This window comes from Arachis stenosperma, chromosome 9 (genome assembly GCF_014773155.1).
Source record: "Arachis stenosperma cultivar V10309 chromosome 9, arast.V10309.gnm1.PFL2, whole genome shotgun sequence".
Taxonomy (NCBI): Eukaryota; Viridiplantae; Streptophyta; class Magnoliopsida; order Fabales; family Fabaceae; genus Arachis; species Arachis stenosperma.
In genome coordinates, this window is record NC_080385.1 from 89,661,616 (window position 1) to 89,733,704 (window position 72,089).

Here is a 72,089-nt window from a genome sequence, read left to right on the forward strand (position 1 = left end):
ACCATAGAAGCGGATCACAAAACTGGAAAAAGAAGGAAGCAAAATAAAAACAGAGCAAAATATATTGATCAATACCCAGCACAGTTCGGACGAAGGATGGATCCCCCAAAAATCTCCTAGTATCAAGATGGGGAGGTTCCCCCCAAATATCCTCTAAGACATTTACAAAAGACTGCTCAACCTCGTCAAGCATCTCCCACGTATACCGAGACACTACCACATTCTTTTGCCAACACAAAGGGAAGGCAGGCTCATTATTTGCTTCTAAGAAAAAAGGCTGAGCTCCCTCAACAGCTCGGACCTTAAAAAAAGTAATTCTTAAAGTCTCTAAAGGACTCATCATACATAGCAAAAACTTTATGTCCCTGGGAAGACCTAAAAGAAACCCAAGAAGCTTTCTTTTTGGTAGTCCCAGGCTTGGTCAAAAGAAAGAGATACAGAAAGAAAGTCTGAGAAGGGGAGACGCCCAGCTCTTGCCAAAGCAACTGAAAAATCTTGATAAAACCCCAGGAGTTCGGATGGAGTTGGGATGGAGCTACATTACACGACCACAACAAGTCGGTCTCAAAGGAAGTGAAAGGCAAAGTAATATTCAACTGGCTGAAAAAATAGTCAGAAGCATAAAAGAAGGGGCGTTCCTCCCGGGTCAGAGTAGGAAAGCAAACCCTTTCCTCAGAATCAGGCGCTACCAATTCATAATTCTTCTCTTGCTCTCGATCACTACAAATCATGTGATGCTTTCTCAGCTTCACACAATACTCAGAATTTACCACAGAAACACACATCAACACGAGGGAATCCAGCCAGTCCGACATGTCCTCAGGGACTCTGGAAGAGGTCTCGCAATATTCTTGCGAGACGACATGGGTCAACTAAAATCCTACAATAAGAAAAAGAAAAAGGGGTTACTAATCAAACAACTCGGACATAAATGGATACAACTCGAACTAAAGCATATAGGTGTCAAGAAGCCAGACAGAGCAACAAAAGGAGACCCCAGGACCCACACTAAATATCCAGGGGCATCCTTTGGAGGCAAGTATAGAACAAGGACTCAGGAAAATCTATAAGCCTACATCTCTACACTTCCTAACAGGAAGATAATGTCTTTATTCCAACAAAGGTAACGCTCTGAAAAGTCACAAACCGGATAAAGTCATCAAAACAGCCACCTCTCAAACTACAGTTTTTAACAAAAGAAACTACCAAACAGCAAGAGCATGCTATGCGAAAAATTGTCAAAGACACAATCTTTCTTCAAAAACAAACAAGCCATCACCAAAAAGAGTTATTATCAGCAAAATACAGAAACAGGCAACAACATGTGATAATGAAAATTGCTCGATGGTCTAGATTTCCTTCTTATATAGAAATAAGAACTACTTCATTGTAAGCATAGTTCTAAACCAACAAACAAGAAAAACACAAACATATTCACAATATTCACAATAGCCAATAACATAACACCATTGCAACTCCCCGGCAACGGCGCCATTTTAATGAATGAGAATTGCTCGATGGTCTATAATTCTTCTCATAGAAATAAGGACTTCTTCATTGTAAGCATAGTTCTAAACCAACAAACAATTCCCACATCAAAATTTTGAGTTGTCACAAACTATATATTGATAATTATGAGAGGCCAACCTATTAAGTCTACTTTCAAAAGCCTTAAGTACGTCAAATAGGCTTGATCACATCTAACCTCACTACTAATTAACCTAGTAGTAGGCTAGTGTCAATGGCTATCAAATTGATCACTAAAGGTTCTCAAATCACCAATTCATTGAGACTCAATGACTCAAGGTCACTCAAATCCCTTAGCCTAGGCCAAGAGTAAAGGAAACTACTCAAAAACTAGTGTAAATATTTCATCAAACACTTAGAATGCAAGAAAAGTAAACATCACCAAATACAAAAGTTAACAAGATCCATAACTATTATCAGCAAGAATTCAACAATAACAATGAAGGTAACATAAAAGAGACATAGAAACATGAAATTGCATTCAAAGAAATCAAGATTCAACAATGGTTCATAAACATAAAAATGGCAAAATAGAGAAATTAACAACAAGAACTAGAAGAACAAAGGTGTAATGTCAAGGAATTAACAATGGAAAACTAATTCAAAACAAAAATTGAAAGTAGATATAAGAAAATTAAACCTAAACTACCCAAAATTCTAGAGAGAAGGGAGAGCTTCTCTCTCTAGAATTCTAACTTAAAACATGATGAAAACTAAAACTATGACTCCTTGGTTCAATTCCCCTTCAATTCTTGGGTTCAATAGCATCAGAAATGAGTTGGATTGGGCCCAAAATGATCTAGAAATCGCCCCCAACGAGTTGCCTAAAATGGACCCACGCTGCTTAATCGGCGCGCACGCGTACATGGCACGCGCGCGCCCCTATACATCAGGAAAATATGGCAAAGTTTATATCATTTTGAAGCCTCAGAGGTTAGCTTTCCAACGCAACTGAAAATGTCTCATTTAAACCTCTGTAGCTCAAGTTATGATTGGTTGAGTGCGAAGAGGTCAGGCTTGACAGCTTTACGGTTCCTTCATTTCTTCATGAATTCTCCCACTTTGCATGCTTTTCTCCTCACTTCTTCCATCCAATACTTGCCTTATGAACCTGAAATCACTCAACAAACATATCAAGGCATCGAATGGAATTAAAGTGAATTAAATTTAGCTATTTTAGGGCCTAAAAAGCATGTTTTCACATTTAAGCACAAATCTAGGGAGAATTACAAAACCATGCTATTATCAACATGCAAAGACTTAAAAGCTTCAACCATCAGGGAAACATCAGAAAAGAGGACCAGAAATCACATTGACAAAAAGTATATAAGTGCGAAAAGGTCAAGCTTTCCAATATACACTCAAGTAAAATCCCTACTTTACCAAGAAATAGAACGTCGCGAGCATAAGGAAAAAACGATGAAGGAAGTAAAGAAATTGGAACAAGAACCAACCTGAAAAAGAGGAAGCGCCGAAAAAAGTTGAAGAGACGAAATCTGAAACAACCTTTCGAGCAAGGATGCACCAACAAACACCGAAGGCGTCACAGAGAAAAGCACGAAAAATGCAAAGGCAAGTCAACATGAAATGGAAGAATAAGAGAGAAAGAGGGGAAGTTACAGTGAAACAAAGAGAAAATAATTCAAAAATGAAAGTGAGAGGCGAAAGAAACGAAGCATTAAGGAGTTAATGGGGCATTAAAACCCTTGCACATTCCCAAGGGAAGGAACGTTTGTTTCAAAATTAAAAGAAACAAACAAAACGCTTCGTATTCAAAGGGAAATTCTACAAGGAAGAAAAAGCGACAATGCTCGAGCTCGGCTTCGCCAGAGAAAGGATCGAAGTCCTAAAACTAAGGACTCAACCTCAAAATAGAAGACCATACTCGAGCAAGGGCACTATTCATACCCTGGGTCGAGCTGTACGACCCGGGCTGATTAAAGACAAGTCGACCGACCTCTTCAGGTCAGGACTATCCGACCTCTTCTCAAAGAGATCGGCCAAAACACTACAGAGGCCCAAGAAGGCCCAAACAGAGGAACATGACCCAAATCTAAAGGCAGCCCAAGCCTAGAAAGATAAAGGCAGTTCCCTTGAAGATAAGATGACTTAACTCAAAGATAAGATAGGATAACTATCTTATCTCAAAGAGAAGATCACTCTACACTATTATAAATACACTGGAGCACCCAAGTATAACTTATACTCCGATTCTACTAAAAACCTGCTTAATACCCTTGCTAACTTAAGCATCGGAGTCCCTTGTAGGTACCACCACCCTCCGGTGATGAGGGATCAGCACCATCACCAAGTTCAACAAGCCGGACACAGCGGCTCCAGCCACCATCATCAAATCGGACTCCACAAGTGCCGACCAGTACAGAAGATCTCGTCCAAGATCGACCTATAGTTTCAGGTAACCCTCAGAACACAGCCCAAGCTTATAGAGATAAGGGCGGTTCCCTTGAAGATAAGATGACCTCACTCAAAGATAAGATAAGATAAGATAACTATCTTATCTCTAGAAAGGTCATTCCACACCATTTTAAATACACTGGAGCACCCAGGTATAACTCATACTCTGATTCTGCATAAAAACCTGCTTAATACTCTTGCTAACTTAAGCATCGGAGTCCCTTGCAAGTACCACCACCCTCCAGTGACAAAGGATCAGCAGCATTGCCAGTCCAACAAGTCGGACGCGACAGCTCCGGCCGCCACAAACAAGCCGGACCCGTCATCTTCGATCAGTACAGAAGATCTCGTCCGAGGTCATCCTACAGTTTCAGGTAACCCTCGGAACACATACCTTGGCCAATTCCTAATATGTCCAAAACTCAAAATTGAGCAAAACAATAATCACTAACAAGCTTTCCAACACAATCCAAGCTTCCAACAATCACCAACAAGCTCCAAAGGTTTCCAAACTCACAATAATCACGCTATATACACACAAATCATCACTAATCAACCTGGGGCTCATCATATATGAAATTTCACAAGAGCTCAATGCCTCTTACCTTGTCCAACAGTTTTGGTAGAAAAAATTCAATACTAAGCAGGGGTTAGAGTGAACCTAAACACCAAAAATCACAAAATCTCACTTAATCAAAAACCCTAGGATTCGAAATTTTGGAGAGAAGAACAGAGAAGATTTCGTGGTTACCTCACTAATTTCTTGGGTGGGTTTTGTAGAGCTCTTCGCAAGGAATGCGTAGCCGCAAACGGTGCGGCGATCGAAGCTTTGTAGCTCAAGATACGAGCTTGAGAAGATGATGATGAATAATGTTTTCTCTTCTCTTCTCTTCTCCCTCTTCTCTTTCAGCTAGCTGTGTTGTGTTTAATGAAAGTGGAATGCTGAATGGGTTCACTAAATGAACCCTTATATATGTTGGGCTTGGGCCAACTTGAGCCCGGTCCAACACGTTAGCGTTTTTAGCCCGTGTGGCCCAACTTCGGGCCAAATCTTTAAAATTAACGCCCAGTTTTTCATTTCAAACATTTTTCTAAGATTTTTTACTGTTTTCACTTTTTCTTACATAATACCAGGCAGACTTGAACCGGTTCAACCGGTTCAATTGCCGATTCACGGTTTTTCACAGAAAATACATTTTTTTACTCAAAAAGACCCACTGAGTCCAAAAATCATATTTAAATCCTCAAATTCTCACTCTAATTTCTTGGAACCTAATCGGGACAATATTAATTACTTTAAACGATTAATTAAGCTCGATTCTTACACTCCTCCCCTCAACCTTGGAGGTTTAGAAACTCATACTAAACATAAAAACATTGTAAAACGTGAATAATCAGTAAAAGGTTCGAAGATGCTTGAATTACATAAATTTAATCCCTTAAATACTAAACAAATGACTAATAAGGGTAAAGCAGACTATTTAATGCTAAAATCCACTTATGGGGCCCAGTTGGTGAGTGTTTGGGCTGAGCTTTGATGAGATCCACGTGCTATGAGATCTCTTGGGTGTGGAACGCCAGCTAGGGGGGCCTCATTAGGCGTTTGGATGCCTGGTCTCTACTTTTGGGCGCTGGACGCCTGGAAGAGGGCAAGAAGCTGGCATTGGACAACAGTTTTGGGCCATCTAATCCGAAGCAAAGTATAAACTATTATATATTTCTGGAAAGCTCTGGAAGTTAGCTTTCTGTAGCCATTGAGAGAGCTTTATTTTAACTTTTGTAGCTGCAGAAAAGCTCTTCCGAATATAGACAGGTCAGATCCGGATAGCATCTGCAGTGCTTTCTCTGTCTCTAAATCAGACTTCTGCTCCAGCTCCTCAATTTCAGCCAGAAAATATATGAAATTGTATAAAAACACAAAAAATCATAGTAAAATACAAAAATGTGAATTTAACACTAAAACCTATAAAAACTTACTAAAAACTAAATAAAACTACTAAAAACTATATGAAAGTGATGTCAAAAAGAGTATCAAATATCCGCTCATCACAACACCAAACTTAAACCATTGCTTGTCCCCAAGCAACTAAAAATATAGTAGAATAAAAAGAAAATTAAGATACAATAAATTTCTAATTTTCAAATGAAGCTTAGTTATTATTAGATGAGCGGGAATTAGTAGCGTTTTGCTTCTAAATAGTTTTTGCATCTCACTATCCATTGAAACTCAGAGATGTAGGCATCCCTAGGAACTTAGAATCTAGTTGATATTATTGACTTTTCTAGTTAAGCTTATTTTAATTCTTGAACACAGCTTTTAGAGTCTGGTCTGTGACCCAAAGCACACTGTTTTCCAGTATTACCACCGGATACATTCATGCCACAGACACCTTAACTAGGTAAACCTTTTCAGATTATGACTCGGATTTGCTAGAGTCCCTAGATAGAGGTGTTCAGAGTTCTTAAGCACACTCTTTCTCCTTTGGACCACGACTTTAACCGCTAAGTCTCAAGCTTTTCACTTGACACCTTCAGGCCTCAAGCACATGGTTAGGGACAACTTGGTTAAGCCGATTAGGCCAGGATTTTATTCCTTTGGGCTCTCCTAACCACTAATGCTCAAAGCCTTGGGCCCTTTTTCCCTTGCCTTTTGATTTGAAGGATTATTGGCTTTTTTTGCTTGCTTTTTCTTTTTCTTTTTATTTTCTCTTTTTTTTTTCGCCACCTTTTTTTCGAATGCAAGCGTCTTCTTTTTCTTTTTGCTGCTTTTTCTTGCTTCAAGAATCAATTTTCAGATTTTTCAAATTATCAATCATACTTTTCCTTTTTTCTTATTCTTTCACGAGCCAATATTCATAAATTTTAACTTCAAATATGCACTATTTAATTATACATTCAGTAAACAAAAGCAATGCCACCACAACAACATAATAAAACTAATCTTATTTTAAACTTGAAATTCATGCATCTCTCAATTCTTTCCAAATAAAATTTTCTTTTAAGCATGGTGAGAGATATATGAAATATTTCAGAACTTAAAGACATCAATGCAATTTATCATGCAACTTAGAACATGAAAACAAATAACATAACAGAAAAATAGAAAAGGAAAGGAAGTAAAAGGGAACGAGCCCACCTTTAATGGTGGCGCCTAGTGCTCCTCTTTGAGGATCTAATGTGCTGCTTGATCTCTTCTATGTCATCCCTTTGCCTTTGTTGCTCTTCCTTCATAGCATTTTGGTCTTCTCTTATGGCTCTTTGGTATTCTCTTATTCCATTGAGGGTGGTGGCATGCCCTTGTTGCTCATTCCTCAGTTGCTCCATATTAGTGCTCAATTCTCCAAGAGAAGTTTACCGTTGATCCTGATGACAAGTCATCATATACCCATTTTTTAAGCTAATTTCACTTGTTTTGTTAGCATTTATGCACTTTCTTGTATCCTAAGTAAGTGATTTGGAGTGAAAATGCATAACTTCTTTAAATCAAGCAACCACCATGAAATTAATGTTAAATCATGAGGTTTAAGCTAATTTTAATTGAATTTTAATTGATTTATAAGCCTCTTGAATTTAGTGATACTTGGAGTGGTTGTTTTGGTTTATTATAGGTGAAGAAAAGAAAAGAAAAGGAAAAGCGTGGCCTAAGAAGTGTAGCCCAAGGAAAGGAAAGTGTGGCAAAAGAGAGAAGAAGCGTGCCGCATGCAAAGGGGGAGGCAACATTGCCCTCCACAAGGGCACACTGCCCTCTAGGAGGGCAACATAAGAGAACCAAGAAGAGAAGGCAACTCTGCCCTGCCCACTACAAGGGCAGAGCACAAAATGTGCCTTGGAACCAAGAGGAAGAGAACCTTGCCCTGCCCTCCACAAGGGCAGTATCGGGCTCTCCAAGGAAAGAAATCAAAGGAAAAATGCCTATGATGCATGCCACAAGGATCGAACAAGGAACCATGAGGAAGCTAGGACTTAAGGTTGATTGCCGTGCCAAGAAGCCAAGAAAAAATGATGAGCGTGTGCTTCTGCCGTGTTTCGAACACGGGACGTGAAAGAGGGAACATTGCCCTGCCCTCTGCGCGGGCAGGGCAGCATCTTGTGTGTGGCGCACCAGGAAGCGATTCTGGCGCACCAATTTTCGACCCTGGCAGCGCCAAGCGCGCACACTCCTCGATCTGGCAGCACCACAATTTTCTGCCCTGCCCTTGGCGCGGGCAGGGCAGCGTTTTGCGTTCCTGGCAGCACCAATCCGCACCAACACGCACCCAAGACGCACCAAACCTCCGCACCAAGCACCAATTTTCTGCCCTGCCCTTCACAAGGGCAGGGCAGCCTCCTGGGAGCACTTTTCATGGGCCGAAAATTCAAATTAAAACCCCATTTTAATTCATTTCTTCACCAATTCAAAAGCCCATCCAAATCCAAAAATCCAAGAATAGAAAGTGTATAAATAGGAGTTAGTTTGATGTAATTAGGACTTTTTGCTTGGAGCTTTGAATTTTCACTTTTATTTTTGAGCTTTTGAATATTTTCTTGGTGACTTGACTGAGATTTCTGAGAATTGGGGAGGAGAATTGATCTCTCTTCTTCCTCATTCTTGCCTAAGCACTGCTAATCTTGTGTTTCTGAGTTTTGGGTGTGAGAAATTGAGGAAATTCTGTCTCAATTCCCATTCAAACTCTCTTTAACTCTTTTCTGCATAATTCAATTCAATTTCAATTTCCTTTACTGCTTCCTCTTCTAATTCTTGTCAATTGCTTTGTTAACTTGGATCTAGGAAGGCAAATAGAGATCTAGGCTCTGCTACCTAGTCTCTTGAGACCTGAGACCCAATTTTGCTTTTGGTTCTTCTGTTAACCTTGCTGCATTTTAATTTCCTATTCTGTTTGAATTTCTGTTTTATCTAAATTCATCTTCTACTTAATTGATTGCTGCAATTTACTTCTTCTTTGTTTAGATCCTGCAATCCCATTCCTCAATTCCCTTTTATATTCAAGCAATTTACATTCCTTGCCATTTAAGTTACTACAATTTACATTTCTTGCACTTTAAGTTTCAGTCATTTAGTTTCTTGTTCTTTAAGATTCAGTCCATTTTACCTTCCTGTTCTTTAATTTACTGCAAATTCCCCTCTCCCTTTACATTTACTGTCATTTACTTCCTGCTAAACACAAATCACTCAACCAATACTTGATTCGCTTGACTAAACCAACCACTACACTAAAATTGCTCAATCCTTCAATCCCTGTGGGATCGACCTCACTCATGTGAGTTATTATTACTTGATGCGACCCGGTACACTTGCCGGTGAGTTTTGTGTTGGATCGTTTTACACACATCAGATCCCAATAGCTTTGGGGAGGAAAATACATTCCTTGAGGCATCTCAGGGATCTCATGATGAGGCGGATGCACAACCTCTTGTACATGTTCTCTGGTTTGCTCCATCTGCTTCTTAGTGATGGGGTTATCCTCCCCAATAGAGACATCTCCATTTATGACAATTCCAGCTGAATTGTATAGGTGACAGATGAGGTGTGGTGTTCCGAGGGTTACCTAAAACTGTAGGTCGATCTCAGACGAGATCTTCTGTGCTGATCGGAGATGATGTTTCCGGTTTGCTGGACTGACAATGCTGCTGATCCTTTGTCACCGGAGGGTGGTGGTACCTGCAAGGGACTCCGATGCTTAAGTTAGAAAGGGTATTAAGCAGGTTTTTTATGTAGAATCAGAGTATGAGTTATACCTGGGTGCTCCAGTGTATTTATAATGGCGTTGAGTGACCTTCTTAGATAAGATAAGTTAGTTATCTTATCTTATCTTTGATTGGGGTCCTCTTATCTTCAAAGGAACCGCCTTTATCTCTACAGGCTTGGGCCGCCCTTGGATTTGGGACGTGTTCCTCTATTTTGGGCCCTTTGTTTGGGCCGTCTGTGACTTGGCCGAGCTTTTTGAGAAGAGATCGGGTTGTCCTGACCTGAAGAGGTCGGTCGCTTTGTCTGTAGAACATCCCGGGTTGGACAGCTCGACCCAGGGTATGAACATGTGGGAATGCTAACCTTGCATTGGTGTGAGGCTTCTCAACTACCTTGTACAATTCTTGAGGAATCACCTCATGTACTTCCACCTCAGTTCCAATCATGATGCAATGAATTATGATGGCTCTATCAACAGTCACTTCTGATCGGTTGCTAGAGGGATGCTGGATGAATTCCAACTATCCTCTAGCTGTGGGCTTGAGGTCAACCCTTCTTAACTGAATGGGCTTGCCTTGGGAATCCCTTTTTTACTGTGCGTCTTCTACGCTGATATCTGAGAGCACTTGATCCAATCTCTAATCATGGTTGACTCTCCTAGTATAAGGATGAAGATCTCCTTGCAATAGAGGCAAGTTGAAGGCCAACCTCACACTTTTCGGGCTGAAATCTAAGATCCTTTCTCAGACCATGGTGACCCAATTCCTTGGATTTGGGTTTACGTTGGTGTCATGGTTTTTGGTAACACATGCGTTAGCATAAAACTCTTGCACCATGAGAATCCCAACATCTTGAATGGGACTGGTTAGGACTTCCCAACCTCTTCTCCGAATCTCTCTTCGAATTTCCGGATACTTATTCTTCTTGAGCATGAAAAAGACCTCATAGATCACTTTCTTCCCAGCCACTACTTCATAGAACTGGTCTTGGTGAGCTTTGGTGATAAATCTCTCCATCTCCCAAGATTTAGAGGGATTGGCTATTGCCTTTTCTTTCCTCTTTCTAGAGGAGTCTCCAACCTTGGGTGCCATGAATGGTAATGGAAAGAAAAAAGCTATGCTTTTTCAGCACTAAACTTAAAACTTTGCTCGTCCTTTAGCAAAAATAGAAGAATGGAGAAGAAAAATAAAATAGAGAGAGGGAGAGGGAGAGAGAGGGCTCGGCCTTATTGGGTGGAGAAGGTAAGAGAGGTGTGTTTATGTAGGGTAATAGAGAGGGGTATTTATAGGAGTGGTGAAGGTTAGGTTTTGGCCATAGGGTGGGTTATGGGTGGGAAATTCAATTTTGAAGTGGGTGGGGGGTATATGGGAGTTATGATGGTTTGGGGAAATGAAATGGATGTGATTGGGCTTGGATTTTTGGGGAAGTGTGTATGAAAAAGTGGGAAAGTAAGTAGGGTAGGTAGGGTATGTGAAGATTCTGTGGGATCCACAATTCCTGAGAGGCTAGGGAATTTTGATTCCCTGCTTCTCTGCACTGGTGTTTGAATGCCCCGGGGATGCTCCCTGGCTGGCGTTCAACGCCAGCAATGCTCCTTTCTTGGGGCGTTGAACGCCCAGTGAGGACTTCTTCACTAGCGTTCAACTTTGACACTCATTCTAGAGTGTTTAGTTCTCACTAGTGTCAAATTTTGTATCTTGACTAGATGTTGCATATGATCATGACTCTAAAACTGAAAGAAAAACAAAACGAAAATAAATAATTGAGTAAAGTTGGGTTGCCTCCCAACAAGCGCTCTTTTAACGTCACTAGCTTGACCTTTAGCTCCTTACAGAGGTGAGTATGGGCTCAGATTTTTGCCCCTAGTAGTGAATTTTCTTCCTGTCCTCAATGAATGAGCTCTACATGATCTAGAGATAGGACACGACTCACTGTATATGGTTGGACTAGATTCTTAGTGAAGACAACTCTCATGCCAGGTGAGAGGCCTTCAGTTGGGACCTTTTTGTCCCTCCAGCCTTTAGGTACTTTCTTTTTAGTACCTCTGTGTTTAGAGCTTGCTGAGGGCTGCCCAACACCAAACTTAGAATTAATGTTTGGGGGCTTTGCAATGCTCTGCACAGAAAGAGAGGGTTGGCACACTAGGTGTTGCATAGTTATCTCTCTTTTAGAGGGAGAATTGGGGTGAGGCATCTTGAATAAGATATGGTCCTCCCCTAACTTTAGGGTTAGTTCTCCCTAAGCCACATCAATGATGGCATTGGTTGTGGCTAGAAAAGGTCTTCTAAGGATGACACAGTCATTCTCATCCTCTCCTATGTCCAAGACAATAAAGTTTGTAGGGATGTAATGGTTTTCAACTTTAACTATTACATCCTCTACTAAGCCATCTGGCTTCTTCATGGTCTAGTCAGCCATCTCTAATGAGATGTGTGCAACTTGTACCTCAAGGATTCCTAACTTCTCCATTACAGAAAGTGGCATGAGGTAGCTTGACCCTAGGTCAAATAGAGCCTTATCAGAGGTTATAGTGCCTATGGTGCAAAGAATCAGAAAGCGTCCAAGATCTGGAAGCTTCTAAGGTAGCTCTTGCCGAACCAAAGCATGGAGTTCTTTGGTAAGCAGTAAAGGTTCTTCCTCCAGAGGCTTAGGACCAAATAGCTTGGCATTCAGCCTCATAAGAGCTCCTAGGTACCGAGCAACTTGTTCTTCCCAAGTGTCTTCATCCTCATCTGAGGATGAGTAGTCATCAGAACTTTTGCATTGCAGAAGTGCATTCAAAGGAGCCTCTATTGTCTTTATGGTTTTTTTCGGTTCTGGGCTAGAGGGTTTTTGAGTGGGTTTTAGGAACTCAAAGGGTGTACTTTGACTGGCGTTCAATGCCAACTTTGTTAGCTTACTAGGCATTGAACGCCCTTGCTGTCCACCCTGCCTGGCGTTAAATGCCAGTCCCTCTAGCATTCTGGGCGTTGAACACCCAACAGGGATGTCCTTGCTGGCGTTCAACGCCAGGTTCCCTGGGTAAGTGGGCGTTAAATGCCCATTGAGGGCTTCCTTATTGGTGTTCAGCGTCAGAATGGCTGGGAGTTTGGGCGTTAAACGCCAAGTGAAGGGTTTCTCACTGGCGTTCAGCGCCAGAAAGCCTTCCTGTTTGGGCATTGAATGCTCAGACAGTGCTCCCTGGCTGGCGTTCAAACCTCAGCTTTTCTTCCAAAATGGGAATTAAACGCCCAATGAGAAGTTCCTCACTGGCGTTTAACATTTGGCTTGCTGCCATTGTGGGCGTTGAACGCCCTACGAAGGCTTCTTCACTAGCATTCAACGCCTTCTCATTCTCCCGTAACTCGACCTCTACCTCCATGGTTATGGCCTTGCACTCTTTTCTGGGATTCACTTCATTGTTATTGGGAAGAGTGTTAGGAGGAGCCTCAGAGATCCTCTTGCTCAGTTGACCAATCTGTACCTCTAAATTTCTAATGGAGGATCTTGTTTCATTAATGAAAGTATGGGTGGTCTTAATGAGGCTAGAGACTAGAATGGCTAAGTCAGAAAGGTTCTGCTTAGAGGTCTCCATATTCCCTTTAGAAGATGGAAATGGTGGTCTGTTATTGAACATATTCTGGTTCCTACCACCTTGATTGAAACCTTACTGAGGTTTCTGTTGATCCTTCTGGTGCACGAAATTGCAATCACACTTTTGCAATCCGCACAACTAACCAGCAAGTGCACTGGGTCATCCAAGTAATACCTTAAGTGAGTAAGGGTCGATCCCACAGAGATTATTGGTTTGAAGCAAGCTATGTTTATTTTATTAATCTTAGTCAGGATGCCAATAAGGTTATTTGGATTTAATTGTAAGAAGTAAAAGTGTTTGGAATAAGTAATTGTTACTTTATTAATGAAGAACATGTTGAGGTTTTGGAGATGCTTTGTCCTCTGAACTTCAACTCTTCCTTGAAATCCCTTTCCACACGCAAGGTTCCTTCCATGGCAAGCTGTATGTAGGGTGTCACCATTGTCAGTGGCTACCTCCCATCCTCCCAGTGAAAATGGTCCAGATGCTCTGTCACAGCACGGCTAATCAGCTATTGGTTCTTGATCATGTTGGAATAGGATCTATTGATCCTTTTCCGTTTGTCATCACGTCCAGCAATCGCGAGTTTGAAGCTCGTCACAGCCATTCAATCCTTGAATCCTACTCGAAATACCACAGACAAGGTTTAGACCTTCCAGATCCTCAAGAGTGACTGCCATCAATTCTAGCTTATACCACGAAGATTCTGATTAAGGAATCTAAGAGAAGCTCATTCAGTCTGATGTAGAATGGAGGTGGTTGTCAGGGACATGTTCATGGATCTGAGGAAGGTGATGAATGTCACGGATCATCACCTTCTTCATGTTTAAGCGCGAATGAACATCTTAGATAGGAACAAGCGTGTTTAAATGGAAAACAAAGGTAATTATATTAATTCATCGAGACGCTGCAGAGCTCCTCACCCCCAACAATGGAGTTTAGAGACTCATGCTGCCAAAAGGTACAAATTTTAGATCTAAAAATGTCATGAGGTCAAAGTAATCCTCTAAAAGTTGTTTAAATAGTAAACTAATAACCTAGGTTTACAGAAAATGAGTAAACTATGATAGATAGTGCAGAAATCCTCTTCTGGGGCCCACTTGGTGTGTGCTGGGGCTGAGACTTAAGCTTCTCATGTGTCTGGGCTGTTTTGGGCGTTCAACGCCAGGTTGTAGCCTGTTTCTGGCGTTGAACTCCAACTTGTAACTTGTTTCTGGCGCTGGACGCCAGATGCAACATGAATCCGACGTTGAACGCCAGTTCATGTCATCTATCTTCGCGCAAAGTATGGACTATTATATATTGCTGGAAAGCCCTGGATGTCTAATTTCCAACCCAATTGAGAGCGCGTCAATTGGACTTCTGTAGCTCCATAAAATCCATTCCGAGTGCAGGGAGGTCAGGATCCAACAGCATCAGCAGTCCTTTTTCAGCCTAACTCAGATTTTTGCTCAGCTCCCTCAATTTCAGCCAGAAAATACCTGAAATCATGGAAAAACACACAAACTCATAGTAAAGTCCAGAAATATAATTTTTGCCTAAAAACTAATAATATTCTACTAAAAACTAATTAAAACATGCTAAAATCTACATGAAATTACCCCCAAAAAGCATATAAAATATCCGCTCATCACAACACCAAACTTAAACTGTTGCTTGTCCTCAAGCAACTAGATAAATAAAATAGGATGAAAAGAAATTAAGAAGTAATAATATCTTAGAGTTTTTAAATGGAGCTCAGATTCTTATTAGATGAGCGGGGCTTGTAGCTTTTTGTTTCTAAACAGTTTTGGCATCTCCCTTTATCCTTTGAAATTCAGAATGATTGGCATCCATAGGAACTCAGATTTCAGATAGTATTATTGATTCTCCTAGTGTAGTATGTTGATTCTTGAACACAGTTACTTTTATGAGTCTTGGCCGAGACCCTAAGCATTTTGTTTTCCAGTATTACCACCGGATACATAAATGCCACAGACACATGACTGGGTGAACCTTTTCAGATTATGACTTAGCTTTGCTAAAGTCCCCAGTTAGAGGTGTCCAGAGCTCTTAAGCACACTCTTTTTGCTTTGGATCACGACTTTAACCACTCAGTCTCAAGCTTTTCACTTGGACCTTCATGCCACAAGCACATGGTTAGGGACAGCTTGATTTAGCCGCTTAGGCCTGGAACTACTTCCTTGGGCCTTCCTATCCACTGATGCTCAAAGCCTTAGATCCTTTTCACCCTTGCCTTTTGGTTTTAAGGGTTGTTGGCTTTTATTCCTTTTCATGATCCAATGATTCCTTGTAAAATTTTTTTTCACTGCTTTTTCTTGCTTCAAGAATCAAATTCATGATTTTTCAGATCATCAATAATATTTTTCGTGTTCCTCATTCTTTCAGGAGCCAACATTCGTCAAATTCAGGATAAAATATGCACTGTTCAATCGTTCATTCAGAGAACAAAAAGTATTGCCACCACATATAATTAATTATAATTTTTATTATTAAGAACTCGAATAAATTACTCCTTTATTCTAAAAATCTACTATTTTATTCATGTCTGATGATGATGAGAAAAATAAATTATAACTTAATTGGAAATAAAACCAGAATAGATATGCTAACTACTACTACTACTACTATATATCTTCTAAGGTAAATTTCTATAATAACACTATCACAGAGTTAAAGCTGAAATTAGAACTCAACAACCTGTGTTTTGGGAAGTGGATGTTCCTCTGATCTGTGGGGTGCTTGGTCCTTCAAGGATTAATTTCTGGTGCTTCAGCTCCCTTAAATCGCGCCCTTGCTCTTCTTGTTCCTTAAGCAGTTTGCAAAGCATGCTACTTTGATTGTTCTGTTCTTCCTTTATTTGGTTCATAGCTTCTTGTAATTTGGAAATAGATGCCTCAAGATGTTCCCAATATTCGAATTGAGGAAGTTCTGGGAGGACTTCTTGTGCTCTCCTCTTGATTGGATCATCCTGCAGCTGTTGTCTTTCCATTGATATTTTAGTGATTGGCCTCTCAACTGAAATATACTCTATTATTCCCATCTTCACTCCGGCATCTCTGCAGAGCATAGAAATTAAGCTTGGATAGGCCAATCTGGCATCTTTGGAATTCTTGTTTGCTATTTTGTATAGTTCACACGAGATCAGTTGATGGACTTCTACTTCTTTTCCCAACATGATGCAGTGAATCATCACTGCTCTTTTAACAGTAACTTCAGAACGGTTGCTGGTGGGTAATATAGAATGCCCAATGAAATCCAGCCAGCCTCTGGCTGCTGGTTTGAGATCTTCTCTTTTGATTTGATTTGGGACGCCAGTTGTGCTGGTGGTCCACCTGGCTTCAGGGATGCATATATCCTCTAGAATCTTGTCCAAGCCTTTGTTTACCCTCATCATTCTCCTATTAAAGGAGTCTGGGTCATCCTTCAGTTGAGGAAGTTTAAAGATCTCCCTGATTTTGTCAAGATGGGTGTGAACAATCTTTCCTCTGACTAAGGTCCGATGATCATAGAGGGCAGCTCCAATTATTCTTTGCCTGTCTGTCTGCCATAGATTTGCATAGAACTCCTGAACCATATTCCTTCCCACTTTCGTTTCAGGATTAGCTAGGATTTCCCAGTTCCTGTTTCGAATTTGTTCTTGGATCTCCGGATATTCATCTTCTTTCAGATCAAACTTGACTTCTGGGATCACTGATCTTAGACTCATTATTTTGTAGTAATGGTCTGAATGTTCTTTAGTTAAGAACTTCCCTTGATTCCAAAGTGGCTTTGGAATATTCTCTTTCTTTCCTCTTGGGTTGGGTTGTTTTCCTTTAGGAGCCATGATCAAAGTGAGTATGTTTTTGTGATCACGGATAAGCACACCAAACTTAGAGGTTTGCTTGTCCTCAAGCAAAAGAAAAGATATAAGAGGGATAGAAGGAGAGCAGGTGTGGAATGGTGGATGATGAGAGGGGCGCCGAAAGTGGATATAAAGGGAGGGGGTGGGTTTTCGAAAATAAGAAAAAGATATAAGATAAAAGATATGATTTATAAAAGATAAATATGACAAGAAAAGGATATAATTTAAAAAGATATGAATGATATTTAATAATAAATTTGAAATTTATAATTTGAAAAAGATTTTAAAAGATAATTAAGTTTGAAAAAAAAATTGGAAAAAGAGTTGGATTGGATTGGAAAAAGGTTTATGTTTATGTATGAAGCTATATTATTTTTGAAAAAGGGATTTTAGAAATTAGGGTTCTTAGAAAACTATTTTGATTTGAAGGATGACATTTTGAAACATGTTTATGCAAGAAATCATGATTTGGAACATAAAAAAAATTAGAAAATTTGTAAAGGAAAACGTATTTTACCTCCTCCCCACCATCCTGGCGTTAAACGCCCAACTGCTGCATGTTTTGGGCGTTTAATGCCCAATTGATGCTTCTCCTGGGAGTTCAACGCCCAGCTGTTGCCTCCCAATTAAATTTTGTGAATGGCTGGGTTGCCTCCCAGCAAGCGCTTCTTTAATGTCGTTAGCTGGACTATTACTGAGCTTTAATTAAGTCTCAGTTTTGAGCATTCTTGCTCAAAATTGCTTTCAAAATAATGTTTAACTCTCTGTCCAGTAACAATGAATTTTTTGTTAGAGTCATTATCCTGAAGCTCTACGTATCTATATGGTGATACACTTGTAATTACATATGGACCTCTCCACCGGGATTTTAATTTCCCGGGGAATAATTTGAGCTTAGAATTAAATAGCAGAACTTTCTGCCCCGGCTCAAAGACTCTGGATGACAATTTCTTATCATGCTATCATTTTGCTTTCTCTTTGTAAATTTTTGCATTCTCGAAAGCATTGAGTCTGAATTCCTCTAGCTCATTTAACTGAAGCAATCGTTTTTCTCCAGCTAACTTGGCATCAAGGTTCAGGAATCTGGTTGCCCAGTAGGCCTTATGTTCCAGTTCCACTAGCAAATGACATGCCTTTCCATACACAAGCTGGTATGGAGATGTCCCTATAGGGGTTTTGAATGCTGTTCTATATGCCCACAGAGCATCATCCAAGCTTCTTGCCCAATCCCTTCTACGGTTAATTACAGTCCATTCCAGGATTCTTTTGAGTTCTCTATTTGAGACTTCAGCTTACCCATTAGTCTGTGGGTGATATGGAGTGGCCACCCTGTGGCTAACTCCATAACGAACCAAAGCAGAATAGAGCTGTTTATTGCAGAAATGAGTGCCCCCATCACTGATTAGTACTCTAGGGGTGCCAAATCTGCTGAAGATGTGTTTTTGGAGGAATTTTAATACTGTCTTAGTGTCATTAGTGGGTGTTACAATAGCTTCCACCCATTTGGATACATAATCCACTGCCACCAGAATATAAGTGTTTGAGTATGATGGTGGGAAAGGTCCCATGAAGTCAATACCCCATACAGCAAACAACTCAATCTCCAAGATCCCTTGTTGAGGCATAGCATAACTGTGAGGCAGATTTCCAGATCTTTGGCAACTGTCACAATTAAGTACAAACATTCGGGAATCTTTATAGAGAGTAGGCCAGTAGAAGCCACATTGGAAGACTCTTGTGGCTGTTCGCTCACTTCCAAAATGTCCTCCATATTGTGATCCATGGCAGTGCCATAGGATCTTCTGCGCTTCTTCTTTAGGCACACATCTACGGATTACTCCGTCTGCACATCTCTTAAAGAGATACGGCTCATCCCAAAGATAATACTTTGCATCCGTGATCAGCTTCTTTGATTGTTGCCTACTCTATTCTTTGGGTATGAATCTCACTGCCTTGTAGTTTGCAATGTCTGCAAACCATGGCACTTCCTGGATGGCAAAGAGTTGCTCATCCGGAAAGTTTTCAGAGATCTTAGTAAGAGGGAGGGACGCCCCTTCTACTGGTTCTATTCAGGACAGGTGATCTGCTACCTGATTCTCTGTCCCTTTTCTGTCTCTTATTTCTATATCAAACTCTTGCAGAAGCAACACCCATCTTATAAGTCTGGGTTTTGAATCCTGCTTTGTGAGTAGATATTTAAGAGCAGCATGATCAGTGTACACAATCACTTTTGATCCTACTAAATAGGATCTGAATTTGTCAATGGCGTAAACCACTGCAAGTAACTCCTTTTCTGTGGTTGTGTAGTTCTTCTGTGCGTCATTTAAAACTCGACTGGCATAGTAAATGACGTGCAGAAGCTTGTCATGCCTTTGTCCCAACACTGCACCAATGGCATAGTCACTGGCATCACACATTAGTTCAAATGGCAATGTCCAGTTTGGTGCAGAGATGATTGGTGCTGTGACCAATTTAGCTTTCTGTATAATTCCTCTGCTGCATGTACTGAATCTTCAGTTCTCTGTATTATTGACTTGAAAATAGAACCAAGATCAAATAAACAGTGCATGCAAGACACCAAACTTAAAATGAGACACTAGACTTAAACAAGAAACATAAAATATTTTTTTGGTTTTTATGATTTTGTAATTTTTTTGTGTTTTTTCAAAAATTATATGAAAAAAAAGAAAATAAAGGTTTCAGAATTCTTAATGGGAATTCCAGGAATCATTGCAATGCTAGTCTAAGACTCCGGTCCAGGAATTAGACATGGCTTCACAGCCAGCCAAGCTTTCAAAGAAAGCTTCGGTCCAAAACACTAGACATGGCCAATGGCCAGCCAAGCCTCAGCAGATCATTGCTTCAACAGCAAGATTGATAGAAATCAACAAGCTCTTGTGATGATAAGTTGAAACCTCGGTCCAATAAGATTAGACATGGCTTCTCAGCCAGCCAGATTTCAACAGATCATCATGAAACTCTAGAATTCATTCTTAAAGAAATTCTGAAAAAAAAATACCTAATCTAAGCAACAAGATGAACCATCAGTTGTCCAAACTCAACAATCCTCGGCAACGGCGCCAAAAACTTGGTGCACGAAATTGTGATCATCAATGGCGCCATCAACATGGTACGCACAATTACAATCTCAACTCTTTATCACAACTTCACACAACTAACCAACAAGTGTACTGGGTCGTCCAAGTAATAAACCTTACGCGAGTAAGGGTCGATCCCACAGAGATTGTTGGTATGAAGCAAGCTATGGTCACCTTGTAAATCTCAGTCAGGCAGACTCAAATGGTTATGATGGTATATGAATAGAAGATAAAGATAGAGATACTTATGCAATTCATTGGTAAGAATTTCAGATAAGCGAATGGAGATGCTTTGTCCCTTCCGTCTCTCTGCTTTCCTACTGTCTTCATCCAATCCTTCTTACTCCTTTCCATGGCAAGCTGTATGTAGGGTTTCACCGTTGTCAATGGCTACCTCCCATCCTCTCAGTGGAAATGTTTAACGCACCCTGTCACGGCACGGCTATCCAGCTGTCGGTTCTCGATCATGTCGGAATAGAATCCAGTGATTCTTTTGTGTCTATCACTAACGCCCCACAATCGCGAGTTTGAAGCACGTCACAGTCATTCAAACATTGAATCCTACTCAGAATACCACAGACAAGGTTTAGACCTTCCGGATTCTCTTGAATGCCGCCATCAATTATGGCTTATACCACGAAGACTCTGATCTCACGGAATGGATGGCTCGGTTGTCAGGCGAGCAACAATGATGCGTCGTGTATCAGGAATCCAAGAGATATCCACCCAATCTAAGGTAGAACGGAGGTGGTTGTCAGTCACACGTTCATAGGTGAGAATGATGATGAGTGTCACGGATCATCACATTCATCAAGTTGAGGAACAAGTGATATCTTGGAACAAGAACAAGCTGAATTGAATAGAAGAACAATAGTAATTGCATTAATACTCGAGGTACAGCAGAGCTCCACACCTTAATCTATGGTGTGTAGAAACTCCACCATTGAAAATACATAAGAACAAGGTCTAGGCATGGCCGTGAGGCCAGCCCCATGATCTAAGATAGCATAAGACTAAAGATAGCTACCAGGATTGTCAAATACAATAGTAAAAGGTCCTATTTATAGGGAACTAGTAGCTTAAGATTTACAAAGATGAGTAAATGACATAAAAATCCACTTCCGGGCCCACTTGGTGTGTGCTTGGGCTGAGCATTGAAGCATTTTCGTGTAGAGACTCTTCTTGGAGTTAAACGCTAGCTTTTGTGCCAGTTTGGGCGTTTAACTCCCACTTTGGTGCCAGTTCCGGCGTTTAACGCTGGGAATTCTGAAGGTGACTTTGAACGCCGGTTTGGGCCATCAAAGCTTGGGCAAAGTATGGACTATCATATATTGCTGGAAAGCCCAGGATGTCTACTTTCCAACGCCGTTGAGAGCGCGCCAATTAGGCTTCTATAGCTTTAGAAAATCCACTTCGAGTGCAGGGAGGTCAGAATCCAACAGCATCTGCAGTCCTTTTCAGTCTCTGAATCAGATTTTTGCTCAGGTCCCTCAATTTCAGCCAGAAAATACCTGAAATCACAGAAAAACACACAAACTCATAGTAAAGTCCAGAAAAGTGAATTTTAACTAAAAATTAATAAAAATATACTAAAAACTAACTAAATCCTACTAGAAACATACTAAAAACAATGCCAAAAAGCGTACAAATTATCCGCTCATCACTTCTTCATTACAAAGAGAGGCTTAAGATTAATGTTGGAGCCAAGGTCGCACAATGCCTTCTCAAGCGTGATGGTCCCTATAGTACAGGGAATAAGGAAGCTTCCGGGATCTGGCATCTTTGGAGACACCTTTTTTTGGACTAAGGCACTGTATTTCTTAGTCAGTACCACAGTCTCATCTCCTTTCAGAGCCGTCTTGTCAGAGATAGCAGTTTTTAGATAGGCCATATGGGGAGATTTCTTCTCCAACACCTCTGCAAAAGTGATATTGACTTGCAGCTTCCTGAGAACTGCCAAAAGTTGAGCAAGTTGCTCATCCTCAAGCTCCTCTTGTATGTTTGGAGCGGGTTGTGCTTCAGGCTCTTCCATCTTCATGGGAGTGTGCATGGTGATACTCTCAGTCTCCTCCTGAGCCTTGATCTCCTTCAGTTCCTCAGTAGCAGGCTCCTCCTTGGGTTCGGTTTCAGCTTCCATTGTGAGGACCTTGCACTCTTCCTTTAGGTTCACCTCAGTGTTACTTGGAAAAGTGTTAGAGGGAGTCTCTGGTATCCTCTTGCTCAACTGACCTACTTATATCTCTAAATTCCGAATGGATAACCTAGATTCTTTACCATAAATCAGTGAGTGGTCTTGGAGAGGTTAGAGACTATAGTATCCAGGTCAGAGAGACTCTGTGTGCGCATCTCCATCTGCTGCTGAGAAGGTTGGAATGGTTTATTATTGAACTTGCTTTGGTTTGTTCCACCTTGATTATTGTTGAAGCCTTGATGAGCCCTCTACTAATCTCTCCACCCAATGTTTGGGTGATTCCTCCATCCCTGATTGAAAGTATTCAAATAGGGATTGTTATTGGAGTTTCTGGAGGGGTTTTCCATGTAGTTCACCTCCTCCATGGTAGTTCTGGCAGTGTCATCAATGTCTCCCTCGTACGCTGCCTCTTGATAGTTGGTAGCCGAGTTTTGCACCCTACTCAAGTGCTGGGAGATCATGTTGATCTACTGGGACATGAGCTTGTTCTGAGCCAAGATGATGTCCAGTGTGTCCACCTCTATGACTTCTCTCTTCTGAGCCACCCCATTGTTCACAGGGTTCCTTGACGTCAGGATTTTTGCCAGGAAAGAATTTCATAAAAACAGTTGCGTTGTAGATATAGTCTCTAAACCGACAGAAATCCCTTCGTACAAATGTTTTGGTTGTCACAAGTAACAAACCCCTTTAAAATTGATAACCGAGTATTTAAACCTCGGGTCGTCTTTCTCCTTTCCTTTTAGTATGTTTCCTTTTTCATCCTTTAAGTCATTCTGCCTTAGAAAATCTGAAACTACTCAACACACTAATCACGGCATCGAATGGAAATAAAGGTAATTAAAATAATTAATTTTCAAAGCTTAGGAAACATGTTTTTCACAATATGACATAATAAGGAAGGGAAAGTAAAACCATGCAATTAATGTGAATAAGTAGGTCAGGGATTGTATAAATCACTCAAATTAAGCACAAAAGATCTCATGAAATATGGGTTTATCAACCTTCCCACACTTAAACACTAGCATGTCCTCATGCTAAATCCAAGGTAAATAATTAAGGTTGAAGTGATGGAATGTCATGCAATGCAACCTAATTTAAATGCAACTACATGCTAAATGTTTCTACCTACTTGGTTAAGAGTAAATAAGTTCTCCAAGACAAAAATAATTCAAATCCCACTAATTCAAATCATATAAAATAAGGACAAGTAAACTTGTGAGAAGATAGCTCATGAAAGCAGGGAACATAGAATCAAGCATTGAACCCTCACTGGTAGTGTATATCACTCTAACTCTCAAGTGTCTAGGGTCAATCTCTCTATTCTTCTCTAGTCATGCTTTCTAAACTTTGTTCTTCATCTAACCAATCAACAAATATTTAATGTACCAATGCAAACATCATGAGGTCTTTTCAAGGTTGTAATGGGGCCAAGGTAAGGGTGAGGGTATATATATAAGGCTAAGTGAGCTAGTAAAGTGAATCCTTGAGTAGTCTTAGATCTCATCTAACATATACATACTCTATAAAAAATTTAAAATTATACTTAGCTTCCCATAATTTTTCCTACTTTTGTATTACATGCCCATGTATCAAATTTAATTTTGAATTTTGTCCCATGTGCATTGATCCTTTTTATTTTGCATTGGGGGTAATATTATTTTTTTTCTTCTTTTTTTTTGTATCCCCTTATTTAATATATATAGTTTTTTTCAATGCACATGGTAATTTAATTATATTGACTTCACATGAGCATGCTTCCCAAAAATTTTATTTTGAATTATTTCATTCTTTTCAACTTCCTACCCGTTGTTTTTATCATCCATGTTCCCAATAGGTTTCCCACACTTAAACAATTACACAACTTCTATCTTAAGCTAACCAAGGATTCAACTTGGGATTTTAAATTTATTTTTCTACTTAAGGCTAGTGTTGTGATTTATAGAATAAGAGGGAATTAAAGGCTCAAGGGGGCTAACAAGAGTGATGTAAAAGGTAGGCTAATTTTGGGATAAGTGAGCTAGAATCAAACAATGGCCTCAATCATATGCAAGCATGTAAATATATTAAATATTGGACATATAGAATGGAACAAAGCAAAGATTGCAATCAACGTGAAGAAAACACACAAGAATAAAAATTTATGGTTAAATAATGTAACCATGTAAATAAGCTCAAAATCTCAGAGGTTGTGTGTTCTTTAACTCAAAAACCATGTTCCAAATACAACTTCAAACAAATTTTTAACATAAAATTTTCAATTTAAATTAGTGAAATTTTTCAAAAATAGGGTCCTAGAAAGAAATTTATTACTTTAACCAAGTAGTAACTAAATGCATAAAATCAAACAAACATGCAATTAAACATGCATATGCAATAATGAACAAACAAAGAAAATAAAACAATGGTGTTGAGACAAGAGAGTACTAACCCATGGAGATCAGTCTCGACCTCCCCACACTTAAAGATTGCATCGTCCTCGGTGCATGCTAAGATGTGCGAGTGGACGGGGGTTGTGGTTCCTCAGCTGTTGCTCGTTGTGGAAGCTTTCTCCTCACCAGTTCTGGTGGCCAGCCTGAAAAAGGGAGAAGATAAAGGAATATGAAGTCAAAGGTGTAGAGCAAAGAGGAGGGCGGTACGAGTGAATAGCATGCCAAGTAAGGAAAATAGTGAATGAAAGACATGGTCGCGATTCCATGTGATCAGTTGATCAATGGAAATATAGCAAGGCATGGGGAGTATTGGATGCAAGATGTTTATTAGCATGCCGGCAAGGGCATGAGTAGCATAGATCAAGCATCAAAAGCTTTAATGTATTGTTAGTCGTAATAAACTAACAATAACGTTTGTAATGACAATTATATTTAATTAATAAAATATAAAAAGGGTTTTGTGAAAAGCAAGCATTTATAGTAGAATATTAAAAGAAATATTTAAAAATAGTGCACAATGCCATACGGGCGTTTTTCACAAACACATAGCATGCATGGTAAATAAGCTATTTGAAAGTATTAAATTGAACATGCAAGCAACCCTTTAAAAATTAATATAATTGTCAAACAATTTTGCAACAATCCACAATGACCCAAATAAAATTCCAACACCAATGAAAATAATGCAATGAATGAAAGTATGCAAACAAATTAAAATAAAATAAAAAGAACAATGAGAAGAATGAGAAGGGAAAGAAGGGAAGAGGAAGTAAATAAGAAAGGAAAAGAAAAATTAGGATTTGGAGGAGAGAAAGATAAGATATGTGGCAATTTTAGGGTGAGCTGTGTGGCGCATGTGACGCGGCCGCGTAGGGCACGCGTTCGCGTGGATGCGCGTTAAGTATGGGCACGCGATCGCGTCAGTCACGCGGTCGCGTGACCCATGTTATGCTTCTGGCGCGAGTGCAGCCTCGCACCAACACAACTCTCTGTTCAAATTAATTTATTTGCCAAAATTGGGGTGACGCGATCGCGTGGGGCACGCGATCGCGTGAGTGTGCTTCAGAAGATGGATGACGCGGCTACGTGGGGCATGCGGTCGCGTGATAAGGATTGTGCTCCCAGCACCAATCCAGCGTGGGAGGCCATACTTCCCATTCGATGCGGACGCGTCAGCGATGCGGTCGCTTGGGTCGATATGTGCCATTAGCACACCTCCAGCCACGCTCCAGCGTGACTCTCTGTTCACTTTTAATTTTTCTTTCTCTCCAAGCGACGCGGACATGTCGCTGATGCGATCGCGTCGCGTAGCGAAAATTTTTTTTTTTAAATGCATGAACAATGTAGAATGCAGTGATTAATATGAGTGCTATGCATGATTCCAGGTTTACTAAAGTACAATGAAAAGGAAATAAAAATAAAAACAAATAATGATGAAATAAATTGAAAAAGAAATGACCATACCATGGTGGGTTGTCTCCCACCTAGCACTTTTAGTTAGAGTCCTTAAGTTGGATATTGGAGGAGCTTCCGGTTAGGGTGGCTTATGTTTAAATTCGTCCAAAAATCTCCACCAGTGCTTGGAATGCCAATAGCCTCCGGGGTCCCAAACTAGGCATGTGAAGCTTCTGAGCAGCTTCAAACAGATTTTTAGGTTCCCGGGGTGATAAATGTCAGAATAAACTCCAGGATTCCAAGCCTTGCTTTTAAATCCACCTCCGTTTTGATCTACCTGTTTCCATCCGGGCGGTTTAAAGAGTAGAATCTCATCATGGTAACCAAACGTTCTCCGTGATCCATGCAATTGAGCACGATACCAATCCGTGTACTTCGAGGTGAAGCGTGGAACTTTATTGAACCTTGTGCACCATCTCTGAGTACGAGCCATTTCCCTCTTACTCTTAAGGCCGCAGAGAGCTCTGAGTTGGCCATCTGTTTCAAGTAAACCATATTCAAGTGAATAAGTAAAGTTATAAGTTAAGGATTGTACCCACTTGAAGCTTGTATTAGGTGGTGGTGGTCTTGGGATAGGTGTTTCAGGTGGTTCTGTAAGTTCTACTCCCTTATGCTCATCTGTGAATTCCTCCATTTCTTTGCAACTTCAATTGTATCTGTGTCCGAGTCAAATTCTTCTGTGTCTTCCTCATCACTCGAGTCATAGATTGGAGGTTGAGAGAAATCTACCTCCGCATAATCTTCTAATTCACTTGGGGAAGATTCTTCGATCTCAGAAAATTCATTTGCGGACGCAAGTTCATCACTAGGAGAACTAGACTTGTGACTGTCACCATCAAGGAAAATTGCTTCTTGGATTACTCCGTCTGATTCTTCATAAACGACTTGCCTTGAAGATTGTACGGTATCCTCCTTAGCATCAACTGTGGCATCTTGGACGGAGTTTTCCTCAATTCTGGATTCCCAAGGAAGTTCAGCATCGCCTAGATCTTCAACCAACTCTTCTTCTTGAACAATGACAGCTTCTTCCACTTGTTCTAGTACGAATTCATTCTCTGCCTTGTCTACTGGAGTCTCTAGTATTTCTTTCATGCTACGCTCTTCATCGGGTTGTCCACATGGAGCTGTGGTTGATCCTTGTATATTTGAGCGCTTAGTGGCCCATTGGATTAGTGCTTGCTCCAGTTGTTGAATGGTTGTTTTGAAATTTAATTACTGTTTCTTTTAGGCGATCCTCTGCTTCGCGGTTTGCTGGACTTAGACATGATACATAGGGAAGTGGTAATGACTGGGAACGATTGGATTGGTATTGAGGTAAGGTAGGATCATATGATGGCGAATGGTGAAGAAAAGCTTGTGAGTGTGGTGGTTCGAGGTTATGTTGAAGGGATGGTTTATATGCACGGGGTGGGGCTTGTTGGTAGTTACAAGGTTGTCCACCATGTCTTTTAGCTGGGTATGCGCGGTAGAATGGTCTTTGTCCAGGATATCTCGGAGGGTGTTGCTGCCAAAAGGGTTGATTAGATCCTCTTGGTTCCATCCATCCTTGATTGGTTTGACCTTGATGCACATTCCTGCTGTAACTTCTATTTCCTTTAACAATATTAGAACCAAACTCAAAGCGAGAGGGGTGAGAGTTCATAGTAGTAAATAAAGATAAAAAGGAAAAATGAAAATAAATAAACAAGCAAAAGAAAAAAAATATTTACAATAGCCAATAATAAGGCACACGTTAGCAGTTCCACGGCAACGGTGCCATTTTGACGTCAGGATTTTTGCCAGTAAAGAATTTCATAAAAACAGTCGCGTTGTAGATATAGTCTCTAACCGACAGAAATCCCTTCGTACAAACGTTTTGGTTGTCACAAGTAACAAACCCTTTTAAAATTGATAACCGAGTATTTAAACCTCGGGTCGTCTTCTCAAGGAACTGCGAGGAAGTATGTTCTTATTATTGGTTATAAAGGTTGTAATCGGGGTTTAGAAGGTGAGAAGCAAGTGATTTAAATGACGAGTGAATTAAATGGCAATTAAAAATAAATAATAACTGTAAAATAACTTCTGGCAAGATAAGGGAAATAATTAGAAGTCCAACTTAGTTATCCCTCTCAACAATAATGAAAGTTGTATATTAATTCCACTTGGTCAACCTTTACCAGGGCAAAGGAAAGTCAAGGGACTAATTAAATTGACCTTTGAATCCTAATTATTTCTTAAGAAAAGGTTGGGATTATTTAAGTTCAGCTCAATTAGCAAGATAACGATTATCAATTATGTTGAGTTTAATAACTGTTGAGTTACTGAATTCTTAACCAGAACCAAAAGGGAAAAAGTAAATTTGCTGAAATAATAAAAATATCCTTAGATGGGAAGCAATGGCAACTTAAATCAAAGAGAACAATCATAGACTGAAAATACCTCAATTATCATTAATTCAAATAACAATCTGTGACATGGAATAATTCATAAATCAAATTATAATAATCAATTCAAATGTTGGAATAAATAATTGTAGAACTAAAATAAAAGAACATTTAAACCTGGATCCAGAGTTACTCCCAAAACAAGAAGAAGTCCTAAATCCTAAGAGAGAGAGAGAATCTCTCTCTAGACTAAATCTAAATCATAGAAAACTAGAAATTGGCGAGCTCTCCGAATGGATGCATTCCCCCACTTCTTAACCTCTGGTCTATGCCTTCTAGACTTGGATTTAGGCCAAAAAGGGCCTCATAACTCGTTATGAGCATTTTCTGCAATTTCTGGTGCGTGGCCTCTGTCACGCGACCGCGTCATGTGCATTCTGCTTAAGGCGCGTGGTCGCGTCAGTCATGCGGCCGCGTTGCTGCTTATTCGTGCTTGGCACGTGATCGCGTCGTCCATGCGATCGCGTGGATACCAGTTTCCTTAAAGCTCCGTTTTGCTTTCTCCTTTCCTTTTAGTATGTTTCCTTTTTCATCCTTTAAGTCATTCTGCCTTAGAAAATCTGAAACTACTCAACACACTAATCACGGCATCGAATGGAAATAAAGGTAATTAAAATAATTAATTTTCAAAGCTTAGGAAACATGTTTTTCACAATATGACATAATAAGGAAGGGAAAGTAAAACCATGCAATTAATGTGAATAAGTAGGTGAGGGATTGTATAAATCACTCAAATTAAGCACAAAAGATCTCATGAAATATGGGTTTATCATTCCTCTCAGAAGTGTACATATATTGGTTATTGGCAACCATGTCTATTAGTTCCTGTGCCTCCTCATGCGTCTTCTTTATGTGGAGTGAGCCACCAGCAGAGTGGTACAATGACATCTTGGACATTTCAGAGAAGCCGTCATAGAAGATCTTTAACATTGTCCACTCTGAGATCATGTCAGCAGGGCATCTTCTGATCAACTGCTTGTACCTCTCCCAAGCTTCATAGATGGACTCTCCCTCTTTCTGTCTAAAAGTTTGGACTTCCACCCTAAGCTTACTCAACTTCTGAGGTGGAAAAAACTTGGTCAAAAATCCATTGACCACCTTCTCCGATGTGTCCAAGCTCTCTTTTGGCTGAGAATCCAGCCACAGCCTTGATCTGTCCCTTATAGCAAAAGAGAAGAGCATGAGCTTGTAAACCTCTGGGTTTACTCCATTGGTCTTGACAGTATCACAGATTTGCGAGAAATCAGATATGAACTTGTTAGGGTCTTCTTGTGGGAGTCCATGAAACTGGCAATTCTATTGCACTAGAGTGACCAATTGAGGCTTAAGCTTAAAGTTGTTTGCACCAATGGCAGGAATGGAGATGTTGTGCTCATAGAAGTCATATATGAGTGTAGTATAAGAGCCAAGGATTTTCCTTGCGTCTCCTCCTGCGTATGGGTTGGCTGCCATAGTTGTACCTGGAGCTTCTTGCTCTTGAGAGTATGTGAGGTTCCTTACAGCTCTGCTAGCTTAAGCTTGTTGCAAACGCCGCCTTAAGGTTCTCTCAGGTCCAGGATAAGGATCAAGAAGGGCTTCTCTATCCCTGTTCTTACTCATAAACAAGAAAAAATAAAACAAGAAAAGAAGAAAAAAGAGTCTCTATGTCAGAGTATAGAGGGCTCCCTATGAGAAACTCTAATAAAGAAATCAAATGAGATAAAGTAAAGAAACTTCAAAAACAAAGGTGTCTTCAGTTTAAAGAATTTTCGAAAATAAAGAAAGAGAAAGAAGTTAAAGATTTTTGAAAAAGAGAAAGAAGAGGCAAATAGGCACCAAACTATTTAAAATTAAAACAAGATAAAACAAGATTCAAAATTTAAGATACAATTTTTGAAAAAGTCAATTAAAGATTTTGAAATTAAAAAAAAAAACTAGAAAGAAAGAATCAAGAGGAAAAAGCAAGATAAAGTTTGAAAAGATTTTGAAATTAAAATTTGAAAGAAAGAAAGACTATGGAAAACTTAAAGACAAAATAAGATAACTCAATGAATTAATTAAAAAGATTTAAAAAATAAAGATAGAAAAGCTATTGAAGATTTTTGAAAAGATTAAAGAAAAATTTTGAAATTCAAAATTAAAAGAAAGAAAGACTAAAGACAAACTAAAATTTTTAAATTTTGAATTTAAAATAAAGATAAGATAACAAGATTTTAAAAAATTAAAGAAAAATATATGATAAAGATCAAAGAAAACAAGAAAATTAAATTTAAACAACAAGATTACTGACAGGACACCAAACTTAAAATTTTAAACCAAGATAAGAAAAAGAAGCACTATTTTCAAAAATTTTAAAAAGAAAAGACAAACACTACAAAAACACCAAACTTGAAAATTTTGAAATCAACTAACACTGAATTCAAAAATAATAGAAAGAGAAACACTAAAAGACAACAAACTTAAAAAATTTGAAATCAAACCAGAAAAAATAACAAAGAAAATTCGAACAAGAAGAAAGAAAACAAGATCAATTTTCAAAAATCAAGAAGAAAAGAAAAATTAACCAAAACTAAAGGACACCAAACATAAAATCTGAAACAAAAATTGAAAAAGAAAAAAAGATGACTAAGATGAATTTTAAAAAAAATTAAGAAAAAAAACAAAGACGTTTTGAAAACATAATAATAAACACAGTTAAAAGAAAAGACTAGTAAAAAGTACTTGATCTAAGCAACAAGACAACCGGTAGTTGGCAATCACGAACAATCCCCGGCAACGGCGCCAAAAACTTGGTGCGCAAAAATTGAACTCTCACAACTTCACCGGCAGGTACACCGGGTGATCCAAGTAATACCTCAGGTGAGTGAAGATCGATCCCACGAGGATTGTTGGATTGAGCAAGCAATAGTAACCTTGCTGGACTCAGTCGGGCAAATAGAAAAGAGTGGTTGTTTGTTGAATTCGCATAAAATAATAACAAGTAAAGCAGTAAAGAAAACGGTAATGAGAGAACAGTTAAGGTCTCGGAGATGTTTACCTTTCCGGATTAACATGTCTTACCAACTATTTTAACAATGAATGATTCATTCTATGGAAAACTATAAGTGATTAAAACCTGTCCGTTCAATGAATTAATCTCCCTCAATCCTACTCAAAACACCACAGACAAGGTCGAATCTTCCGGATCAGAGGGTGAAGTTCAAAAAACTAGTTTAGCACCACAGAAACCTCAATTACCCATAACTAACCGGATTATATGTCATATATCCCAATTATCCCAGATAACTTGTTGGTCTAGGAGATGTATTCTCACGTTGTAGTTTAATACTATCCGGTCAAGGACTCAAAAGAACTCATGTAGAAAAGAGGATTATACTTTCGTTCCACCCCAGATTCATTTAGATGAAGAACTTGAATAGATCATAGAATAGAATCAAACATATATTAAAATAGAGAAAGTAGTGATATTAATCCGTAGAGATAAGCAGAGCTCCTAACCTTAACCAGGAGGTTTAGTTACTCATAAATTCGAATGATTCCTCTTTAAGCCTAAGTGATCTCCTATTTAAATTGGAGATGCTAACCCTAAAAGATATTAATTTAAATTTAAAAGTTACAAAGGTAAGACTAGGTAAACTAAGGAGTTCTAAAATCTACTTTGGGCCCACTTTGGTATTTTGCTTCAGCCAAGGCTTGGCATCCATTTTGGGAAGTGGGTGTTGAACGCCCACTAGGGGATGAGTTTACTGCCTTTTGCTCCCTGGCTGGCATTGAACGCTAGTTTTGGGCATTCAACTTGGGAGGTTGGTCCTTCTTGGACGTTCTAGATGTGGACGTTCAATGCCAGTGTTGGCAATCATTTTGGAAAAGAAGTATAGACTATTATATATTGCTAAAAAGCTCTGAAAGTTAGCTTTCCAATGCCATTAAGACCGCATCAATTGGATCTTTTTAATTCAAAATATGCTCGTTGGAGTACACTGAGATTAGGATTGACAACATCTGCAATCCTTTCTTCGTCTTTGAGAAAGACTTTGCCAATTTTGCCTGAAAATCCCCTAAAATCATAGAAAAAATACAAAAAACTCAAAGTAGCATCCAAAAGATGAATTTTGCACTAAAACATACTAAAACTTAATAAAATATAACTAAAAACAACTAGAAAATATGGTGAAAAAAGGTATAAGATATTCACTTATCAACCGACCTATCTCTAGGAGGGGTATGGAGTATGCAAGAGAGCATGGGCATGCACCACGACAGGAGCTAGTTCCTCCGCTTCAACAGAAACTTTCAGAGATGCCTCAGGGATTCTACTTCCCTCCCCTTGACTATTGGAACTAGTTGACCACATCCATTGAGAAGCTAACATCATCTGTTGATTAGCTGAAGATTGAACATCAGGACCACTCAGCACTCCTCCACCAGCTAGTGGAGGAGAAATAGAGGAAGGGGTGCAAGATGGAGGAGCTGAAGTGTCAGAGAGGATTCCCAGGAGGGAGCAGCAGCCACTATGATTGAGGTAGTTGAGTTTCATTATAACTTGCTTCGTCTATTTCTCTATTTTTCAGTATTTTATCCTATTCCCTGTTACTTGTTTGAGTCTTTGCATGATTGTTAGAGTCTTTTACTGCTTTCTAGTCTAGTTATTTATTTTGTTGTGTTATGTTTATCTTGAAAGATGTCTCATGTATTACCCATTGAGCTTGAAAAATCAAAAGAAAAAGAAAAAAAATAGTAAAATGCATGAGACTTGAGTTATATATTATGAGTTTTTCGAGTTACTTTGATGTGGTTGCACTATCTTTAATTCTGAATATATGAATAAACATTGCATATTTGATATTGAAGTTAAGAATATTGTTTCTTGAGGTACAAGAACCTAGAGAAATGTTATGGAGTCTTTAAAAGTGAGTGAGACATTGATCCTTGACGCAAAACAAACAGTTTTTCTTTTAAAAAGGGAATAAAAGAGCAAGGTTCAAGGCTCTGAACATCAATGGTTAGGAGAGTCAAAATTGATCTAAGGCTTAAAAGAGTTGTTTTCCCTAACCATACGCTTGTGGTGTGAATGCGTCAAGTAATATTTGAGACAGAGCACTAAGAGTCGTGACCAAGTACAATTACAGAGTATGCCAAAGGCTCTTAGCATCACTGTCTGGGAAAAATGAAAAGAAAAATTAGAACTGAAAGAGTCCACGAGTTAAGTGCTTGTGGTGTTGTTGTATCAAGTTAACCTTGAGAACAAAACACTTAGAGTCACGGCTAGGCTCAAAGTGTAAAGCACCAAAGGAAAAGATAAGAAAAAGTTGTGTTTAGGGATCAATCAGAGCTTCAAGAGAAAGAGAGTCCATAATATCATCTGGGTTCTAGTGATGAGAGACATCAATATTTCTGAGCTTCGAAGGATAGTGAGATGCTGAACCTATTCAGAGTTAAGAGTATTATTAGCCCTATTTGGTACTTAGATATGAGCTTAAATGAGCACTCAAGTCTTGAGCGTTTTTCTCTTTTTTTTCTCAATCCTATATTGTTTTAGTTGCTTGAGGATAAGCAACAGTTCAAGTTTGTTGTTGTGATGCGTGAGCATCTTGTACCCTTTTTCCCCTTGTTTTCTAGTCATTTTTAGTTAGAATTTATTAAGTTTTATTATATTTAGTGTTAAAATTCTCTTTTAATGCTACTTTGAGTTGTTTTAGCATTTTTATGATTTTAGGTGAAATTCGGAGCAATTTGGCAGAGTTTTGTACAAAATGGAAAAGATTGAAAGCTACCCCTCTAGGGGCTAAATGCCTAACTGGCATTTAGCGCCAGGAAGCCCACTAAAAAAAGAAACGTATCTGCCCACTGGGGGCGCTGGCATTTAGCGCCAAGGATCCGAACTCAACCTCTTTGAATTAGCATCTCTTGTTGGATTTAGCTTTTATTAGTTATCTTATATTTTAATTTTATAATTTTTATTTACATACAATATCTTTTAGTTATAGGATTTTATTATTTTATTTTAATTTCAAACCAAATTAGGTTAGATATAAAAGGGAAAAGATTCACCCTTTTTAAAACCAGAAGATATTGTTCTTAAAATAAAAGAATTACAAATATAAAATAAAAGATAACTAATAAAAGCTAAGTCCAACTAGAGATGCTCCAAGAATAGGCCTTCAAATTCGGATCAGCTTGCCTGACGCTAAACGCCAATTGGCTGTTTAGTGCCCTAGAGGGGACATAGCTCCTTGTTTCGTTCGTGTTGCTAGCGCTAAACGCCAGCTTGGCATTTAGCGTCCTAGGGGGATGCATCAACTGCTCTGTTTCTGGTCAAAACTCTGCCAAATTGCTCTGAATTTCACCTAAAATCATAAAAATACTAAAACAACTCAAAGTAGCATCCAAAGATGATTTTTGCACAAAATTAATATAAAACTTAATAAAACTTAACTGAAAATAACTAGAAAACAAAGGGAAAAAGGGTACAAGATGTGCACGCATCACAACACCAAATTTAAAATGTTGCTTGTCCTAAAGCAACTGAAACAAGATAGGACATAGAAAAGAAAGGAAAAATGCCCAAGGCTTGAGTTTTCCTTTAAGCTCATGTCTAAGTACTGAATGGGGCTAATGACACTCTAACCCTGAATAGATTCAACATCTCACTATCCTTTGAAATTCAGAAATATTGATGTCCTTCAGCACTAGAACCCAGATGGTATTATGGACTCTTTCTCTTGAAGCTCTGATTGATCCTTGAACACAACCTTTCTTATCTTTTTCTTTTGGTGCTTTGTACCTTGAGCCTAACTGTGACTCTAAGTGTTTTGTTCTCAAGCTTAACTTGATATAAGAATAACACAAGCACTTCACTTGGGAGAGCTATTGAGTTTTATTTTATTCTTTTTATTTCTCCCAGATAGTGGTGATCAGAGCCTTTGTCATACTCTGTAATTGTACTTGGTCTCGACTCTTAGTGCTTTGTCTCAAGGGTTACTTGACACATTCACACCACAAGTATATAGTTAAGAAAAACAGCTCATTTGAGCTTTAGATCAGTTCTGACCCTCCTAACCATTGATGCTCAAAGCCTTGGACCCTGAATTCCATATTGGCTCAGAACAAGATCTTGACCCAGTAGGTGAATATGATCTCTCAGCATTTGACTGGAATGCAAGCTACAGTTGGCAGCACTCAAGAAGCTTCTTCTGAAGTAGAAGCTTATGATTCAGACCAACCCACCAGGGAAGAGGTGAATTACATGGAAGAACCCTATGAAAATACCTACAATCCCTCATGGAGGAATCATTCTAACCTTTTATAGAAGGATCAACAGAAGCCTCAGCAAGGCTTCAACAATAGTCAAGGTGGAAGGAACCAAAACAGGTTCAACAACAGACCTCCATTTCCATCTTCTCAAGGGAATATGGAGACTCCTAAGCAGAGCCTTTTTGACTTAGTTACTATAGTCTCCAACCTCTCTAAGACCACTCATAGTTTCATAACTGAAACAAGGTCCTCCATTAGAAACTTGGAGGTACAAGTTGGTCAGCTGAGCAAGAGGATCCTTAAGACTCCTCCTGACACTCTTTCTAGTAACACTGAAGTAAACTCAAGAGAAGAGTGCAAGACCATCACCACCGAGGATGAGGCCGAATCTGGAGAGAATGATATGGTATTGAACGCTAGTGAGGAAGACCTCACTGGGCGTTCGACATCCAAACTGGCCAAGAGCTTGCACTGAACGCCAATGAGGAAGCCCTCACTGGGTGTTCAATGCTTAAAATGGGAGGAAACCTGGCGTTGAACGCCAGCAAGGACAGCCCTGTTGGGCATTCAACGCCCAACTTGGTGAAGGAACTGGCGTTGAACGCCAGTGAAGGGATACATGATTGGCGTTCAACGCCCAAAGAATCATCAGAACTAGCATTGAACGCAAGTGATGGTATAGCTCCCTAATGTTAACTATCTACTAAAGTTATCCATATCCAAGAACTAAAGGAAGCCAAGGCTCATGTAGAGACCATAGAGGTTCCTTTGCATGCACTCTTGCAATGCATGAGTTCTGATGAATACTCATCCTCTGATGAGGATGAGGACACTATAGAAGAGCAAGTTGCTCGGTACCTAGGAGCTCTCATGATGCTGAATGCCAAGATATTTAGTACAAACCATTGGAGGAAGAACCTCCAGTGCTCACCAAAGAACTCAATGCTTTGGTTCAACAGAAGCTACCTCAGAAGCTTCCGGATCCCAAATGCTTCCTAATTCCTTGAAGACCTTTACATCCCTACAAACTTCATAATCTTAGATACTAAGGAAGATGAGGATGAATCCATCATCCTTGGTAGATCTTTCCTAGCCACTGCCAATGCTATCATTGATGTAGCTAAGGGTGAACTGATTCTACAACTAGGGGAGGATCACATCTTGTTCAAGATGCCTCACCCCAACTCTCCCTCTGAGAAAAGAGAGATAACTGTGCAACACTTAGTGTTCCAACCATCTCTTTCAGTGCAGAGCTTTACTAAACCCCCAAACATCAATTCTAAGTTTGGTGTTGGGTAGCCATTAACAGGCACTAAGAACAAAGGTACTAAGAAGAAAGTACCTAAAGGCTGGAGGTACAAGAAAGTCCCCACTAAAGGCCTCTCAGCTGGAATGAGAGTTGTCTTCACCAAGAAGCCAGTCATACCACAGACAGTGAGTCGTGTCCTGTCTTTAGAGCATGTGGAGCTCATTCATGAGAAGACAGGTAGAAAGTTCACTGTAAGGGGCAAAATTTTGAGTCCATATCCATCTTCGTAAGGAGCTAACCGTCAAGCTAATCATGTTAAAGAAGCACTTGTTGGGAGGCAACCCAACCCTAATTAGTTATTTCTATTTCTTTTAAATCCTTAAGTTTATTTTCTTTAAGTTATTTCTTTAGGTTCATGATCATGTGCAGCAGTCAGAACAGAGACAGAAAGGTTCAGCAATGAAAATAGAACACTCTGGATGGAGTGTCTGACTGGTATTGAATGCCAGCCACAGAGAACTGGCTGGGCGTTCAACGCCCAATTTGGAAGTCTTGCTGGCGTTAAACACCAGCTAGGGAGCACTGGCTGAGCGTTCAACGCTCCAACTGGCAGACTTACTAGTGTTGAACGCTAACCAAGGAGCACTAGTTGGGCATTAAATGCTCATAATGGCAGCATTCTTGGCGTTGAACGCTAGCCATACTGAAGTGTTGGGTGTTCAACACTCATGAAGATGGCAGGGAATCTGAATTTCCTAGCTTCTCAGGACCAGTGGGTCCTACAGCATCTTTACCTACCCCACTTCTTCACTCTTCTTTTTCACACTTCCCCATACACTCTTCCCTATAAACCCTAGCCCAATCACTTCTATATTACTTCCTCAAAACCATCATATCTACCACCAACCCCCACCCACTTCAAAATCAAATTTCCCTCCCATTTACCCCACCCATGACCGAACCCAACCCTAGCCCACTCCTATAAATACCCCTCATTCTAGCGCTTCATACACACAACTTTCATACACATCAAAGCCTCCTTGGCCGAATTGCTTTTTTCCTCATTTTTCTTCTATTTTCTTCTTCTTCTACTCTATTATTCTCTTTTATTTATTTTTGCTCGAGGATGGGCAAAGCTCTTAATATTAGTATGGGAAAAGCGTTGCTTTTTACTTTCATTGCGACTTATGGCACCCAAGGTTAGAGAATGCTCTAGAACAAGGAAAGGAAAGGCCATAACCGCCACCTCCGATTCTTGGGAGATGGAGAGATTTATCACCAAATCCTACCAAGACAACTTCTATGAAGTAGTGGCAGAGAAGAAGGTGATCTCTGAGGCCCCTTTTAGGCTTGAGAGGAATGAGTATCTGAAAATCCGAAGAGAGATCCGGAGTAGAGGTTGGAAAGTCCTAACCAATCTCATCCAAGAGGTTGGGATCTTAATGGTGCAAGAGTTATTTGCTAATGCATGGGTCACGAAAAACCATGACATTAGTGAAAATTTAAATCCCAATTGGAGAACCATAGTCCGAGGGAGAATCTTAGATTTTAGCCTGGAAAGTGTGATGTTGGCGTTCAACTTTCCTTTGATGCAAGGATACCCACATCCTTATACTAGGAGAGTTAACCATGATCAGAGGCTGGATCAAGTACTCTCAGAAATCTATGTGGAAGGAGCACAGTAGAAAAGGGATTCTCAAGGCAAGCCTATCCAACTGAGAAGGCTTGACCTCAAGCCCATAGCTAGAGGATGGTTGGAGTTTATACAACGCTCTATCATCCCTACTAGCAACCGGTCTGAAATGACCATAGACCGAGCTATTTATCCTGGAAAGTGTGAGGTTGGCATTCAACTTGCCTTTGATGCAAGGAGACCCATATCCTTATACTAGGAGAGTTAACCATGATTAGAGGCTGGATCAAGTACTCTCAGACATCTATGTGGAAGGAGCACAGTGGAAAAGGGATTCTCAAGGAAAGCCTATCCAACTGAGAAGACTTGACCTCAAGCCCATAGCTAGAGGATGGTTGGAGTTTATCCAACGCTCTATCATCCCTACTAGCAACCGGTCCGAAATGACCATAGACCGAGCTATCATGATCCATTATTGCATCATGCTCGGAGAGGAGGTGGAAGTACATGAGGTGATACCTCAAGAGTTGAACAAGTGAAAGACAAGCCCTCCATCAAGGCAAGGTTAGCTTTCCTTCGTCTTATATGTCACCTATGTAATTCAGCTGGGATTGTCATAGAAGACGAAATTCCCATTGAGGAGGACAAGCCCTTCACTAAAAGTAGGATGGAGCATACTAGAGAGCTAGCACATGAACCACAACAAGAGCATCTGGAGCTGCCTCAACATGAGATCCCTGAGATGCCTCAAGGAATGTATTTTCCTCCTCAAAACTATTAGAATCAATGGCATACTTCTCTTCAAGAACTGAGCACTAACATGGATCAGTTGAGGATGGAACATCAGGATCATTCCACCACCCTCCATCAAATAAGAGAAGATCAAAGAGCCGTGAGGGAAGAACAAAGAGTTTTGAGGGAGGAACAACAGAGACAAGGGCGTGACATTGAAGATATCAAGCGCACCATTGGGTTCTCTAGAGGAAGTGGCAATCATCGTCACTAAGATGATCCCGTTCCCTTAATCACCTTGCTTTTATTTTTCTATTTTTTGTTATGTTTTGTTGTCTGTTCTCTTGTTCTTGTTGCATAATCATCTATGTCTTAAAGTTATAAAATATTCCATATATCTCTCACCCTACTCAAAAGAAAATTTTATTTGAAAAGAATTGAGAGATACAAGAATTTTGATGTGGTGGCATTGCTTTTATTTTCTGAATGTATGAATAAACAGTGCATATTTGAAGTTGGAATTAAGAATGTTGGTTCTTAAAAGAATGATGATGAAAGTGAAATATTATTAGTAATCTGAAAAATCTCAAAAATTGATTCTTAAAGCAAGAAAAAGTAGCAAAAAAAGCATGTTGCAAAAAAAGAAAAAAATGTATACATGCATGCAAAAACAGCCAATAATCCTTTAAAGTAAAAGGCAAGGGAAAAAGGATCCAAGGCTTTGAGCATCAATGGTTAGGAGGGCCTAAAAGAAAGAAAAAGTTCTTAGCCTAAGCGGCTCAACGAAGTTGTCCCTAACCATGTGCTTATGGTGTGAAGGTGTCAAGTGAAAAGCTTGAGAGAGACTGAGCAGTTAAAGTCGTGATCCAAAAAAAAGAGTGTGCTTAAGAATTCTGGACATCTCTATCTGGGGATTCTAGCAAAGCTAAATCTCAATTCGAAAGGGTTCACCCAGTTAAGTGTCTGTGGCATTTATGTATCTAGTGGTAATATTGGAAAACAAAGTGCTTAGGGCCACGAACAAGACTCTAAAAAGCTGCGTTTAAGAATAAAAAATAAATAAACTAGGAGAATCAATAATATCATCTGGATTCTAAGTTCCTAAAGATGCCGACACTTCTGAGTTTCAATGGATAGTGAGATGCCAAAACTATTAGGAAGCAAAAAGCTACTAAGTCCGGCTCATCTAATTGAAACTGAGCTTCATTGAAAACTCTGAGATTTATTGTACCTTACTCTTCTTTTTTATCCTACTTTGTTTTTTAGTTGCTTGGGGAGAAGCAACAGTTTAAGTTTGGCGTTCTGATGAGCGGATATTTTACACGCTTTTTGCCATTGTTTTCATATAGTTTTTGGTATATTTTATTTAAGTTTTACTAATTTTTCATAGGTTTTAGTGTAAAATTCACATTTTTTGATTCTACTTTGAGTTTGTGTGTCTTCATGCAATTTCAAGTATTTTCTAGCTAAAATTGAGGAGCAGGAGCAAAAGTCTGATTTAGAGGCAGAGAAAGCACTGCAGATGCTGTCCGGATCTGACCTCCTTGCACCCAAAAGAGCTTTTCTGGAGCTACACACATCTAAATAGAGCGTTGGTGTACGAAATTGTGATCTCTAACAATGGCCTTCAACTTGGTATGCGCATCTACTAACTCAGCACTTTCTTCACAACTTCACACAACTAACCAGCAAGTGCACTGGGTCGTCCAAGTAATAAACCTTACGTGAGTAAGGATCGATCCCACGGAGATTGTTGGTATGAAGCAAGCTATGGTCATCTTATAGATCTCAGTTAGGCTTATTCAAATGGTTATGGAGTTTTCGAATATAAAGATAAATAAAACATAAAATAAAAATAAAAATACTTATGTAAATCATTGGTGGGAATTTCAGATAAGTGTATGGAGATGCTTTATCCCTGTTGAATCTCTACAACATACTGCTTTCTTACTTTCAATCCTTTATACTCCTTTCCATGGCAAGCTGTATGTAGGGTATCACCGTTGTCAATGGCTACTTCCCATCCTCTCAGTGAAAAAGATCCAAATGCTCTTGTCACAGGACGGCTAATCATCTGTCGGTTCTCGATCATGTCGGAATAGAATCCATTGATTCTTTTGCGTTTGTCATCACACCCAACAATCGCGAGTTTGAAGCTCGTCACAGTCATTCAATCCCTGAATCCTACTCGAAATACCACAGATAAGGTTTAGACTTTCCAGATTCTCAAGAATGACCGCCAAAGGGTTCTAGCTTATACCACGAAGATTCTGATTAAGGAATCCAAGAGACACACGCTCGGTCTAAGGTAGAACGGAAGTGGTTGTCAGTCACTCGTTCATAAGGATGGATGATGATGAGTGTCACGGATCATAACAGAGAGTGGCATAAGATTTATCCCTGACCCCAGGTCACACAGAGACTTCTCAAAGGTCATGGTGCCTATGGTGCAGGGTATTGAGAATTTACCAGGATCTTGTCTCTTTTAAAGTAAAGTTTGCTGAACCCATGTATCTAGTTCACTAATGAGCAAGGGATGTTCACCTTCCCAAGTCTCATTACCAAACAACTTGGCATTCAACTTTATGATAGCTCCTAGATATTGAGCAAATTGCTCTCCAATTACATCTTCATCCTCTTCAGAGGAAGAATAGTCTTCAAAGCTCATGAATGGCAGAAGGAGGTTTAATGGGATCTCTATGGTGTCTATATGACCTTCAGATTCCTTTAGGTCCTCAATAGGGAACTTTTTCTTGTCTGGGAGATGTCCCATGAGGTCTTCCTCATTGGGATTCACGTCCTCTCCTACCTCTCTAGGTTCGGCCATGTTGATTATGTCAATGGCCTTGCACTCTCTTTTTGGATTCTCTTCAGTATTGCTTGGGAGAGTACTAGGAGGAGTTTCAGTGATTTTCTTACTCAGCTGGCCCACTTGTGCCTCCAGATTTCTAATGGAGGACCTTGTTTCACTCATGAAACTTAAAGTGGCCTTAGCTAGATCAGAGACTATGTTTGCTAAGCTAGAGGTGCTCTGCTCAGAATTTTCTGTCTGTTGCTGAGAAGATGATGGAAAAGGCTTGCTATTGCTGAGCCTATTTCTTCCACCATTATTAAAGCCTTGTTGACGCTTTTGTTGATTCTTCCATAAGAAATTTGGATGATTTCTCCATGATGAATTATAGGTGTTTCCATAAGGTTCACCCATGTAATTTACCTCTGCCATTGCAGGGTTCTCAGGATCATAGGCTTCTTCTTCAGAAGATGCCTCTTTAGTACTGTTGGATGCATTTTGCCATCCATTCAGACTTTGAGAAATCATGTTGACTTGCTGAGTCAACATTTTGTTCTGAGCCAATATGGCATTCAGAGCATCAATTTCAAGAACTCCCTTCCTCTGAGGTGTCCCATTACTCACAGAATTCTTCTGAGAAGTGTACATGAACTGGTTATTTGCAACCATTTCAATGAGTTCTTGAGCTTCTGCAGGCGTTTTCTTTAGGTGAATGGATCCACCTGCAGAATGGTCCAGTGACATCTTAGAAAACTCAGATAGACCATAACAGAATATTTCCAAAATGGTCCATTCTGAAAGCATGTCAGAAGGACACCTTTTGGTCATCTGCTTGTATCTTTCCCAAGCTTCATAGAGGGATTCACCATCTTTTTGTTTGAAGGTTTGAACATCCACTCTAAGCTTGCTCAGCTTTTGAGGAGAAAAGAACTTAGCCAAGAAGGCCGCGACCAGCTTATCCCATGAGTCCAGGCTATCTTTAGGTTGTAAATCCAACCATGTTCTAGCTCTGTCTCTGACAGCAAAAGGGAAAAGCATGAGCCTGTAGACTTCAGGATCTACTCTATTAGTCTTAACAGTCTCACAGATCTGCAAGAACTTAGTTAAAAACTGGTAGGGATCTTCTGATGGAAGTTCATGGAACTTGCAATTCTGTTGAATTAGAGCAACTAGTTGAGGTTTCAGCTCAAAAATGTTTGCTCCAATGGCAGGGATTGAGATGCTTCATCTATCAAACTTAGAAGTAGGTGTAGTATAGTCATCAAGCATCCTCCTTGCATTATTGTTGTTGGGTTCAGCTGCAATATCCTTTTCTTGTTCAAAAATTTCAGTAAGGTTGACTCTGGATTGTTGTATTTTAGCTTCTCTCAGTTTCCTCTTCAGAGTCCTTTCAGGTTCAGGATCAGCTTCAACAAGAATACCTTTTTCCTTGTTCCTGCTCATATGAAAAAGAAGAGAACAGAAAAGGAAGAGGAATCCTCTATGTCATAGTATAGAGATTCTTTTATGTTAGCAGAAGAAGAAAGGAATAGAAGAAGGAAAAGAGTTAAGAATCCAAACACAAGGGGGAAGATAGGTTCGCATTATTGAGATGAAGAAAAGTGTTAGTAAATAAATAAATAAATAGAAGAAGATGAGAGGGAGAGAATTTCGAAAATTAATTTTGAAAAATAAGTTAGTGATTTTCGAAAATTAAAGGAAGAAATAAAATTAAAATTAAAATTTGAAACAATTAATTAATTAAAAAGAATTTTGAAAAGGAGGGAGGTAATTTTCGAAAATTAGAGAGAGGAAAGTAGTTAGGTGGTTTTGAAAAAGAGAAGAAACAAACAAAAAGTCAATTAGTTAGTTGAAAAAGATTTGAAAATCAATTTTGAAAAGATAAGAAGTTAGAAAAGATATTTTAAAAAGATATGATTGAAAAAGATATTTTGAAAAAGATTTAATTTTTTTAAAATTAAAATTGATTACTTGACTAACAAGAAACTAAAAGATATGATTCTTGAATTTAAAGATTGAACCTTTCTTAACATGAAAGTAACAAACTTCAAATTTTTGAATCAATCACATTAATTGTTAGTAAAGTTTTCGAAATTTTGAAATAAAAATAAGAAAAAGATTTTGAAAATAAATTTTAAAAATAAAAAAGATTTGATTTTTGAAAAAATTTTTGAAAAGATAAGATTTTTAAAATTGAAAATTTGACTTGACTTATAAGAAATAGCTAAGTTTTAAAAAAAAAATTGACTAAGTCAACTCAAATTTTCGAAATTTTAAGAAAAATAAGGAAAAGATATTTTTTGATTTTTTGAATTTTTAATGATGAGAGAGAAAAAAACAAAAATGACTCATAACATGAAAATTATGAATCAAAACACATGATGCATGCAAGAACACCATGAATGTCAAAATGAACACCAAGAACACTTTGAATGTCAAGATGAACATCAAGACTTATTTTTGAAAAATTTTCAAGAAAAGAAAAATATACAAGACACCAAACTTAGAAATCCTTAAGGCTTAGACACTATGAATGCAAGAATGCATATGAAAAACAACAAAAGACACAAAACAAGAAAACATAAAGATCAAACAAGAGGACTTGTTAAGAACAACTTGAAGATCATGAAGAACACCATGAATTAAATTTTTGAAAAATGCATAAATTTTAAAAACATGCAATTGACACCAAAATTAAAATTTGACTTTAGATTCAAACAAGAAACACAAAATATTTTTTTGATTTTATGATTTTGAAATTTTTTTTTTTCGAAATTTTATAGGAAAAACAAAATAAGAACTACAAAATTTTTAATAAGAATTCCAGAAATCTTTCAATGTTAGCCTAAAGCTACGATCCAGGAGTTGGACATGGCTTAATAGCCAGCCAGCTTTAGGATATAAATTAGGCATGCAACAGTTGATACTTCATCCAACTCCATATACTGATAAGGGGAAGCCTCAATCCAATTGAGTTAGACATGGCTTTTCAGCTAGCCAAGCTTCAACATGCTTCATGAAACACTAGAACTCATTCTTAAAAATTTAGAATAATTTTTCAAAAACAGAAGTAAAAAGTTTTTTGAAAGACTTTTGAAAATTTTTTTAAAATAAAACAAAAAAAAAATTACCTAATCTGAGCAAAAAGATGAACCGTCAATTGTCCAAACTCGAACAATCCCCGGCAACGGCGCCAAAAACTTGGTGCACGAAATTGTGATCTCTAACAATGGCATTCAACTTGGTATGTGCATCTACTAACTCAGCACTTTCTTCACAACTTCGCACAACTAACCAGCAAGTGCACTGGGTCGTCCAAGTAATAAACCTTACGTGGGTAAGGGTCGATTCCACGGAGATTGTTGGTATGAAGCAAGCTATGGTCATCTTGTAGATCTCAGTTAGGCTTATTCAAATGGTTATGGAGTTTTCGAATATAAAGATAAATAAAACATAAAATAAAGATAGAAATACTTATGTAAATCATTGGTGGAAATTTCAGATAAGTGTATGGAGATGCTTTATCCCTGTTGAATCTCTGCAACATACTGCTTTCTTACTTTCAATCCTTCACACTCCTTTCCATGGCAAGCTGTATGTCGGGCATCACCGTTGTCAATGGCTACTTCCCATCCTCTCAGTGAAAATGGTCCAAATGCTCTTGTCATAGCACGGCTAATCATCTGTCGATTCTCGATTATGTCGGAATAGAATCCGTTGATTCTTTTGCGTTTGTCATCACGCCCAACAATCGCGAGTTTGAAGCTCGTCACAGTCATTCAATCCCTGAATCCTACTCGGAATACCATAGACAAGGTTTAGACTTTCCGGATTCTCAAGAATGACCGCCAAAGGGTTCTAGCTTATACCACGAAGATTCTGATTAAGGAATCCAAGTGACACACGCTCGGTCTAAGGTAGAACGGAAGTGGTTGTCAGTCACGCGTTCATAAGGATGGATGATGATGAGTGTCACGGATCATCACATCCATCAGGTTGAAGTGCAACGGATATCTTAGAAGAAGAATAAGCTGAATTAAAGAGAAAATAGTAGTAATTGCATTAAAACTCGAGGTACAGCAGAGCTCCACACCCTTGGTCTATGGTGTGTAGAAACTCCACCGTTGAAAATACATAAGTGATCAAGGTTCAGGCATGGCCGAATGGCCAGCCCCCATAAACGTGATCAAAGGATCATAAGGTAATCCAAAAATAATCCAAAGATGTCTAATACAATAGTCAAATGTCCTATTTATGCTAGACTAGCTACTAGGGTTTACTGAAATAAGTAATTAATGCCAAAATCCACTTCCGGGGCCCACTTTGGTGTGTCCTTGGACTGAGCTTGAGCTTTACACGTGCAGAGGCTTCTTTTGGAGTTAAACGCCAAGTTGTAACGTGTTTTTGGCGTTTAACTCTGGTTCGTGACGTGTTTTTGGCATTTGACTCCAGAATGCAGCATGGAACTGGCGTTGAACACCAGTTTACGTCGTCTAATCTCGAATAAAGTATAAACTATTATATATTGCTGGAAAGCTCTAGATGTCTACTTTTCAATGCCGTTGAGAGCGTGCCATTTAGAGTTCTGTAGATCCAGAAAATCCATTTCGAGTGCAGGGAGGTCAGAATCCAACAGCATCAGCAGTCCTTTTTCAGCCTTCTATCAGACTTTTGCTCAGGTCCCTCAATTTCAGCCAGAAAATACCTGAAATCATAGAAAAACATACAAACTCATAGTAAAGTCCAGAAATATGAATTTTACATAAAAACTAATAAAAACATCCCTAAAAGTAGCTAGATCCTACTAAAAACTACCTAAAAACAATGCCAAAAAACGTATAGATTATCCGCTCATCAAGCGTTCTCAATGGCTATGAAAATCTAACATTTAGCGCTTTCCAGAAATATATAACTGTCCATACTTTGCTTCAAAATTGATGGCCCAAAATTGGCGTTCAATGCCAGCCTCCTGCCCTATTCTGGCATCCAACGCCCAAAGGAAAAGAGACTAGTGTCCAATGCCCAAGAAGGACCCCCTAGCCAGCTTTCAATTCCCTAGAGACCTTCTAGCACATGGATCTCAATCAAGCTCAACCCAAACACTCACCATGTGGGGCCCGGAAGTAGATTTTAGTACTAAAAGACTATTTTACGCTTTTTATGTAATCCTTAGTTATTAGCTTAGTATTTAAAGTAGAAGATCACTCTATATTCAGAATCTTCCACCACTTTACACATTTATGATTGTATTTTCTGTTAGTATGAGTTTCTAAACCTCCTAAGTTGAGGAGAGGAGCTCTGCTGAGTTTTATGGATTAATAAAGTACTATATTCTTTCTCAATTCGTGTTTGATTCTCTATTCTACGATATATCTTCGTTCTTCACCATTATGAATGCATTGAACCGGCACAAGTTTATCTCATTGTACATGGGTTCAGAGTGAGTCTTTCATCGGACAATAATGAACCACTAGCTTGATCATACATCTCTTAGACGGCTAATCCACGACTTCGTTGGGGACTTCTCGAGACACCAGTTTAACCGAGGTACGGAGAGATTAGAGTCTTTGTGGTAGAGGCTAGAACCAAAGGTGCAACATTCTCTGATTCAGAAGATTCGACCTTATCTGTGGCGTTTTGAATAGCATCACTAAGGATAATGAACTGCAAGAGCTTCACCCTCAATCAGAATGGATCCGCATTAACCCTGGGGTTCAGATCTGGAGGAGCATTGGTGAGCTCTCAACCGGCGTTGATCACATACAGCCTGCCATAGAAGAAATCACTCACAGTTGAAGAAGACAGTAAGACCAGATTAATCCAGAAAAACAAAGCATCACCAAGCCTTAACCATCTTCTTATCACTAGTTATAATCAACATAGTAATTCTATTTTATTCCAATTTTATGTGTTTAAACAAATCCAACAACTCTTTTATCCGTCTGACTAAGATCTACAAGATAACTGTAGCTTGCTTCAAATCACAATCCTCGTAGGATCGATCCTGACAAAGGTAAGTGTCACTAACGCTCTCGAAGCTTAGGCATGCCCACGTTAAGGGTCACGTTAGTTATACTAACGTGAACTCTAACGTGGGGAAAAGAGGCAAATAACAACATTATTGGAAAAGGTGAATGCCAATAACATTTGCGAAGGACCAAGAGGCAACGTTAGTGGTCACGTTAGTGCCACTAACGTTGAAGTTAACGTAGATCATTTTTGGGTTGGAACGTTAGTGAAAAAGGTGATCGTCACTAACGTTCTCGAACCCACATTTTCATTTAAGGTTAACACCACTAACGTCCACCCATGCCTAACTCACACTTTTTCTGCAAGCAAAACTGAGCCCACTGAAGACTGTAACTGTTTCAACTCAAGATCAAAGGCCCATATCCAAGACTTGAAGAACTGACTAGAAGATCAAAAAGAGTAGTATATATAGGAGTAGTTTTGAACTAGAAAGGGGCTTGGCATTTTTGGAGAACTACACTCTGTATATTTACTTTTCTGCACTTTGTAGTTTGTTGAGGATGTACTCTTCTCTACCATTTTCCATTTCCAGAGCTATGAACAACTAAACCCACTTTCATTGGGTTAGGGAGCTCTGTTGTAATTTGATGGATCAATTGTAGTTTTCATTCTTCTTCTTCTTTCTTTTTTCTTGATTTACTAGAAAGTTTTCTATCTTAATTCAATTGGTTAGTTGTCTTGGAAAAGAAACTCTCCATAATTGGATCTCCTCTGAGGCTTGGAAAAGGGATGAGGAGATCATGCTAGAAATATTTTCTCATGTTGGACCAAATTGGGGTTTGGACGGATATAGTGACATGTAATCCTCCCAACACTTTGATTTGGAAATACATGTGGTATAATCAGTGACCATACTTCATCTCTTCCCATGAGCAATTAAATCAACGAATTGGGCAATTGTTCAAGCTAATAGAGATTGGGTTGCCAAGGAATTGGGATCCAATCACCTAAGATTGCCAAGGAGATCAATGAATGCATTGATTGAGGAAGAGGTGAAAATGAACTTGAACCGAAGCATGCAACATCTCCTAAGCCCAATGAATCCCCCATTTTTGATCTTACCCATTCTCTTTACTTTATGCCATTTATCTTCATGCTCATTTTCCCAAATCCCCATTTAAGATTTTGTAATTTACTTTCTGCACTTTACTTTTCTGCCATTTAATTTTCTGCAATTCTCAACTCAATTTCTCTTTAGCTCAACTAGCACATCTTTCCAACTAAAGTTGCTTGACCAATCAATCCTTGTGGGATTCGACCTCACTCTATTGTGAGTTTTTACTTGACGATAATTCAGTATACTTGCCGAAGGAAAATTTGTTGAGAGACAAGTTTTCGTGCATCAAGTTTATGGCGCCGTTGCCGGGGATTGATTTTGTATCGACAATGGTTAAGTTGGAAGATCACTAGATTGAGCATTTTTCTTTTGCTTGTTTATTTTACCTAGTTATTTACTTTCAGTTTCAGTTACTTTCCTCCCTCATCCTATCTCCCCTCTTTGTTTTCTTTTTCTTTGTTGTTATTTACAATTCTGTCCACTAACCCACTAACTGTTTGATAATTTGCACCACTCATACTAACAACCACTCTAACAAGAATAATCTCTTCATTTTATTTCTTGCTGTATGCTCTGTTAGTTTTATGACAGGGAGAAGAACCGGAGCTTCAACTTCCTTTGATTCTGAACCTGAGAGAACCTTCCTTAGACTAAGGAGGGAAGCAAGAGGGAAATGAGTTGTTGGTGCTGAGGAAGAGGAAGAGTACTTTGAAACAAACATAGAGGAGAACATGGAAAATAACCATGGAGAAGAAGCTCACAACCATGCCAGAGAAGACCCTGTGAATCATGCTGGGCAAGAGAGAAGAGTTCTAGACTCTTACATCAATCCAAACCCAAGAAATTATGGAAGTAGTATCCAAAAGCCAACCATATATGCCAATAAATTTGAATTAAAACCCCAGCTCATCACCCTTGTTCAGAACAACTGTTCATTCGGAGGAAGTGCCCAAGAAGACCCCAATCAACGTCTAACCAACTTCCTAAGAATATGTGACACTGTGAAGTCTAATGGTGTTCATCCGGATGTCTATAGACTGCTTTTGTTCCCTTTTTTACTCAGGGACAAAGCATCTAAATGGCTAGAATCTTTCCCGAAGGAGAGTTTGACAAATTGGGAAGATGTGTTGAACAAATTTTTAGCAAGATTCTACTCTCCTCAAAGAATCAACAGGTTGAGAGCTGAGATACAAACCTTCAGGCAATAAGATGGTGAAACTCTCTATGAGGCTTGGGAGAGGTTTAAGGACTTAACAAGAAGGTGCCCACCAGACATGTTCAATGAATAGGTTCAACTACACATTTTCTATGAAGGTCTTTCCTACGAATCAAAGAAGGCCATAGACCATTCATCAGGGGGTTCTCTAAACAAGAAGAAGACCATTGAAGAAGCCATAGATGTCATTGAGATTGTAGTTGAGAATGACTACTTCTATGCTTCTGAAATGAGCAACACTCGAGGAGTGATGGAGCTGAACCACATGGATGCACTGCTGGCTTAAAATAAGATAATCACCAAGCAGTTAGCCGATCTTACCAAGAAGGTGGAAGAGAACTAAGTTACAGTAGTCATCACTTCATCACCAGCTCAAGAAGGAGTGAATACAGGAGAAGAAGGTGACTGGGAGCAAGCCAACTATATTGGAAACTCACCCAGACAGAGCCATGATCCATACTCTAAAACTTACAATTCTGGTTGGAGAAACCACCCTAATTTTGGGAGGGGGAACCAACAAGACCAAGGCCAAGACCAGAGACACCACAACCACAATCGCAACAACAATGTAACTCACCAACATCCCTCACAGAGATCATATCAACACCCACCTAATCACCTTTCCCACATCCATACCAAAACCAACATGACCACTCTCAACCTCCTAACCGCAATCCACCATCACCCACCGAAGATAAACTCTCCAGAATTGAGGCCCTACTTAAAGGCATATGTAAGGAAGTTCAAGACAGTAAAGCTTTCCGGGAAGAAGTGCGATCTAATATACAGAATCAAGATGATGCCATCAAGAAACTTGAAACATAAATTGGCTACTTATTCAAACAAGCCCCTGGCCACAACATTCACAGCAACACTAATTCAACTCCAAGGGAGGAGTGTCAAGCTATCACCCTCAAAAATGGGAAGGAATTGAAGGAGACCTACAAGAAACCTCAAGAGAAGAACTCGGATGAAAAATAAAGGGACAAGAGGAAATTCAAGTCTCCACTCCCAAGTCACATCAAGTGGGAGAAGTGCTGAAACCATACTTTCCAAAAGCCCCGTACCCTCAGCAATTGAAAAAGAAGGGAGAGGACAACCAATTCTCAAGATTCTTGGAAATCATCAAGAAACTACAAATTAACATACCCTTTGCTGAAGCAATAGAGCAAATGCTTCTCTATACCAAGTTCTTGAAGGAGTTGATGACCAAGAAGAGAAGCTGGAAGAACAACGAAACTGTGGTACTCACCGAAGAATACAGTGCCATCATCCAGCACAAATTGCCCCAGAAATTAAAGGATCCTGGGAGCTTCCAAATTCCTTGTATCATAGGGGAAATCACAGTGGAAAAGGCTTTATGTGATTTAGGAGGTAGCATAAATTTGATGTCCTTAGCAATGATGAGGAAAATGAGGATTGAGGAGGCCAAACCAACAAGAATGGCCCTGCAACTAGCAGACTGATCATTCAAGTTTCCTCACGGAATAGTAGAAGACTTATTGGTGAAGGTGGGAGACTTTATCTTTCCAGTAGACTTTGTAGTGTTGGATATGGATGAAGGAGCCAAGACCTCTATCATCTTATGAAGGCCATTCTTAGCCACTGCCGGAGCCATCATTGATGTCCAAAAGGGTGAACTTGTCCTTAGACTACATGAGGAGAAAATGATATTCAATGTGTTCAAGGCCATGAGTTACCCACAAGACTCATTGGGAGAATGTATGAGGTTGGACTCAGTGGATGCTGTAGTGCAAGAGACTCTTGAAGAAGAAGAACTTGAGGGTTAACAGAAGAAGAGGAATCAGCATCAAGCGAAGAGGTTGCAACAGCTGAAATTCATGTTCAGGGCACACTAAAGGGGAAGGATGAAAGAAAAAAAGTACCCAAACTTGAACTAAAGGCACTACCGCCCACTCTCAAGTATGCATGCTTAGGAGAGAATGAAAGCTATTCAGTGATCATAAATTTAGCCCTCAGCCAAGAATAAGAGGAAGAGTTACTTCAAGTCTTACAAAAGCATAAGGATGCCATTGGATGGACACTTGCTGACTTGAAGGGAATCAGTTTGGCCATATGCATGCATAAGATACTATTGGAAGATTATGCTAAACCTTCCATTCAACCCCAAAGGAGGCTGAATCCAGTTATGAAGGAAGTGGTACAGAAGGAAGTCATGAAGTTGTGGCAGGGAGGAGTAATCTACCCAATTTCGGATAGCCCATGTGTCAGCCCTGTCCAAGTGGTCCCCAAGAAAGGAGGGATCACTATGGTACCCAATGAAAGGAATGAGCTCATCCCTACAAGAACTGTCACAGGATGGAGGATGTGTATTGATTACAGAAAACTCAATGAAGCCACAAGAAAAGATCACTTTCCACTTCCCTTCATGGACCAGATGCTGGAAAGACTTGCAGGACACGCATATTATTGTTTTCTAGATGGTTATTCAGGATATAACCAAATAGTGGTTGATCCAAGAGACCAGGAGAAAATATCATTTACTTGCCCATATGGAGTGTTTGCCTACAGGCGCATGCCATTTGGGCTATGTAATGCACCTGCAACTTTTCAACGCTGCATACTTTCCATCTTCTTGGCTATGATAGAAAAGTTCATTGAAGTTTTCATATATGACTTTTTAGTATTCGGAGATTCCTTTCCTAATTGCCTAAATCATCTTGCCTTGGTATTAAAAAGATGCCAAGAGACCAATCTGGTCTTGAATTGGGAAAAATGCCACTTTATGGTGACAGACAGAATAGTCCTTGGCCATAGAGTTACTTACCAAGGTATTGAGGTAGACAGAGCTAAGGTGGAGCTAATTGAAAAATTTCCTCCACCGAGTGATGTCAAGGCAATTAGGAGCTTTTTGGGGCATGCTGGCTTCTACAGAAGGTTTATTAAAGATTTTTCAAAGATAGCCAAGCCCTTAAGCAATCTCCTTATGTTTGATACACCATTTATCTTTGATGAGAAATGTATGCTCGCATTTGAAAACTTAAAAAAGAAGCTGTCCTCAGCTCCTATCATCACCCCACCTGATTGGAATTCGCCATTCAAACTGATGTGTGATGCATCTAATTTTGCAGTTGGGGCAGTGTTAAGACAGAAAAAAGAAAATTTGGTGCATGTCATATACTATGCCAGCAAGGTCCTCAATGACACTCAACGAAATTATACCACTACCGAAAAGGAGTTGCTGGCAATAATTTTTGCATTTGACAAATTTAGATCATACCTCATTGGTTCTAAAGTGATTATTTTCATTGATTACACAGCACTTAAATATCTATTTGCCAAATAGGAATCAAAACCAAGACTAATCAGATGGATCTTATTGTTGCAGGAATTCAATATTGAGATTAGATACAAAAAGGGCATGGAGAACAAGGTAGCAGATCATCTATCCAGAATCCCTTGTGAGAAAGATGCTACACATAATACAAGTGTAAATGAGTTCTTCCCAGATGAGCAGTTAATGTTGGTTCATAAGGCACCCTGGTTTGCAGATATTGCCAATTTTATGGCAGCTGGTGACTTACCTCCTAGAATCAACAAACATCAAAGAAGAAAACTCATCAATGATGCTAAATATTTCATTTGGGATAAGTCATATCTCTTCAAGAAGTGTGATGAGCGGATAATTTGTACGCTTTTTGGCATTGTTTTTAGTATGTTTCTAGTAGGATTTAGTTAGTTTTTAGTATATTTTTATTAGTTTTTAGTTAAAATTCACTTTTATGGACTTTACTATGAGTTTGTGTATTTTTCTGTAATTTCAGGTATTTTCTGGCTGAAATTGAGGGACCTGAGCAAAAATCTGATTCAGAGACTGAAAAGGACTGAAGATGCTGTTGGATTCTGACCTCCCTGCACTCGAAGTGGATTATCTGGAGTTACAGATACCCAATTGGCGCGCTCTTAACGGCTTTGGAAAGTAGACATCCTGGGCTTTCCAGCAATGTATAATAGTCTATACTTTGCCCGAGATTTGATGGCCCAAACCGGCGTTCCAAATCAGCTCAAGAATGCCCGGCGTTAAACGTCGGAACTGGCACAAGAATGGGAGTTAAACGCCCAAACTGGCACAAAAGCTGGCGTTTAACTCCAAGAAGAGTCTCTACACGAAAATTCTTCAATGCTCAGCCCAAGCACACACCAAGTGGGCTCGGAAGTGGATTTTTCTGTCATTTACTCATCTTTGTAAACCTTAAGCTACTAGTTCTCCATAAATAGGACCTTTTGCTATTGTATTTTCATCTTTTGATCATCTTGGGATCTTAGATCATCTTTAGGTCTTTGAATCTTTTGATCATTGGGGGCTGGCCTCATGACCATGCCTAGACCTTGTTTTTATGTATTTTCAACGGTGGAGTTTCTACACACCATAGATTAAGGTGTGGAGCTCTGTTGTACCTCGAGTATTAATGCAATTACTATTGTTCTTCTATTCAATTCAGCTTGTTCTTGTTCTAAGATATCACTTGTTCTTCAACTTGATGAATGTGATGATCCGTGACACTCATCATCATTCTCACCTATGAACGTATGCCTGACAACCACCTCCGTTCTACCTTAGATTGGGTGGATATCTCTTGGATTTCCTTAACAGGAATCTTCGTGGTATAAGCTAGAATTGATGGCGGCATTCAAGAGAATCCGGAAGGTCTAAACCTTGTCTGTGGTATTCTGAGTAGGATTCAATGATTGAATGACTGTGACGAGCTTTAAACTCGCGATTGTGGGGCGTTAGTGACAGACGCAAAAGAATCACTGGATTCTATTCCGACATGATCGGGAACCGACAGCTGAATAGCCGTGCCGTGACAGGGTGCGTTGAACATTTTCACTGAGAGGATGGGACTGTAGCCATTGGCAACGGTGATGCCCAATATACAGCTTACCATGGAAAGGAGTAAGAAGGATTGGATGAAGACAGTAGGAAAGCAGAGAGACGGAAGGGACAAAGCATCTTCATACGCTTATCTGAAGTTCTCACCAATGAATTGCATAAGTATCTCTATCTTTATCTTTATGTTTTATTCATATATCATCCATAACCATTTGAGTCTGCCTGACTGAGATTTACAAGGTGACCATAGCTTGTTTCATACCAACAATCTCCGTGAGATCGACCCTTACTCGCGTAAGGTTTATTACTTGGACGACCCAGTGCACTTGCTGGTTAGTTGTGCGAAGTTGTGTTTATACCATGGTATTGAGCACCAAGTTTTTGGATTCATTGCCGGGGATTATTTGAGTTGTGAAAAGTAGTGATCACAATTTCGTGCACCAAGTTTTTGGCGCCGTTGCCGGGGAGTGTTGAGTTTGGACAACTGACGGTTCATCTTGTTGCTTAGATTAGGTATTTTTTCAGAGTTCTTAAGAATGAATTCTAGTGTTTCAAGATGATGTTCTTATCATCACCAAAGCTGATTGATCATCATCAATTTAGCTCTTGAATGCAATGTCCTGCTGAAGCTTGGCTAGCCATGTCTAATTCCTTTAGACTGAAGCTTTAGACTAACATTGCATGATTCCTGGAATTCTCATTAAGAATTTTGATACCTTTATTTCCTTCTTCCACTTAATTTTCGAAAAAAAATCCAAAAAAAAAAATTACAAAATCATAAAAACCAAAAATATTTCTTGTTTGAGTCTAGTGTTTCATTTTAAGTTTGGTGTCAATTACATGTTTCTGTTCTTCTTGCATTCATTCATATGTCTTAAGTGATCTTCAAGATGTTCTTGATGATTTCATTGCTCTGATCTTTGAATTCTCTTGACTTGAGTGTTTTGTGTTTCTCATGTGCATTCTCATTTTGTTAGTGTCAGTAGTATACAAACTTCTAAGTTTGGTGTCTTGCATGCATTGTTATTTGATTTTAGTTGCATTTTGATTAGTCCTCATTATTAAAAATCCAAAAATATTTTTAATTTGTGTCTTTTCAAGTCAATAATACAGAGAATTGAAGATTCAGAACATACAGCAGAGGAATTACACAGAAAAAGCTGGGCGTTCAAAACGCCTAGTGAAGAAGGCATACTGGCGTTTAAACGCCAGCCAGGGTGCCTGGCTGGGCGTTTAACGCCCAAAAGGGTAGTGCTTTGGGCGTTAAACGCCAGAATGTGCACCATTCTGGGCGTTTAACGCCAGGATGGCACAAGAGGGAAGATTCTGTTTTCAATTCAAATTTTTTTCAGGTTTTCAAAATTTTTCAAAATCAAATCTTTTTCAAATCAAATTTTTTCAATCAAATCTTTTTCAAAATCAATTTCTTTCCATTTTCAAAAATACTTGCTATCAATTAATGATTTGATTCAACATTTCAAGTATGTTGCCTTTTCTGTTGAGAAAGGTTTAATGTTTGAATCATATCTTTTCTTGTTAGCCAAGTCATTAATTTTTAAAATCAAATCTTTTTAAATTGTTTTTCAAATCATATCTTCTTAATCATATCTTTTTCAAAATAGTTTTCAATCATATCTTTTTTATTTCTAATTTCAAAATCTTTTTAAAAAATCACTTGATTTCTTTTCCACTCTTGTTTTTCGAAAATCAATTAGTGTTTTTCAAAATGTTTTTAAAATCTTTTAATTAATTTTCGAAAATTTCTTCCCCTCTTCTCACATCCTTCTATTTATGGACTAACACTATTCCTCAGGGAACAATTCGAACTCCATCTTTCTTGATAAGTTCGAATTCTTCTACTTCTTCCTTCTATTTTTCTTTTCCTCTGACACCTCAAGGAATCTCTATACTGTGACATAGAGGAGTCCATATTTTCTTGTTCTCTTCTCTTTTATATGAGCAGGAGCAAAGACAAAAGCATTCTTGTTGAGGTTGACCCTGAACCTGAAAGGACCTTGAAGCGAAGCTAAGAGAAGCTAAGTCACAACTCTCTGTAGAGGACCTAACAGAAATCTTCAAAGAAGAAGGACCCATGGCAGCCGAAAACAACAACAATGCCAACAATGCAAGGAAGGTGCTGGGTGACTTTACTGCACCTACTCCCGACTTCTATGGGAGAAGCATCTCTATCCCTACCATTGGAGCAAACAACTTTGAGCTTAAGCCTCAATTAGTTTCTCTAATGCAACAGAATTGCAAGTTCCATGGACTTCCATTGGAAGATCCTCATCAGTTTTTAGCTGAATTCTTGCAAATCTGTGACACTGTCAAGACCAATGGGGTTGACCCTGAGGTCTACAAACTTATGCTATTCCCTTTTGCTGTAAGAGACAGAGCTAGGATATGGTTGGACTCACAACCTAAAGAAAGTCTGAACTCTTGGGAAAAGCTAGTCAATGCCTTCTTGGCAAAGTTCTTTCCACCTCAAAAATTGAGTAAGCTTAGAGTGGAAGTCCAAACCTTCAGACAGAAGGAAGGTGAATCCCTCTATGAAGCTTGCGAAAGATACAAATAATTGATCAGAAAGTGTCCTTCTGACATGCTCTCTGAATGGAGCATCATAGGTATTCTCTATGATGGTCTGTCTGAACTGTCCAAGATGTCTTTGGATAGCTCTGTTGGAGGATCTCTTCATCTGAAGAAGACACCTACAGAAGCTCAAGAATTAATTGAAATGGTTGCAAATAACCAATTCATGTACACTTCTGAAAGGAACCCTGTGAACAATGGGACGAATCAGAAGAAAGGAGTTCTTGAGATTGATACTCTGAATGCCATACTGGCTCAGAACAAGATATTGACTCAGCAAGTCAATTTGATTTCTCAAAGTCTGTCTGGAATGCAAAATGCACCAAGCAGTACTAAGGATGCTTCATCTGAAGAAGAAGCTTATGATCTTGAGAACCCTTCAATTGAAGAGGTGAATTACATGGGAGAACCCTATGGAAACACCTATAATTCTTCATGGAGAAATCATCCAAATTTCTCATGGAAGGATCAACAGAGACTTCAACAAGGTTTTAACAACAATAATGGTGGAAAAAACAGGTTTAACAATGGCAAGCCTGTTCCATCATCTTCTCAGCAACAGACAGAGAATCCTAAGCAGAATAACTCTGACTTAGCAACCATGGTCTCTGATCTAATCAAAACCACTGAAAGTTTCATGACTGAAACAAGATCCTCCATTAGGAACTTGGAGGCACAAGTGGGTCAGCTGAGTAAGAAAATTACTGAACTCCCTCCTAGTACTCTTCCAAGCAATACAGAAGAAAATTCAAAAGGAGAGTGCACGGCCATCAACATGGCCAAACTCGGAGAGGAGGAAGAGGCAGTGAACGCCACTGAGGGAGACCTCAATGGACATCCACTGGCCTCCAATGAGTTCCCTAATGAGGAACCATGGGAATCTGAGGCTCACACTGAGACCATAGAGATTTCATTGGATTTACTTCTGCCATTCATGAGCTCTGATGAGTATTCTTCCTCTGAAGAGGATGAGTATGTCACTGAAGAGCAAGTTGCTAAATACCTTGGAGCAATCATGAAGCTAAATGACAAGTTATTTGGTAATGAGACTTGGGAGAACGAACCTCCTTTGCTTACCAAAGAACTGAATGACTTGTCTAGGTAGAGATTATCTCAAAAGAGACAAGATCCTGGGAAGTTCTCAATACCTTGCGCCATAGGCACCATGACCTTCAAGAAGGCCTTGTGTGACCTAGGGTCAAGTGTAAACCTCATGCCTCTCTCTGTAATGGAGAAGCTAGGGATCTTTGAGGTACAAGCTACAAGAATCTCACTAGAGATGGCAGACAATTCAAATAAACAAGCTTATGGACTTGTAGAGGATGTTTTGGTAAAGGTTGAAGACCATTACATCCCTGCTGATTTCATAGTCCTAGAGACTGGGAAGAGCATGGATGAATCCATCATCCTTGGCAGACCCTTCCTAGCCACAGCAAAAGCTGTGATTGATGTGGACATAGGAGAATTGATCATTCAAGTGAATGAAGAATCCTTTGTGTTTAAGGCTCAAGGATATCCCTCTGTCACCATGGAGAGGAAGCATGAAGAGCTTCTCTCAAAACAGAGTTAAATAGAGCCCCCACAGTCAAACTCTAAGTTTGGTGTTGGGAGGCCACAACCAACTTCTAAGTTTGGTGTTGAACCCCCACATTCAAACTCTAAGTTTGGTGTTGGGAGGTTCCAACATTGCTCTGAGTATCTGTGAGGCTCCATGAGAGCCCACTGTCAAGCTACTGACATTAAAGAAGCATTTGTTGGGAGGCAACCCAATGTTATATATTATCTATTTTCCTTTGTCATTTTTTGTTTTCTGTAGGTTGATGATCATGGGAAGTCACAAAATCAATTGAAAAAGCAAAAACAGAATGAAAAATAGAAAGAAAAACAGCACACCCTGGAGGAGAACTTTCTGGCGTTTAAACGCCAGTGAAGCTAGCAAATGGGCGTTTAACGCCCAGTCTGGCACCATTCTGGGCGTTTAATGCCAGAAAGGGGCACCAGACTGGCGTTAAACGCCAGGAAAGAGCAAGAACCTGGTGTTAAACGCCAGAAATGGGCACCAGCCCAGCGTTTAACGCCAGAATTGGTATGAAGAGCAATTTTGCTTGCTATTTGGTGCAGGGATGACTTTTCCTTGACACCTCAGGATCTGTGGACCCCACAGGATCCCCACCTACCCCACCACTCTCTCTCTTCTTCACCCATTCACCAATCACCTCAACACCTCTTTCCCAAAAATCCATCACCATTCAAATTTAAACCACTTTAACTCCCAAACCCACCCTCCCATAGCCGAACCCTACCCCTCTCTTCACCCTATATAAACCCATCTTCACCCCATCATTTTCACACAACCTAAACACTACTTCTCCCTTTGGCCGAATAAATAAGCCATCTCCATCTCCTCTATTTCTTCTTCTTCTACTCTCTTCTTTCTTCTCTTGCTCGAGGACGAGCAAACCTTTTAAGTTTGGTGTGGTAAAAGCATTGCTTTTTATTTTTCCATAACCATATATGGCATCCAAGGCCGGAGAAACCTCTAGAAAGAGGAAAGGGAAGGCAAAAGCTTCCACCTCCGAGTCATGGGAGATGGAGAGATTCATTTCAAGGGTGCATCAAGACCACTTCTATGAAGTTGTGGCCAAGAAGGTGACCCCCGAGGTCCCTTTTCAAACACAAAAAGGGTCAACTTTGATCAAAAGTTGGACCAAGTCCTCATGGACATCACTAAGAAGAGGATGGAGCAAACAAGAGATCCCACTCATGGACTTGAGGAGATTCCTCATCATGAAATCCCCAAGATGCCTCAAGGGATGCACTTTCCTCCACAAAACTATTAGGATCAAATCAACACCTCCATAGGAGAATTGAGTTCCAACATGGGACAACTAAGGGTGGAGCACCAAGAACATTCTATCCTCCTCCATGAAATTAGAGAAGATCAAAGAATCATGAGAGAGGAGCAACAAAGGCAAGAAAGAGATATTGAGGAGCTCAAGCACTCCATAAGACTTTCAAGAGGAAGAACAAGCCGCCATCACTAAGGTAGACCCGTTCTTTGATTTCCTTGTTCTTTATTTTTCTGTTTTTCGAAAAATCATGCTTATGTTTATCTATGTTTGTGTCTTGTGATCATTAGTGTCTTAGTGTCTATGCCTTAAAGTTATGAATGTCCTATGAATCCATTACCTCTCTTAAATGAAAAATGTTCTTAATTGAAAAAGAGAAAGAATTGCATGAATTTTAAATTTTATAACAGATTAATTATTTTGATGTGGTGGCAATACTTTTGTTTTCTGAATGTATGCTTAAACAGTGCATATGTCTTTTGAATTTGTGGTTCATGAATGTTGGCTCTTGAAAGAATGATGAAAAAGGAGACACGTTACTGAGTATCTGAAAAATCATAAAAATGATTCTTGAAGCAAGAAAAAGCAGTGAATACAAAAAAAAAGAAGCGAAAAAAAAAGAGAAAAAAAAAACAAAAAAAAGGAAAAAGAGAAAAAGAAAGAAAAAGAAAGAAATAAAGTTGTGATCCAAGGCAAAAAAAGTGTGCTTAAGAACCCTGGACACCTCTAATTGGGGACTCTAGCTAAGCTGAGTCACAATCTGAAAAGGTTCACCCAATTATGTGTCTGTGGCATGTATGTATTCGGTGGTAATACTAGAAGACAGAGTGCTTTGGGCCACGGCCAAGACTCATAAAGTAGCTGTGTTCAAGAATCATCATACTTAACTAGGAGAATCAATAACACTATCTGGATTCTGAGTTCCTATAGAAGCCAATCATTCTGAATTTCAAAGGATAGAGTGAGATGCCAAAACTGTTCAGAGGCAAAAAGCTAAAAGCTCCGCTCATCTAATTAATACTGATCTTCATAGATGTTTTTGGAATTCATTTCATATTCTCTTCTCTTTATCTTATTTGATTTTCAGTTGCTTGAGGACAAGCAACAATTTAAGTTTGGTGTTGTGATGAGCGGATAATTTGTACGCTTTTTGGCATTGTTTTTAGTATGTTTCTAGTAGGATTTAGTTAGTTTTTAGTATATTTTTATTAGTTTTTAGTTAAAATTAACTTTTCTGGACTTTACTATGAGTTTGTGTGTTTTTCTGTGATGTCAGGTATTTTCTGGCTGAAATTGAGGGACCTGAGCAAAAATCTGATTCAGAGACTGAAAAGGACTGAAGATGCTGTTGGATTCTGACCTCCCTGCACTCGAAGTGAATTTTTTGGAGTTACAGAATCCCAATTGGCGCGCTCTCGATGGCGTTGGAAAGTAGACATCTTGGGCTTTCCAGCAATGTATAATAGTCCATACTTTGCCCGTGATTTGATGGCCCAAACCGGCGTTCCAAATCAGCTCAAGAATGCCCGGCGTTAAACGCCGGAACTGGCACAAGAATGGGAGTTAAACGCCCAAACTGGCACAAAAGCTGGCGTTTAACTCCAAGAAGAGTCTCTACACGAAAATGCTTCAATGCTTAGCCCAAGCACACACCAAGTGGGCCCGGAAGAGGATTTTTCTTTCATTTACTCATCTTTGTAAACCTTAAGCTACTAGTTCTCTATAAATAGGACCTTTTTCTATTGTATTTTCATCTTTTGATCATCTTGGGATCTTAGATCATCTTTAGGTCTTTGAATCTTTTGATCACTGGGGCCTGGCCTCACGGCCATGCCTAGACCTTGTTCTTATGTATTTTCAACGGTGGAGTTTCTACACACCATAGATTAAGGTGTGGAGCTCTGCTGTACCTCGAGTATTAATGCAATTACTATTGTTCTTCTATTCAATTCAGCTTGTTCTTGTTCTAAGATATCACTTGTTCTTCAACTTGATGAATGTGATGATCCGTGACACTCATCATCATTCTCACCTATGAACGTGTGCCTGACAACCACCTCTGTTCTACCATAGATTGGGTGGATATCTCTTGGATTTCCTTAACCGGAATCTTCGTGGTATAAGCTAGAATTGATGGCGGCATTCAAGAGAATCCGAAAGGTCTAAACCTTGTCTGTGGTATTCTGAGTAGGATTTAATGATTGAATGACTGTGACGAGCTTCAAACTCGCAATTGTGGGGCGTTAGTGACAGACGCAAAAGAATCACTGGATTATATTCCGACATGATCGAGAACCGACAGCTGAATAGCCGTGCCGTGACAGGGTGCGTTGAACATTTTCACTGAGAGGACGGGACTGTAGCCATTGACAACGGTGATGCCCAACATACAGCTTGCCATGGAAAGGAGTAAGAAGGATTGGATGAAGACAGTAGGAAAGCAGGGAGACGGAAGGGACAAAGCATCTTCATACGCTTATCTGAAGTTCTCACCAATGAATTGCATAAGTATCTCTATCTTTATCTTTATGTTTTATTCATATATCATCCATAACCATTTGAGTCTGCCTGACTGAGATTTACAAGGTGACCGTAGCTTGCTTCATACCAACAATCTCCGTGGGATCGACCCTTAGTCGCGTAAGGTTTATTACTTGGACAACCCAGTGCACTTGCTGGTTAGTTGTGCGAAGTTGTGTTTATACCATGGTATTGAGCACCAAGTTTTTGGATTCATTACCGGGGATTATTTGAGTTGTGAAAAGTAGTGATCACAATTTCGTGCACCAAAGTGCTCAGATGGAATCCTCAAGAGATGCATTTTAGAAGAAGAGGGATGAGAGGTCTTGTGGAGTTGCTATAGTTCTAGCTTTGGAGGTCATTTTGGAGGAGAAAGAACCGCAGCAAAGGTGCTGAATGTGGGTTCTTCTGGCCCACTATCTTCAAGGATGCTAAGAAACTTGTAAGGAGCTGCGACGAGTGCTAGAGGGCTGGAAACCTGCCCAAGAGAAATGAGATGTCACAGTAATTCATCTTAGAACTCGAACTGTTCGATGTATGGGGGATCGACTTCATGGGACCATTCCCAACCTCATATTCGAACAAATATATTTTGGTGGCAGTGGACTATGTATCTAAGTTGGTGGAGGTCGTGGCAACCCCAACAAATGATAACAAGATGGTCATAAACTTTCTTAGAAAGAATATCTTCAGCAGATTTGGAGTTTCACAAGCCCTCATCAGTGACGGAGGGAGTCATTTCTACAACAGACCATTGGAAACCCTACTCCTCAAGTATGAGGTGAAGCATAAGGTTGCCACACCTTATCACCCCCAAACAAGTGGGAAAATTGAGATATCCAACAGAGAGTTAAAAAGGATCTTGGAAAAGACTATGGGGGCATTAAGAAAGGACTGGGCGAAAAAGCTGGATGATGCTCTTTGGGCGTACAGGACAACCTTCAAAACACCAATTGGGATGTCTCCATATCAACTGGTGTATGGAAAGGTCTGTCACTTACCATTAGAGTTGGAGCACAAAGCCTTTTGGGCTCTCAAGATACTAAACCTCGACAGCACTACTGCAGGTGAAAAGAGGGTCTTGCAGCTGCAAGAACTGGAAGAGTTTAGGTCTCAAGCCTATGAAAGCACCAAGATCTATAAGGAAAAAGCAAAAAGGAGACATGATCTCAACCTGGCACCAAGAAGTTTCGAAGAAGGACAACATATACTCTTTTACAACTCCAAACTGAGACTCTTCCCTGGAAAACTCAAATCAAGGTGGTCCGAACCCTTTTTGGTAACAAAAGTCTCACCTTATGGACACATAGAAATCATGGAAGAAAGCTCAAGGAGAACATTCACTGTGAATGGACAAAGACTCAAATACTACTTGGGTAGCATGGGGGAAGACCCCAAACAGAAGTATAATCTCAACTAGAGAAGCCACCGTCGAGCTAACGATGCTAAAAAAGCGCTTTGTTAGGAGGCAACCCAACCTGAAGTAGTTTCTTTTCATTATTGTCTCAATAAAGGATTCAAGTAGAATTCTCCGTATTGTGAGGAGATAAGTTTGGTGTTGCACACCAAAACCTTCAAAAGGTAAATGTGAAACTCTAAGTTTGGTGTTCCACCAAAGACTCCACCTAAAGAGTGCATTGCAACCCTTCATTGATAAAGCATCTGCTCTAACAAACAGAGAAACTACTTGACAAATGTTTAATCTCTAATGCATAGTTTGCTTTTCTAATTCATAATTGATTCTTAATAAAAGCACCTGAGGTTTCTGCATGTATTCAATTTGTTGCATTAGGCAAGAACTAAGTTTGGTGTTCAGACACCAAATTAAGTTCAGAAATTCACAGGCATACATGCATGCTAACTATTTTCCAAGTGCTTGGGGAAACAAGCAACTTCTAATAGTTTTATAGGAAGTCAATCAATCTCAAGAAGGAACCATACATCATCATCCAAGGAAGACATCAAGAGGTTGTATTGAACTATCTTTGAGTTGTAGTTCTTTAATTGGAAGAATGATTGAATATTGTTCTTAGGGATATCCATATTCTGCTTGTTCTCTCCTTAGTCACATCTAAATATGTTGGTCTAAGTCCCTAGCTTCCATTTTCATCTTGCTTACATGTATACTTGTCCTTTAAGTCAATATAAAAGAAAATGTATGAAAAACAAGAGTGGGTTTATCTTGTGAAGTGAGTTCTTAAGTTTGTGGTATGGTAATTAATTAGCTAAGTTGGTTCACCAACAAGGTATATAGGCAAATATATGCTCTTAATCACATGCTTGGAACGATCCTATTGAGACTAACCAAATAACAAGATCCTAATAAGAAAAAGAGAAAGAACAATAAGAGTTTGAAAAGGAAACAAAAACAATAAGAAATAAGGCTAGGCATTAAGGGTTTGAATATTGAGGCATGTGTCTGTGGTGTTCCTGTGCAAAGGATATGCTTGGATGAATAAGCTCTCAGGGGTGCCTTATCACTTGGTAACTTGGGTTAACTAACCCGGGATTATCAGCTGGAAGTCCAATATCAAGAGCAACCTTTGCTACAGAGCACTTAGTAACCCAAAGAGGTGCTGGACACCAAGGTCTCAAGGAAGAAAAATAACAAACCATGTGCCTGTGGTGTGCATGTATGGGGGAAAGAGACTTGAGGGAGTAAGTCCTTAGGGGTGTCTCAACACCTAGCACCTTGAACCAACTGGTTCGGGAGTGTTGGCTGAAAGCTTATTTTAAAGAGTCGTACTCTCACAGAGCACTTAGCCTAAAAATAATGCAATAAACCCTGGAAAAAAAGGGAGGATCAATAAATAAAAAGTCTCAAAGGATGCAATCAAGCAAGTATTCAAGGGCATGATAAGGATTTGAAAACCAGTAAAGGAATGAACCTAAGTTACTATGCATGAAATCCCATAAACCAAGAATTGGACTTCTATAATAATGGATTGTTTATCTTGTTCTTTCATTCATTTTTCCTATGTTTCAGTACTTGCTTAGGGACAATCAAGCTTTAAGTTTGGTGTTGTGATGCCAGGGCATCTTGGCCAGTTTCACTGACCTTTTCTTTACTATTTTAGGGTAGTTTCATTCATTTTCTTAGTAAATAAGCAAGTTTTGGACAAAAAATACACTTACACCTTGATTCAATCAAAAATTGTGAACTTTACATGATTTCATGAGAATTAGGTAGGAATTGAATGATATAATTGATGATGCATAATCTCATGACTTGGAACAGAGCTTTGATGCACTTTAATTGCTTGATTTCAGGACAAAGGAAGCAAGAAGGAGCCACGTTAGCAGCCACGTTAATCTAATTAATGTGACCACTAACGTGGAATGGGGACAAGCTTGTAGCGTTAATGGAAAAAGTGATTGCCAATAACGCCTTCGAAGCCATCATAGCCCACGTTAGTTTTCACGTTAAGTATATTAACGTGGTAGCTAAGGTGGAGGAAAGGAGGAGCTCCAATGTTAGTGGTAAAAGTGAATGCCACTAACGTTCCACAACATATTTAGCCACGTTAAGAGTCACGTTAATCCAATTAACGTGAACTCTAACGTGGGAGGAGGAAGTAATCGCCAACGTTAGTGACACTCACCTTTGTCACTAACGTTGGACCAATCCAATAGTGCCCACGTTAGTGGTCACGTTAAGACCACTAACGTGAAGAGTAACATGGAGCTAAGCATGATGAGCCAATGTTAGTGACACTCACCTTTGTCACTAACGTTGGAGATGGCAATCACCACCACGTTAGTGGTCACGTTATCTCAATTAACGTGAACTCTAACGTGGGAAGGAGGGTCGTTCAGAGCGTTAGTGACAAAGGAAAGTGTCACTAACGCTCTTGAAGCTTAGGCATTCCCACGTTAAGGGTCATGTTAGTTATACTAACGTGAACTCTAACGTGGGGAAAAGAGGAAAATAACAGCGTTATTGGAAAAGGTGAATGATAATAACCTTTGCGAAGGACCAAGAGGCAACGTTAGTGGTCACGTTAGTGCCACTAACGTTGAAGTTAACGTGGATCATTTTTTGGTTGGAACGTTAGTGAAAAAGGTGATCGTCACTAACGTTCTCGAACCCACATTTTCATTTAACGTTAACACCACTAACGTCCTAACTAACGTCCACGCATGCCTAACACACACTTTTTCTGCAAGCAAAGCTGAGCCCACTGATGACTATAATTGCTTCAACTCAAGATAAAAGGCCCATATCTAAGACTTGAAGAACTGACTAGAAGATCAAGAAGAGTAGTATATATAGGAGTAGTTTTGAACTAGAAAGGGGCTTGGAATTTTTGGAGAACTACACTCTGTATATTTACTTTTCTGCACTTTCTAGTTTGTTGAGGATGTACTCTTCCCAACATTTTCCATTTCCAGAGCTATGAACAACTAAACCCCCTTTCATTAGGTTAGGGAGCTCTGTTTTAATTTGATAGATCAATTGTAGTTTTCATTCTTCTTCTTCTTTCTTTTCTCTTGATTTACTAGAAAGCTTTCTATCTTAATTCAATTGGTTAGTTGTCTTGGAAAAGAAACTCTCCATAATTGGATCTCCTCTGAGCCTTGGAAAAGGAATTAGGAGATCATGCTAGAAATGCTTTCTCATGTTGGACCAAATTGGGATTTGGACGGATATAGTGACATGTAATCCTCCCAACACTTTGATTTGGAAATACATGTGGTATAATCAGTGACCATACTTTATCTCTTTCCATGAGCAATTAAATCAAAGAATTGGGCAATTGTTCAAGCTTAGAGAGATTGGGTTGCCAAGGAATTGGGATTCAATCACCTAAGATTGCCAAGGAGATCAATGAATGCATTGATTGAGGAAGAGATGAGAATGAACTTGATTCGGAGAATGCAACATCTCCTAAGCCCAATGAATCCCCCATTTCTGATCTTACCCATTCTCTTTACTTTATGCCATTTATCTTTATGCTCATTTCCCAAATCCCCATTTAAGATTCTGCAATTTACTTTCTGCACTTTACTTTTCTGCCATTTAATTTTCTGCAATTCTCAACTCAATTTCTGTTTAGCTCAACTAGCACATCTTTCCAACTAAAGTTGCTTGACTAATCAATCCCTGTGGGATTCGACCTCACTCTATTGTGAGTTTTTACTTGACGACAATTCGGTATACTTGCCGAAGAGAAATTTTTAGAGAGACAAGTTTTTTCGTGCATCAGGTATGGAGAAGTGAGGGATGAATGTGGATGGAATCGTGGATAAGGGGGACATAGAAGAGGAAGGTTTGAATGGCAAAGGGTGGGGTTGGGGTTTAACCATGGCGAAACCCTTCCTTCATGCTTCGAAACTACATACTGGGCACTAAACGCCAGGCTGGCATTTAGCGCCAGCAATGGGCACATTTTTTTTTCAAAAAAGTGATGAGCACCCTAGCGCTAAACGCTGAGCCTAGCGTTTAGCACCCCAAGGGAGTGCCAAAATATAGAGAAAATGCCCAATATGGGCGTTAAACTCCCATGCTCACACCCTTTTCTGGCACTAGCGCCACTGCGCTACTCCTCTTCTAGAGCTAAACGTCCTCCTTGGAGTTTAGCGCCCAAGCCTGTTTTGCTCCAAGGAGTTATGTTTTTCTATCTGAGTATTCCTGCCCCTGTTCTAAGTATTGTCCATGATAAAAAACATTAGAAAACATAGGAAAACTATGAAAATACAAATTGAAAACTAAATGAAATTAAAACTAAAATCACAATAGAAATAAAATGGAAATACTAAAGGATACTTATGGCTGGGTTGCCTCCCAACAAGTGCTTCTTTACCGTCACTAGTTTGACGGTTAGCTCCTCTAAGGAGGAGGATCATAGCAGCTCAGGTCTTTACCCCTTATTGTCAATTTTTTTCCTATGCTCTCATGAATAAACTCAACATGCTCTAGAGATAGGATCTTATTCATAGTATGTGGTATGACTAGACTTCTAGTGAATATCACTCTCATCCCAGGTGAGAAGTCTTCGGTAGGAATCTTCTTATTCCTCAAGCCCTTTGGTGCCTATTTCTTGGGTCCTCCTCCCTCCTTGGTGGATGGTGAATGCCCAACACCAAACTTAGGTTTGATATTTGGGGGAACTGTATGAGTTTTCACCAAGGAGGGAGGCTTAAGTAATGAGCTCTGCATGCACGTACCTTCTTTTCCAAAGGGTGGTGAAAGTTTAAAAACCTTGAACACCAAATAGTCTTCCCAAAGCCTCAGAACTAACTCTCCTTCTTAACATTTATCAGTGCTCTCCCTATGGCTAGGAATGGTCTTCCTAGGAAGAGGGAGTCATTTGCATCCTCTCCCATGTCAAGTATCACAAAATCTGTAGGGAGGAAGTGCTCTCCAACCTTGACCAGGACATTTTCCACCAATCCGTGTGCCTGCTTTCGAGACTTGTCAGCCATCTCCAGTGCTACCCTTGTAGGCTATGCTTCTTGAATTTTCAATTTCCGAATCACAGATAATGGCATCAGATTGATGCTCGAGCCAAGATCACAAAGAGCCTTTTCAAAAGGGATGTTCCCAATAGTGCAGGGAATCCGAAAGCTCCTCGGATCTGGCATCTTCCTTGGCAGCTTGCTTTGAATAAGTGCACTGCACTCCTTGGTCAGCACCACTATTTCATATCCCCTAAGGCATTCTTCTCAGAAATTAAGACTTTCATGAGTGCCAAATAGGGAGGCATTTTCTCTAAAACCTCAGCAAAAGGAACATTGATTTGTAGCTTTTAAAGATTTCCAAGAACTGAGAGAGCTGCTCGTCCTTAGTCTCATCTTGCAAATATGAGGTTGTGGTGCTTCAAGCTCTCGAACAAGCGCCCTAGGTTGGGCGTGTGACAATGTAACCTCAGCCTGTCTTGGAGCTTCTTTCTCCTTTGGCTCTTCAGCAACTTCCACCTCCTTAGGCACAGCTTTTTTAGTCCTTGTAAGTGCCTTACATTCCTCTCTATGATTTACCTCTATGTCACTAGAAAGAGTGTTAGGAGGTCTCTCGGGTATTTTCTTGCTCAATTGTCTCACGTGTACCTTCAAATTCCGAATGGAAGCTCTAGTCTCTTGCATGAAGCTATGAGTGGTCTTCAAAAGTTCTGTTACTAGAGTGGCTAGGTCAGGAGTACATTGGGGCTGAGCAGATGCCTGCTGTTGTTAAGAAGCTTGAAATTGGCGGTTGTTGAAATTGTTGAACTTGTTTTGATTGAAACCTCCTTGAGAGTTGTTGTTGAAGTTTTTCTGAGACTTCTGAGGTTGCTCTCTCCACCCAAGGTTAGGGTGATTCCTCCATCCCTAATTGAATGTATTCGAATAGGGATCATTGTTGGGATTTCTGGAGGAATTTCCTATATAATTTACTTACTCAGGAGTGGTTTGAGCATAATTATAGTTCTCTCCTTGGTTGGAGCCTCCATTCATGTCATAGGATGCATCTTGAGTACTGACAACTGAGACTTGTATCCCACTCAAATGCTGAGAATCATATTAATCTACTATGACATGATCTTATTCTGGGCTAAGATAGCATCTAGGGTGTCCACCTCCATAACTTCTTTCTTCACCGGATTACTAGGATTCACAGGGTTCCTCTCAGAAGAGTAAAGATATTAGTTGTTAGCAATGATAAACCCCAATTTTGTGGTTTATCTTGTGCTTAATTTAGGAGATTTTATGAATTTTTCTCACATTTATTCAATGAAATAGCATGGTTTTGTAAATTTTCCTTCATTTGTGCTTAAGTGTGAAACCATGCTTTTTAGGTCTTAAAATAGCTAAATTTAATTCACCTTGATTCCATTCGATGCCTTGATATGTTTGTTAAGTGATTTCATGTTTAGAAGGCAAAGATTGGATTGAGGAAATGAAGAAAAAGCATGTAAAAATGGAGAACTCATGAAGAAATGAAGGAATTGCAAAGCTGTCAATCCTGACCTCTTTGCACTTAATCAATCATCACTTGAGCTACAGAGGTCCAAATGAGGCGGTTCTATTCGCGTTGGAAAGCTAACATCTGGGGCTTCAAAATGATATAAAATTTTCCATGGTTGCCTTGCATTTAGGTGACGTGCACGTGTGGCCCATGCGTGTGCATCGCAGGATCAGCGTGACGCACTAAAGGCAACTCGTGGCCAGCAATTTCTGAAGCATTTTGGGCCCAATCCAACCTATTTCTGATGCTATTGAACCCAAGGGTTAGAGAGGGATGAACCAAGTAGTCATAGTTTAGTTTTTACCATGCTTTAGGTTAGAATTCTAGAGAGAGAAGCTCTCTCTTTTCTCTAGAATGAGGATTAGATTAGATTCAAATCTCTTCTTAGATCTAGATTTTAATTCTTGTTTTCATCTACTCTTCCTTTCAATTTCTTGTTACTACATCTTTACTCTATTAGTTCCTTTTGTTAATTTATTATTCTAGTCATTTTTATGTTCATGCACTTTTGTTCCCTTTGATTTCAATTAATGCAATTTATGTTTTTTGTTCCTTTATTGTTTAATTACTTTGTTCTTATTATTTCCTTGCATTTGGTAGTGTTAGATTTTATATTTCTTGTCATTTTGTTATGCTTTTCTTTTATGCCTTCCAAGTGTTTGATAAAATTCTTGGAAGGATGTTAGAGTAGATTTATGTGTTCTTGGCTTGGGTTGAGTAATTGGAGACTCTTGAGTTATCAAACTCTTTT

General features: G+C 39.4%; 1 protein-coding gene and 3 non-coding genes across 4 annotated transcripts; 2 read left to right on the forward strand and 2 right to left on the reverse strand.

The window, feature by feature from the left end:
- Nucleotides 1–21,804: 21,804 nt before the first annotated feature.
- Nucleotides 21,805–22,281, reverse strand: LOC130949703 (uncharacterized). The gene has a single exon (XM_057878354.1). The coding sequence runs from the start codon at nucleotides 22,279–22,281 to the stop codon at nucleotides 21,805–21,807; it is 477 nt and encodes a 158-aa protein (XP_057734337.1).
- Nucleotides 22,282–29,588: 7,307 nt separating this feature from the next.
- On the forward strand, nucleotides 29,589–29,692 carry LOC130953030 (small nucleolar RNA R71). The gene has a single exon (XR_009075204.1). It is a non-coding gene; the product is annotated as a small nucleolar RNA R71 (small nucleolar RNA).
- Nucleotides 29,693–43,078: 13,386 nt separating this feature from the next.
- LOC130952180 (small nucleolar RNA R71) lies at nucleotides 43,079–43,186 on the forward strand. The gene has a single exon (XR_009074360.1). It is a non-coding gene; the product is annotated as a small nucleolar RNA R71 (small nucleolar RNA).
- A 7,353-nt stretch (nucleotides 43,187–50,539) lies between these two features.
- Nucleotides 50,540–50,643, reverse strand: LOC130952725 (small nucleolar RNA R71). Its single transcript, XR_009074901.1, has one exon. It is a non-coding gene; the product is annotated as a small nucleolar RNA R71 (small nucleolar RNA).
- Nucleotides 50,644–72,089: the final 21,446 nt, after the last annotated feature.

Coding starts and splice junctions, on each gene's coding strand:
- LOC130949703 (XM_057878354.1), bottom strand. CDS start 22,281: ATGGAAGCTGAAACCGAACCCAAGGAGGAGCCTGCTACTGAGGAACTG.